Consider the following 72,089-nt stretch of genomic DNA (forward strand, 5'->3'; position numbering starts at 1 on the left):
ACTCTTTAAAATTTCGCGTGGCATTATCCCTCTTCCAGAATGCCTCTTATACCATCCTATTAAGGATTCACCATAGCACCCAAGGCACACTTTTATCTCAGCACTTTGCGCATCTATTTTATTTACTGCTCCGTTTTTCTGTTTTCCCTGGAAATTTGCACTTTGTACCTCAGGCCTCTCCCACAGAACTTGGGGCTTAGGAAGTGTCCAACTGATGTTTGAAAATTAATAAATGAATGAAAGAATAAATCTTATTGTGACTGCTATATAACAAACCATTCCAAAAGGTAGTGGCTTTAGACAGCTAGGATTTATGATCACTCATGCATCTGGAGATCAGTTAGGACATAGTTGATCATAGCTAAGCTTGGCTGGGATGGCTCAGCTGATTCTGTTCTCTATGTTCTTCGTCTTCCCCTTGGGACAAACAGTGCTGCCCAGGTATGTTCTTATGGCTAAGCATAAGCATAAGAAAGAAAGCAATACCATGCAATGCCTCTTAGGGCATGCTGTCATTTCTACCTTATTCTTTTGGCCACAGCAAGTCATATGGGTAACCCTAAGTCAGGGGACAAGCTCATATACTTATCTCCTTAAGTCACATGTGAAAATCACACATCATAGGCCATAGATACAAGGAGAGATAAAAAATTGGTCACAATAATAAAACCAGACCTATCAAAAAGAAAATGCTAACAACCATGTTAAGAACAGAAAATTTGAATACTAACAGAGCCATTTGACCAATCTCAAGTATTAACGACTCTATCTTCATGTCACCAACATATAACCCAGCCACTTTAATGGCACATGTGTCCCATAAATATTTACCAGATTGTGTTAGATCATAGGAAGTAAATAGAGAAATCACAATTGGACGCATCCTGGTAAATTCAATTTTATGCTTTTTTAAAAAGAAAATACGCATGGCAGGCACATGCAAGTGTTATGGACACAAAATGAAAAGCTAAATGATAAATGTTTATCTTGTATGCATGAAGATACTTAGACTTTTGTTTACATATGTCACCGTGGAAGCTGGTTTAAAAAATTTAAGTCCCCCTAGTAGTTCCACATCCAACGACTCCCTTTCTCCTGGACACCTTCTTATTTTCCTTATAACAAGTTTGGAGAAAGGTCAGGTAGGCATTGCTGGCACGTCATCTTTTCAGAGTTTCTGCTCAATCACAGAGCTGATGTTCAATCTCCGAAGTCGAGGCGTTGATTTACCAGGAAGAACATAGTTAACTTAAAAGCAGAAAAAGCCCCGGTGGTAATCAAGCCCTGTGAATTCCTGGCCCTCTTCCCCGGAGGCCCAGTGAGGCCCACTCAACGGGCCAACCCCACACCACGCATACTGGATTGGTGGTCCTCTTATCATAGAAAATTCCGCCAGTGTGGCCAAAACATACAAAAGGAAGCACACAAGAAAAATGTGAATATAATATGCAGGCCCTGGATTGAGTTTTATGAAAAGAAAAAAAAAAGAGGGGAATTTTTCTTAGTTCTTTTTCATAGTTCATAGGATAAGAAATAACAAGACAGATTGCTTATCAAATGTGAGTAGTTTTACTATTTTTTTGTGGCAAATTAGACACTAAAAGGGCAGGTTTAAAGTCTGTCCTAATTTTGCCTTATAATCAGATAATTTAAATTTGACTATAAATAGAATCATACATTTTCCCACGATCTGCCTTTCATTTCACACAGAAAGAGTTGTATTATGTATTGAAAACATACAAATCCAGGCATTCTCAAAACTTCTTTTTTGACTTTAGCTTTTGATAATACAGTATGGTATCGGAATCCTGCCCTATGGCTACAAAACATTAAATTCCTTGAGGCAAAAAGATGCTTGTCATTCTCGTTTAATCTACCAGAATTTCAGAATCTTGTACTTCCGATTTCAGAAGAAGTAAAAGATGAGAATGTGCTGTCCTCTCTTGCCTGGCCTGGCCCAGTCTCCCTGATTTGTTTCAATATACAGAGACTTCCCTATATAAGCCACCCCCAACTCCAGCATTTGCATTTTTCCACCTTTCTCCATGTTTATAGTTCCTCTCCATTTTCTTCCAGGAAAAAGTGTGCAAACGACAAATGCATGTTCTGATCTTATTTGAGCAACAAAATCTTGACAGCGTTCTCACCACCATCAGGAAAAAATTCCTTTCATGAACCTAACCCTAGAAAATGCAAAAATTATTGACAAATGTAATGCAGTGGTCAACTTCTTATCTGTAGCCTACAAAACATTAGACATTAGTTTGTTGATGGGAATTAATACGGCCCAAAGTCCTCATTCATTCTTGACAGTTCTATCATATTACTCCATCAGATGCTAAGATATTAGTTGCTGGAGGTGGGGGCAGGGGAGAGGGAATGGATAGAGATGGGAAACTAAGCTGCTTTGCAAATATTCACAGCTGCAGCTTTCTGTAATCATGCTCCTCTTTCCAGTTTCCAGTGGACTTTGAAAAGACAAATTCATAAGAGTTATTTAGCCATAAAAGGGAATCAACTCCTAAGCCCGGCTTCCTGAAGACCTCAGAAACTGAATTACCGCAGCACTCCCTAAGGTCCAGAACACAGATTTTTGTTCCCCTCCCACATCCCTATCCCAAAGAAAAGAGTTTTCCCACTAGCTAAAATAATTAAAAACATTCTCAGAATAGAACACAAAATGTTTCTGGTTTGAATATGAGCCTATTTTCAGGAAAAAAAAATCAATGTATTGCATATTTACAGTTTGATATTACAACAGCAGTGAAACTATCCCTTTGAGGACTTAATTGCATATAAAAATAAATAAATAAAATGTGCAAGGGTAGTGTGTTCTTTCTTGATGTTGTTCTGCCTACCTTTTTGATTTGTTAACTAACTTCAGGGGAGAATCCTTAAAAGGAGGAATACACCAGCCCATATAAAGTCGCTGGTTATCTCTGAACTGGAACTTAGTTTTTTAAATCCTGTCTAGGTAAATTACCTTTCCAGTGCAGGGTATTTCCTTTTAGGAGATTCCTCGGGAAGAGCCTCCAGGGAACTGACTAACTTTTTAATGGTTCACTCAGATTAAGAGGAAGGAAATGTGAACTCCTTTGGGGGCAGGAGGCACCACTCTAGGCTGTCTGCATCCTGTAATTCTTCCCAAGTCCGTGAATCATACTTTTAAGACTCCTTTTCAAGGGCATTTGTCTTCCTTTAAGAGAAGGCCAAAGCAGAAAAGACGAGTTTTAAAATAGGTCTCAATCAAGCTTTAGCCATAAAAACAATTGCATGATTCTCTCGCTGACTACCCAGGAAAGGTTGCACTGCATCCCTTACCTGTGTGCCTCCCCTCACCTTGCACAATACTCTTCCCTTCTTTAGTTTCAGAATCAAAATGACATTTCCTATCATCTCAGCATCTCTGAGCTACAATTCTGTACAACTCTTCCCTTTATAGCCAGCCACTGACAGTGATTTCACTTATGCCAATGGCATTGGAAGAACTGAGCAGCGATATTTTTCAAAATCATTTTAGATAGAAATCTGGCTTTGAAAACAATGTCTTTACTTAATAAAATATCTACTATGTAGACAATTACAGACTATTTTTATACCTTTTCCACAAAGGTATGAACATTTCTGAGAATAAATTTGTCAGTGAATAAAGTTTATTAGAGTTTGAAGCGTTTAGATCCTTGCAACTTCTGTAGAAGTATGAAGTCACAGGAGCACATTTCGAAAAGGCTGCTATGTTACAATACCAGTTACTCAACCAATAACTTGTATTTATTGAGTATCCATTAAGTGGTGATTTCTATTATTTTCAAGCTCCTACAAAGAGTGGAAAAAGCCAGGCATGGTGGCTCACACCTGTAATCCCCACGCTTTGGGAGGCTGAGGCAGGAGGATGGCTTGAACCCAGGGGTTCCAGACTAGCTTGAGCAACATAGCAAGACCCCTGTCTGTTATTAAAAAAAAAAAAAGAAAAAAGAGTGGAACAACCCCGTCACAATGTGCAAAAAGACAAATGTATAATGAAATGGAATATCCACAAAAAGTACACCAAGAATGAACACTAAAACGTAAACTGTGGACTTTGGGTGGTGATGATGTGTCACTGTAGGTTCGTCAGTTATAACAAAGGCACCTGTCTGGTGGAAGATGGAAGGAAGACACTGCATGTGAGAATGTGAGGGTATATGAGGCCCGGTATGGTGGCTCATGCCTGTCATCCCAGCACTTTGGGAGGCCGAGAAGGATGGATCACCTGAAGTCAGGAGTTTGAGACCAGCCTGGCCAACATGGTGAAACCCTGTCTCTACTAAAAATACAAAAATTAGCTGGGCGTGGTGGTTCACACCTGTAATCCCAGCTACTCAGGCGGCTGAGGCAGGAGAATCACTTGAACCTGGGATGTGGAGGTTAGAGTAAGCTGAGATCATGCCAGTGCACTCCAGACTGGGTGACAGAGCGAGACCCTGTCTCAAAAAAAAAAAAAAAAAAAAGGGTATATGGGGAATCTTTGTTCCCTCCTCTCAATTTTACTGTAAGACTAAAACTGCTCTAAGAGAATAAAGTCTTTAAAAAAGTATTCAACGTGAATGGAATCACAGAAGATGAATTTAGATTATATTTAAAGTAACAGGATTCTTAGAGTTGGTTTGAACAGTTCAGTTGCAATTCCTTAATCTAAAAGTCTCTACACAACATTTATTTTTGACCTAAATTGATTTCATTTGTAGCAAAATGTGACCCACACCTATGTGGACGATGCAGTCTTTATTTATCCCAGTTGGTGTGTATTCATATGTGCTGTTGCTTACATATTAATGGATGCCACCCTAGGTCCCCTGATGATGGCAGATAGTATTTGGCTTTGTGGCCAAGATGTCTTCCAAAATCATAACGGTTCTGAATTACAGGACACATCTCATCCCAAGAGTTTTGGATATGAGATTGCAGACAAAAATACACTGAAAGAGAGAAAATAAGTAAGGAAGAAAATAATAGAAAACAGTTGCTTTCTGTTATCCTTTCTCTGATTTCTTGAGAGCTCCTAGTCTTAGATTTCTATGCAGGTCCCCCTTATTATAATTGTCCATTTTTTAATTGAAATTTGTTTTCAGTACTAAAGTGCAAAAAAAACCTAGAAATGTAATTGTGATTTCTACTTAGGTGGACCTCAAAGGTTTTGTATCGATGCCCATAGCCTGCATTTTGTTTCTATAAGTCTATTTCAACAGAGTACTCAGAAATAGATCTTTCTTTCCTCTCATTCTGTGTAGAAATGTCAGAAATGTGAGGCTAAGGATTTAAAGCATAAATTAGGGATTTGTTGATGAAAAGAAAGAAAGGAGGAAAGGATTGAAAGAAGAAAGAAGGAAAGAAAGGATGGAAGGAAGGGAGAAAGGAAAAAGAGAAGAAAATAAGAGAAAGGAAAAACGAAACTTTAGCCTGTAGAATCTACATTAAAATGTTTCTCAGTGCTTAAGACATCTTGAAAGAAAAGATGTCAAAGGCAAATTCTAATATTCTAAAACTGCAATCCAATTGCATAAAAGCATAAATTTACATCTAAATCATTTGGAAGAAAATATTTACATATCCTATATTTTTGTTTAGAGCTGATCTCCATAAAATCTTTTATATTATACAGATCCATATTATAGAGATTATATATACAAATATTTTATTGCTTCTGTATAAAACCTGATTTGTTGGGGCATATAAACTATGGCCTTCTCAGGTATCACTGCTGCTCGATTGTTCTGAGTATTGGCTTTCTGACAGGGATTGGAATGAAGCCATTTTTATTAATTTAGTTATTTTTGCTGATATCAAAGGCCGTCTATCATGTTAATGATGTACCGGTCTGCGGTCCCACCGAACAATAATTACAGAATGTTCCTAATAGTAAATCATTTGTCACAATCACAGCTCGGTACAACAACCTTTTGTTGATCAGGGGAAGACATTATCTGAATAGCAATACACCTTTATGCGAACCCATGAGAGGTCTTACACGGACCAGTCCGGCAAATACCTGAGAGTTCCACGTCTCAACTGTCCGTCCCCACATTGCAACTTGGGGATGTGCACTGTGATCTGCTGAATTTTCTCCAGTGTTAGGCTATCTAACACAATGAAAACAACATGTTTTGTCCAGGGAAGAACAGATGAGGTTTCACAAGAATCTAAAAGAAACTGCTCTGAAAAAGAGAAGAAACCAAATGATCGAAAAAATGGAAAACATTAAAGGTTTTTACTTCCATTTCCCCCTTCAGCAAGAATTGGGGACAGAAAGGATATAATACTCAAAAAGAAAAATTGAGGTTAACAAAAAGGCATTGCTATCTAAATTAAATGAAATCTCCATCATCAGAATGACGTAACAGTCAAGTTCTTCTTTGTAAAGATTCACAAACTGCTTTCAGTTATTTTCGAGCACTATTTGTAAATCATAAGAGCCAACATTTTTGGAGTATTTCTATGTGCAGGGAAACTTTTCAAAATAGACTTAATTTCTTTTAGAACAGTTTTAGGTTCACAACAAAATTGAGTAGAAGGGACAGAGATTTCTCATACAGCTCCTGCCCTCCCACAGCTGCCCCACCACCCCTGCTCCACCCAGCCCCCTCCCCCTTGTTATAATTGATAAGCCTACACTGACACACCATTGTCACCCCAGGTCCACAGTTTACATCAGGAAATCTCTTAAGGACTTAATGTGCATTAATTCTTTTCATAGTTTCAAAAACATTGATATTAGTTCCATTTTAGAGATAAGGGAACTGAGGCAGAGAAGAGTTAAGTCGCATCAGGGTGATTTCTGAGATTTGGCCAATTTCAAACCCTAACCCCGTTGATTAACTACTTCTCATTATTGAAGTGCCCCAGTGAAATAAATCAACAGCATTTGTTGGGTACCCATACGTTTGTTGAGATTTTGGTGAGATGCTGTCAATCATGTTAGTTCGGCAAGAATATCCCCATTTCATGGACAAAGTAACCCAATTTCAGAGGAGGAAAAGCGAGGATTTCCATACTGGGCCATGACATGGAGCCTGCAACATTATCACATGGCCTCTGTCCCCATATTCCCGTGTTCTGAAGGAAAAGCTGCCCAGTTAATGAGTAATTGTGCCATGCATGGCTTGAATGGCTGTGTTTTTTATAACAATGATACTCAAACTTGAGGTCCATGGATTTTATAAAATCACAGAAACAACTAACTTCACTTTAAGGGTATGTACTTCTATTTTTTATTTTCTACACATGTGAATTCCTGATTAGACATTTTATTGAGACAGAAATGAGTGTATATAAAGGAAGAAATTCTAAAATATTTGTTCGTTAAGCCCAGTGACTTGAAAATAACCTCAAGATCAATTAAAATATAGGAAGTACAGGGAGCCATAAGTTGTGCTATGAGTTTAAAAGACCACATCACAGAAAAGAAAAAGATTTTTTTTAAAGTATCAACAATAGAAATTGTTCTAGAAGTTTATGCGCAGGAAAATTGGGAAGCCCATGCTTCCCAATTTTCTTTGTGTTTTAAAAAGCCACGCATAGAGCTCTTGCTCTTTGATTGCCCCAAAATGAATCTGGAAGCCTCGAATTAGCATTAAATGGAATAACTTGTAAGTGCCCCCTCCCCTCAGACACTTACCCTTTCTTTCATTGTCTAGAATTTTGTTGGAGGTATCCTTGGACTCCAACAGGCAAGTCAAACTTGCTTTTCTAGTGTCAAATCCAAAATACCAATTAAGTTGAATAGGGAAATGAATATACTTATAAATTTTTGACAGCCACTGATAGCGATAAGGCAGTCCTTGGCCATAACTTGAAATCAGTTATCAGGGGATACCAGAGGAACAGAAAGTTGTTTTTTGCCAAGCCCTTGCAGCCTCCTTTCCTCACATTGGCCAGATGGCCTGGAGGTGGCACTTGCAGCTGCTTCTGGAAGGAACCTGCTGCAAACACACAGGCATCCTTGACACTGCCACCACACTTGCATTCCAAAGGGAAGAAGTCCTGTTTGGAAAAAAAAAAAAAAAAAAGTCAAATGGCTTCCTCTTGCCCCAACCTCGCTGTCCCCTACCCCTGTGTTCTGTCCAGAAGAAAAATCCCTCAGCCGCAATGGTTGTTTTTATTAAATTCTCCTCAATAAAAAGCTCAGGCAGGATTTATTAGGTACTCAGGGCGGACGTTTAGTATTTCGCCAGTTATTAAGTGAAAATCAATAGAAAGCAAAGAAAATGGAAGTCACTGCACTGTTAGCGCACCGTTGTCACCCAGATATTATGTCGGCTGTCTTGTAGATTCATGACAGACGAAAGAGGCCGGGAGAGAACTTTCTGCTTACATTGCACGAGCCAAAGTGGGGTTATTCATTAGAGCAGGCAGCCGGCCAGATGGATTTCCAGTTCAGTTTTACCATTTATCTTTAAAACGCCTGTATCGAGTGAGAAAGAACACTGATATTATGTGATATCAATGGCAGGTTTATGTATCTAAATCAGGATTTATTGTTATTTTGTTCCAAAGACCTTTTTTTTCTCAAGAAATACCATTTCACTGGAAGAAAATAATAGCTAAAACCTTGTCAAAGATAACCTTTCATGCTGTCCGTGCAGCACTAGCTGTAAAACAAATAGAACCCAGGATATAAATAGTTTTAACCACATCCTTACAAATCATTTCTTCTGAATCTGTTTTCCCCATTTCAATATATATATATTTTTAATGCCACATACATGATTTTGGGTCATTCAATGTTTTCTTTGCCTGTAGTTTAGCTCTCAATAATGTCAGCAATTGTTTTAATTCCATCTAAAAGCTTTAGCTGTTTTGTGTTCTTCTGTGGAATGCCACATTTCTCAAAAGCGTTCTTTGGAAAAAGCAAAGAGATCTGCTGTTTTTTTTTTTTCTTCCCTGCCTTAGAATGAGCTTTAGAGTCAAAAACACTCATCATCTTTTTTCAACTACTTCAGGGTCTTCAAAAGCTAGGACATGTTTTCTTTTCACTTGAATTCACGTTTTTGGTAGCGTCCGGGTTTTCCGATTCCCTCTCATCTAAAAGACAGATTACAGGAGACCTGGGCAGATCCAATCTCCAGTCAATCCTGCTAAGTAACAAAGGCGGCCAAATACCAGGATGAACCATTGTATCCACTTTATAAACAGCTCTCAAGAAAATACAGTCGATATATCTGTAAAATGTCATTAGTGACACTTTGTGATTAGGAGAAAAATTATACCTGGGTTTTGACTGAAGCGGTTGCTAATAAAGAACTGTGAATGTATTTTTAAGCTACCTTATTTTTACTTTTTCTATCCTTTGGGTTTGGGAAAAGAGAAGATACATTTAGCTTTATATGGATCAATATTAGATAGTAGCCAGACAAGGTTATTTAAAGACCAATATGCATTGATGCATTTCTTTTTTTTTTTTTTTTTTTTTTTTGAGACAGAGTCTCGCTCCTTTGCCCAGGCTGGAGTGCAGTGGTGTGATCTCAGCTCACTGCAACCTCTGCTTCCTGGGTTCAAGCGATTCTCCTGCCTCAGCCTCCCGAGTAGCTGGGACTACAGGCACCCGCCACCATGCCCGGCTAATGTTTTGCATTTTTAGTACAGACGGAGTTTCACTGTGTTAGCCAGGATAGTCTCGATCTCCTGACCTCGTGATCCGCCTGCCTCAGCCTCCCAAAGTACTGGGATTACAGGCGTAAGCCACCCCGTATGGCCAATATGCACTATTAAGTGTCACTGACTTGGAAAAATTATCTAAAAACCAACTGAAGCTTTTTGCTACCATTGGACAAAAGTGCTATTATATTGAAAAGTAAGAAAATAAAAGTAAAAGATAGATTATAAAATAGTTGTTCCTTAATAGTCTTCTTTATCTAACTAACTAAATTCCTCAATCAAATTGAAGAGCTCAATTATACCAGGAATCCCTTCTTGTAGTTTTCTATTTAGCAGTTTTTTGCTTTTTAAAACTGCATTGACAATCCAAAGGGAACTTTCCTTTAGGATGGCGCCCTCCAATAAAACACAGAAAGTTCTTTATAATTCTCACTTTTTAAGAAAAACTATTCTAAAACCCTGTATAAATTTTGCATGTGTGTTTGGACCTGTTGATCGGGAGGCAATAGAGAATAGTGGTTAAGAAAATGGGCTCTGAAATTAGATTACATAAGTTCAAATCACAGTCTGTCACTCCCTGGCAGTATGATTTGGGGAAATTATTATAGCACTATGCCTCAGCTTTCTCATCTGCATAAAAAAGACAATAACCTTATAGATTTCTTGCCAAGAATACAGGGGTCAGTATAGGTAAAGTTCATAGACTATCACTTGCTCGATGTTAAGTCCTCAAAGCATTAGGTAGCTATTTCTTTGAGTATACAAAATCCAGAACACCAACTCATCCATGCTGATGCTTTGATTTTCCAAGAAAATGGAATATAGTCCCACAGAGATTCAATTAACCCTCCATTTTCATATTTACTAATGTATTTGGACCCTGCAGAAAGATACAGTCTTAAGCTTCAGCTGTAATGAGAATCTCACTGAAACCAAAATTTTGTATTAAATAAATTTGCCTTAAAAAAGTCTCTTTTTTGTGGGATCAACATTCAATCTGAAACACTAAAAATAGTCTATAGGCAAAAACCACATTATTGATTTATTAATAGCTGTACTGATACAATAGTCATGAGGCTTAATGTCTGATTGGGGACCTATTTATAGACATCTTAATTTGTTGAAAACAATGTCTAGCTATTTCATTCTAACAAATAACATTAGCAACACACGCAGTTATGAAGAAAGAAATGATATTGCTAATTAATACAACTTGAGCAGTGAGAAAACTAAGACATTAATGCCAAAGAAAATCAAAGTTGATGACTTGGATTCATTGCCCATATGCATCATGTCACTTGAATAGTTGCCAAGCCTGTGTCTTACTTTGACTTTATAGTATCAGCCCACTAGCCTTTTATCTTGCTTACCCTCTCTAGACATCAGGTTTCTTACTTGTAGAGGCAGTATAATACGCCTTCTTTATTCACCCTACAGTTGAGGACTGAAGGAGAAAGCGTAAAACACTTATTAAAAGAAAACGATACTTTATACAGTCAGGCTGGTGGGAAAATCAGTACAATTAATAAAACAGTGATGTTAGGAAAGAGTGACTACTGTCTGCTTTATTGCCTATTCATATGTACGCCTACATTTGTTCAACAAAAGTTCTTTGAATGCCAAAGACATGAAGGTTCAGAGCCTAAGTTGGCCCCAGCTGCCTAGCCCCACCCTTCCCTCTCCCTCTGGGTGTCTGTAAGTGGTTTAACCTCTCTGTGCTTCAGATTCTTTGTTTGCAATATTGCGATAACAATAGCAGCCAGTTATGTACTAAAAGAGATAAATAGTACCTACTTATGTATTAAGTAAGATCATACATATAAAGTGCTTACAATAGCGCCTAATAAACACTCCATTATGGTTTCACTATTATTTGCTTTCCAAGTGCACAATATAATGCTGATCAATTCAGAAGACAAGACCATGACCTCATGAGCTGATCAGAAAATCGGCCTCACCTTAGATCAGAAAATTCAGATAAACATATAGGCAACTTTTATAGGGTGGGATATTAAAAAAGGACATCCCAACTCTCATTGAAGGAATGAGATGGAGGTAGAAAAGACTTCCTTGTGGAAGTGATAGCTAAGCTGAAAAATTAAAGATGAAGTCAGAAGGTAGAAAAGGTGGCTATAAACCTGAGGTGTTTAATGAAACCCCCTGCAATCAATGAATGGCCTATAGCTGCACTTCCCGATATGTTGGCCACAGCCACATACAGCTATGGAGGGCTTGAAACGTACCTAATGCATGAGAGGAACTAAATTATGTTCATTCATTTTAATTTTTTTTTCAAATTTAAATTTAAATAGCCACACGAGCCTAGTGGCTAAAGCACTGGGCAGCTCAGCTCTAGACAGAGGGAAAAACACGTGCAAAGGTCTACAGATAAGAGAATTCTTCTATTCTGAAGACCTGATATTTTGAAAAACAGCAGATTCTCGAAGGATGTGACTTCTGGAAATCAGCAGAGGCGATGCATGGTTTACTGCAAAGTTCACGCTTTCACTGAAGCTATGGAAAACCACTGAATGATAAGAAGGACAGTGATACAATCAGATTTGAAATTTAGTAAGATCTCTCCAGCTACAGTTATAATAGTAGCTAGAATTACTAACATTATAGTTTACACACTTTTTGGATAACCTGACCTCTCTTAATATTCAAATCCCCTGTATGAGATAAGTCTATACTTCCTTTTCTATATCTTATTTATTGTGTCTCCAATCAGCAGCCTATGCTCTTGCCCATATCCCTTAGAAGACAGACCTGATAAAAGGAAAACATTTGTATGACATCAGTGCGCAGACTCATTCATTTGGATGTTCATAAATTAATCTGGAAAACAGCAGCAGTTACTTCCAAAGAAATGTTTAAGAATCATTTTCCTCAGTGTGACCTGACTGTAATAGTACAAATGCATTCAGTCGTGGTCCCATGGGCCGTCCCCCACTCCCAGCACATTAGTTAACTCCTCTTGTTGTTGCCGGCGAAAGCCTGAGCTGCTCTGTGCGCACAGAGTGATGAGGGATGAGCCTGCCTCACCCTGGTTCCTGCGGACTTCCCCTCACTCCCACATCTGTATCCCTCCTTGCCTCGCAGACAAGTTGAAAAGAGAACCCGGACTAGGCAGGGGTATCCACTGCAATATGCTGACGGTCTCTGGCTGCTGACCTGAATCTCCATGTCAGGTCTGAGTAGATAAAAGATGGCATTTTTGTGAGTGGAGATGAGGAAGGAGCACGGCCACTCTGCCCTGGAGTCAGCGCTTCTTACCAACACGTGCACTCACCTGCAACATTAACCCAGCGATTCTCTTAGTAAGAAATTTTCAAAAACAAAAATATGCTAACGTTTGATTTGATTACATCAAGTTATTTTTTCTCTCTTTTTAAAAGGAAGATTATTAATAAAATCACACTTCCTTAAAAGAAAAAAAAAAACAGGGACTGTCAATGCTGCACTAATTTGATTACACACTGGCACTGTAAGACACTAATGTAAATATTCTGGTGAGTAGGCATAAGACACTTGAAGTAATTACTTAAGGACTCCCTTTCAAACAATCGCTCCCTTTTTTTATTAAATGCCTTTTAACATTAGCACTTTCTTCCTGACAAATTAAATGAAATTTCATTACTCTCCCTGATTTAATGGCATTAGGCTCCCGCCTAGGTGTGAGTTAACCCTCCCAGGACAGCTGACAACGGCTCCCACACTCAGTCAAAATGGCACTGTCCTAACTCACAAGAGAAAAGAAGCCTGGAAGAATCCTTTGTGTTTTTACCAGAGCTTCTGGAATCCTTCATTTCTTTGATGTTTTTTCAGCTGTGATCCTTGCAAAAATCTAAGAAACCAGTGGTATTGTTGTTTTCCAGTGTTCTTGAGTTCACCGCCAAAAAAAAAAGAAAGAGTATCTTTCACTGAGACTCTAATAGTGACAACAAGGATAACAATAATGGCAAACAGTTATACAGTACTTCTTAAATATCTTCTAAGCAATTTAGCTCTTTTAACTCATTTAAACCCCAACAAAACACTATAAGGTAAATACTGTTAATTCCTACTCTCAAAATAAGGAAATTAAAGTACAACATGGTTGAGCAATTTACCCAAGGTCACATAGTTAAAAAGCAACAGAGCTAGGATTCAACCCAATCAGCCAGCTATTGTCAGACACTTTTATACATATAATTATTGAATCTTCAGCCCTGGATTGACATAGACTTATTTCCATATTCCTTTTTACATTTGTGCAAATCAAGATTCGGACATGTTAAACGACAAGTTCTAGATCATGCGGTTTGTGCCACCCAGGAACTTGTCACCAGCCATGTCTTCTTGACAAATGAGCTTCGAAATTAAGTTTCCAAAGGGTGGTCTCTGAAAAATGGTGTTTCTATACCCCCTTCATTACACTTATTAAGAAAAAAAGCTAATGACTTACTTTTAAAAGAGAAAAAAGGAAATAGAGGTTACTGTAAGATTGAATTTATTTCTAATACTTTAGGAATTAAATTATAAAGTGACAAGAAAAATTACAGAATAACGCTCAGGAACTGTGGGTCTGAGGTCCTCATCCTACAAATCTCAGTATGAACTAAAAACAAATATGTGTTAATTTTTGTTAAGAGAACAGTTGAGAAAACCTTCACAAAGTGAACACTGCAAGAGTCGTTCTGTTTTTAGATAGAACTTGTGCCTGGGAGTATGCCAGAGAGACACTCCCAAGATACGTGTAACACTGATAAGAATGGCATGAGTGAGTTCCCTAAATTGTGTCCCTGGCATTTTTTATTTAGCTATCTTTTTTGGGATACATGGTCATATTTTCTACCCACCAAGTTTTACCTCTAATATTTTTAAAGTCTACTAAATTTTTTTTCTTGTTTAGACCTAACTTTCCTTCTTACTCTTATTTTGGACTTAATTTTATTCCATCTTCCAGGGTTACAATACATTTAGAGGTCTGAACAACACAGAAGCATAATGAGAGAACATTCTATCTGGTCAACTTTGAATTTCTGCAGGCAGGGCCAACTTTTAATGAGAATACATTTTTATTTTACTTCCCTTCTCTCTATCTGACCCAGTGATACTTCTCTTTGGCTGAAATTGTTTTCTCTACATAATCCTTTTTCCTGTCTGTGTCACCAGTAGCTGGGACTTCCCGATGTCATGTTCCATCTTACCAAAAGGGTGTCCTTTCTAAGACCTCAGGCCATGTGGAAGAAAAATAATCAGCTCAAAGTTCAGAAGACAAATGTTACAAGGGGGAATTTTTTTTTTCTCCCCTTGGTTGTTCTTAAACATATGTAGCTTTAAGGATCAGTATGTCAGTGTTTTGAAAGAAGCAAAGACTGAATTTATTTTGGTGGAGCTATCAGATTCTGAGGAGCTGGACCATTTGTTTTCCTCTTGTGAGGTCCAGGTAAAAGTTCATTCCCTCCATGGCCTGGTGCTTCTGACAAACAAAAATCAAGGACCCAAAATAAGTATTTTATCTAAAAAATGTGAACTATCCCAAAACAAACATGAAAAAGCACAGCTGCCAAATTCCACAAGTAAAAAGAGTTGGAGGTTGAGACAGCCCACGATCTCGCTGGGGAGTAATGGGTAAAGTTTGGCCAGCTGCCCTTAAGGCCTTGAGGGACACTCAATCCAATTGCTGTGTCTTAGCGGATGTGAATTTCAAGGTTACACCTGGGTGTTCAAGGGCAGGGCCAAGTGTAATCGGCACTTAGATCATAGATTAATCTTATTTGCCATCTATTAGGTTTGATTCCTTTTCCCTCTCTCCCTCCCTAAAGCCAGGATTATTGTGATAGTTTAAGATAATGGATTCTAACGGAAGAAAGGTCACGCAGGCATGGAGATTTGGAACCTTAAGATAATATGATTAATCTAAAAGCTTCTTTCTCCAAGGGGAGGGCCGCACTTTTCATATGTCTAATTGAGAGAAGAGAGCTGAAAGACCGAGAAAGAGCAACAGCAGAGGAGTGTAAAGGAACTGAGTCCTTGTCAACAACTGCAATTAATTATCATTGTCAGGATGATCTTTCATTAGTTTTCACACTAATAAGATAGATTTGCCTCATGCCTGAGGCTGATAAAACCTTACTGGCAATGTTGATAAGAATATGTCAGTATGGAGAGCGATTCATGGACATCTTTATTTTATTTTTCTAATTTTCCAAAACTAAATGACTAGCTGGATATTGCCAAAAGTGACTACATCTAGGTTCTTAAGGCTATGAAATGCAGCAAAAGTCCTTAGCAAAGCAGCATGATTGGCATAATCTAAACAACAGGTAAATGTTAACCATTGTTATAAATGCTATCAATACGTAAGTGCATATTATGTAACCTAAACAATAGGCAAATGTTGACCATTGTTATAAATGCTATGAAAATAAGTATATACATATTATATATTTTAAGGTATGTAGTCTAATCTTATCCCTTTCAGATAGTTCAAGATAACCCTAACTAACCAACTTGGAGAGATCCATAGAAGGAAATTAAGAGTAATATTTATTTGTTTATTAATCATGATGCATCAAGATTCGAGGCTTCTGATAAGAAACCATTAGACTTGGTCCACTTGCAAGAAAATTAGAAATTAAATGCAAATATGGGTTCTCTACTATCATTTTCTTTCTTTTTTCTAGGACAGAAACTGTTTTACTCTTTATTTATTGTAACTGCTAAAATACATTCATCATTGTGGCTCACTGTGATTTTGGGGTTACTTAAAATGAATAGAAATATGTATCCTCTTGCTTGAAATATATACATGTATAGTTCTTTTCTTATATACATACATATAGTAAAGCCACTTTCATTACATTTAAATTGCTCTATTGTCCTCATGCTGTTAGATTGTTTAAGGCAAACAACAGAGAAGAGGGATGGACCTCCGGGGTGGCCAGTTTGCTTCCAAATGCTCAAATGTGTGGCCTTGGGGAGAGAAATCTGGTATTTTAATCTGTAATGTACAATTTTTCTAAATAAGATTCTTCCTTTTAACAAATAGAACTTTCTTGGTTTATTCACTCAGTAAAAAAGAGGGCAACATGTTTTTTTTCTTTAACCAAGATGACAGAATAGGAGAGGAGACCATTCCTGAATGTGCAGGACCCAGTGCAAGGGCTAAAGAGTGGCAATACAATTAGAATGTGAGATATGCCTGTTTAATATAATCTGTGAGGTAGTAATATATGCCAATCATCACTCAGTGAGCTTCTCAAGACTCTGAACAGTATAAAAGCTATACGAAATAATTAGTTCTCAATAAGAACCATGTAGCCTAGCATGAAAACCAGCTGCATCATGAGGGGAAATGCCTGTGTTCAAATCAGACTAACACACAGTTGCTTCAAGATGAAGTGCAGATAAGGTAGAGCAAATTGATGCTGAGCACGTGCAAAAATAAAACACATTCCTGTGGGTAAAACTTGATTTTTTGGAAATTTCAAGCTTTTCCCTAAATAATGCTTGAATTCATTGACTTCCCAACTTGAAAATATACTATTCAGTCATAAATTCATTCTGTAACCCAAAGAAGTGAAAAAAATATTTGTAGATTCTGGGACAGACTATTATTTTCCCATGCTCTAAAACCAAATTTTTATTGAGTTTTAAAAGTCTACTTTTTAACGTGTGTAAAAATGGAGCATTTGGGAGTATAAGAAGACAAAATATGGGGATTGACATGCTGACCCTTAGTTTCTGGCCGGTTGTTACAAGTGGTTGAGATTGAAATGTTCTGGACCAGTGTATAATATCAGCTCTTAAATGTTTTGTTTAATTTCAAAGTTTGATAATGGCAAAAAAAAAAACAAATATTATGTTCTGGAATCTCATTCTGCTCTTCAGAACAACCACCATAAAACACACCAAAGCAAAAACAAAACAAATACTGGTTTTGCCCATTCAGTTTATTCTGAGCTGGAAAGTTCCAGGAAGGCTGGCTGGGCCCCTGTCTGTCATATTCCTTCCTATCCTAATCTCATTCCCACATTCTGATTTTTCCTATCCACAGAACGAGGTGTTGGCATTCAGCAACCCCCATACATCAAAGCTTTACCTAATATATGATGTGTTTATTCTTCCCAGCCACAGGGCATATCACTCTCAAATGATGGACAACAACTCTAAAATGAAGTGGGCCCAAAGTGGGTTCTAATAGTTATGGGAAGCCTCTCTAGTCAAACATAAAGCAAATTAATGTGAGCCCCCTCCTGCACCTTCATTCTGGAAATGTCATAAAGTAATAAGCATGGAGACCCTCACAATGTCAAGGACTGAATTTCAATAGATTTACATATTAAAGGCACAGGACACATTTCGTTAGCACTAACATCAAACTTGTAAGTTTCTAAATTATAAGTTCTTTATTTTAAAAATCAGTTCTTATTGTGGGCTGAATGCACAGAAGAGTAATGATATAAATGCAATTGTACATCTATTTCACCCATCATAGTTTAATTTTAAAGGGCAAATTAAGCAAAGACTTAGAAACAACTTGTACGGCTATGAATTACCCGTATTTCTATGGTGTCACATTGTGTTTGTGTGTATGTATGTGTATCTCAAGACTGATGTAGAGAAACAAATGAGTGAAGGAAATAGAGAAAGGAACAGTACGTATTGACAACAAATTTTTAGTGAATTCTGATTTTACCTCACTCTAACAGTGCCGGGGAAAATGCTCAAGAGGAATGTTGTTGATAGACTCCATTGTTGTTTTGCCGTAGGAGACTTACAAAAGTAAACTTGACATTTTTTTCAATCTTTGAACCTGCAATATCCTAAAATATCAGGTCTAAAAATGTATCACAAAGCCATCTACTCTGTGACTAGATGACTGGAGAAGAGATAAGCCTTTGTGTCCCTGATCATCAGCTTGCTTGGGTAAATTCCTTTGTTCTCTGGTTGTGGTCGAGATGACTTTCCTACCATGTCGGTCATCAGACTAACCAAGTAAGTTGCCAGTATGCCAAGTGAACACAAGACATGCATATGCACATTTATACATGTTTTCTGTTTCTCTCTCTCAGGTGTGTGCACGCACGTGCACACACACACACGTTTTGCTTATTTCCTCTGGAAGCAATAAAAAACAACTCAGCACTGTGCATAAAATTGGGAATATACATGAGCACACAAGAAGATTTTGTCTTGTTTTTTAGTTGCTGCCAGGATGTCCTAGAAGAATTATTTCTTTCACATTTCAAGTCAGTTTATGAATAAAGTGCAAGGTAAGCTTTCTTCTGAGTGAATATAAGGCAATTTACCTCTTATCGAAGAAACCGAGTAAGGTTTTCAAACCCTGCTAATTTTAAGGAGGGAAAAGAGCTATGGAACATACATTGTTTAAAAAAATAATTTAACAGCTTATACCCAGATGGTTTCATTAGTTGGATTTTTTTCTTTTTTCTTTTTTTTTTTTCTGTTCACTCAGAGCTATAGCCCTAGTATTAAGCAAATTTTAAAAAATGCAATTTCTAAGAAAACTTTTCAAAACCTAAAGACAAACAATTGCATCAAAATATGAAAGCAAAACAGAACTACACTTGGGATAGAATATAGTTTATTGAAGTATGACTCATATTTTCCTAATTTTTCTTCTTTAATATTGTGAGCTTTACTAGTAAAATTAAAAATTTATAACATTATTGTTTCTGAAATTTAAAGGAAATCATTCTTTCCTTTCTGATGTTTTGAGAAACTAAAAAATATACTATTACTTAAGTGTGTTACTTGTGAGAGAGAGTGTGTGTGTGTGAGTGTGTGTGTATGTTTGGCCGAGCAATCATTTGATTCACTGAACCCAAATACATTCTTTCTTGTGTGGGATGATAATTCAACATCTTGCTAATTACAGGGCAGAGTACAGACCAGAAAAGACACTCTTTAAATAGTGTATTCTATAAAGTCAGTTCTAAATTTTTTATCTAGTCCCCTTCCATGTGCTATAATAAGCAAACTTTTCTATTGTGACCTGAGTTACATTTTTTGTGTTTTCATTAATTTTATTAATTTTGTTTTTATTTCAGAGGGCATTTCTGCTCTTAAATAAGAACTCTTCATGTAAAAAGAGCTTTCATTTAAATTCTTAATAAAAACTTGGCTTCACAAAGGAAACATGTGTTAAATGTTTATGCTTTTGAAACAAAAATCATCTTGTCTTCTTTGTGAATAATCTTAAAAATTTAGAACACCGTGAAGGCAAAAGAAACAAAATCTTTTCAATATGCCAATTTGTTTAATGCTGCACTACTGAAGCTGCACTCCAGTGATATTGTATGATATTCATGGACACTCTAAGGTGTTGAGTTATATACCTATAGTTCCAAAATGTTCCAATTAGGTGAAATTCTGGAATCAATATTAGAAAAGAAGCTGGTAACATCTCACTTATTCATAGAAATAAAAGCCTGGAGCTGCACACTACAGATCCTTACAAGTCAAAAGATCTTTCTCCCTTTAAAGCCAGCAAGAGGAAGAATGATCAAAATCCAAAACGACCTTCTATAAAGGAGAAAACACATGCATATGTTATAAAACATCTTTTTTTAATACATTTTAAACTGAAATATATCCAAAAATGTAATCAGCAAGTGCAGGTGAGTGTGTGCATTATATGGGGGGCAACCACGGGTTTTCTGAGGGGAGGATTATAAATATCATTATTTCTATGAACACACAAATAAAAGATTAGCTCTTAATAAAAAGATACAACATTTTAAGTGTGTATCTCTTTTTAATCAGTCACTCTTTGCAAGTAAGGCTTTATTATTTCTGAGTTCTTGACAGGCACTTGAAAAAAAGGTCACATAATAAACTGCGCTTATTTCTCATTGCAGAAAAACAATAAGTCATCTCTGCATCCATTATTTACCAAATTGTCTTCATTTTTCTTCACCTGCTGTGTTTTCAGCAATAAAGATAAATAATATTATAAAACCAGCCTAGATATTTTCAGAGTGATCCAGAATTTGACAATGAGCTAGTCTTCTGGAGTTGAGGAGAATAAAAGAATTAGGAAGAATTTGCTATCCAAGTTGTTTACCAAAATATATTAAAGGTTATTTTTCACAGAAAGATCCATCAGAACAACAAATATATATATTGGAAAAAATGTTTTAAATAAATCTAAAGTGATGCACTAAAATTTTATTATACCATTTCCTTTCAAAGAAATTATATTTTCGTAGGTAAATAAACACAAAGTACTTTCTTTTCCAACTCTTTTTTTTCTCTCTTCACTGCTCTGTCATTAATAATTTCTGGCCTGAGTGGAAGTCCTTGTTGCATAGCAAAGAAATATTTTTAAATGTCTTAGCAAAGAAAATAAAGTATCTAAATGTGTTTCCTTACAATTAGAATAGCTTAGCAATTAAGAGCCTGTGTTCAAGGGTCAGACTGCAAACCCATGCTCTGACTCATGTATGCACTGAACTGGTTGAGTTTCTCTGTGCCTCGGTGGTCTTATCCAAGCAAAGTGGTGGTGATGTGGTATTTAATGTCTGGTTAAGTAAATGGCCCAAGACCATGTAACAAACAAGTTGAAGCTGGGATTTGAACATAGACAATTTAGATTTAACATCTGTGCCCTTAACCAACAGAATCTAGCACATGCTGGGCCCATTAAGGCCCCTTAAAGAGCTTTCAGAAGACAACCTGGTACGATGGCCCTGCCTTGTGTCACTATTTTATTCGGCAGTTCCAGCCTGGTTCTGTCACATTGTCTCATCACAAAATTGGATTGCACAGAACTCAAATGGAGAGGACATTCAAACTGAGGAATGTGGCGCACTCATCATCTGCTGTGGTCAAGGAGACAATCTGTGAAGAAAGTGAACAAGGCAGATGGAGATAAATTCAAAAACAGAGATCCAAAAGGCTGCTAAGAGAGAAAGGAACAGGAATCTCCCAGTTCCTGAGAGCCTCCCAGGCTTTCTCCCTCGATGTTTGTGAGTTTTCCTGACAGCTTTATGCTCTTGGTCCATAGGAAAAATTTGTGACCTGGATATATGTGTTCATGTGTGTGTGCGTGTGTGTGTTTGAAGAAAGGTCATGAGATTTATGTCAATTTAAGTTAGTTCCTATTCTTTATACAAATGAAATGTCTTAAAACGTATTGGTAATACTTTGCTATTTTAATTTAACTTTGGTGCTTTTTTTTTTTCTTGTTTGATAACTTTCTAACAAACATTGCAAAACCCTGGCATTTTCTCGACTCTTCTTTCAGATCCATTATTCCCCAGCTCAAGAACACACCAACCCCAAGTCCTCTCTCACCCTCCTTTTTGGGCTCCAGCATCTCTGCCTTTGCTCAGCTCTTTCAAACACCTACATTGCCTGCTCCCAGAGCTTCCAGTTAGTCTCCTACTCAAGTTCAAACTCAATAGTCCCTCCTCTGCAACATCTTCCGAATCATTCAGGAGGAATTGATAATTTTCTTATTTGTACTCACACTGCATTTTATATATTGCCTTATACTATATTATGTTTTTGTTAGTGGTTAAACTGTTTCCCTCCCAAGGTCAGAGACTGGGCAGTCTGTGTACTATTTGTCCTTTTAACCCGATTACTTAGGTTGGTGTCTGGGACATAATAAGTGCTCAAAAACATCAAAATATGTTTCTGTATGACAGAACTCAGCAGTATCACTGGGAGTTCATTTATGTGTATGTGAGATTTTGTGAACTCTCTATATAAATGAAGTATGCTATTTTGAAGTAGCATATATATGTTAAGAACTATATATGGCATATGGTGTTCAACATAATCAGCAAATATAGTATTTATTGAAAATGGAGGGATACATTTTTAAAAAGTTTTCCGATAACAATAAGATAGATTAGGGTTTTCTGCTCTTTTTCTAATAAAACTAAAAAATTAAAAATATAGAGTCTGAAAAAAATTAACTTTTTGAATTAGACTTACTTATTCAAATTGGAAGATTGTTTCATTATTCATACTATTAAGAAATATATATATATATTTGTATGTGTGCATGCATACAAAGATTTTAAAATGTGAAGTATACATTATTTTCTTCAGTTCAGCCAAAAATGTTTTTACAAATTTACCTCCAATTCTTATTTTATTATTCTGAACCCTCTACATTTGGCAGTATATTATTGTTATTTTTAATCATTGTATAAACATCCTAGCAAGAAAGTCTTTCTTATTAAAGAGATATTAGTCAAAAGATACAACTTTTTCATTACACAGAAGGAATAAGTTCAAGAGAGTTATTGTGCAACATGTTGACTATAGCTAATAATAATATTATTGTATTTTTGAAAAAATGGAAAAAAGACTTGTGGGTGAATTGAATAATCATATATTTGGGGAAACTTAGACTTTGTAGACTTGTAGATTCTGGCATGAATAAAAAATAAATTATCTGGGAAAAAGCAAAAGAAACTCTTTCTCCATTAGCCCTTTTTCTATCTGCCTAGAGTAACACTGAGTATTCTGATACTAGCAGCCAGGAGGCCTAGCGTTGGCCCATGAACTCACTTGTCAATAGTTATTTAATGTGTTGCTTCTCCAGTTTATAGCACGGGCCTTCTCTGACGTCTTCTGTACTTCAGTCTGAAGGTTGTTGTGGAAATAAAAATAGGATAATGTGCATGCTAGTGCTTTGAAAAGTATAAAGTATGATATAAATGTAAGATGTTATTGTAAAAGGGGGTTTAAAACTACAGCATAAAAAGACTTGTTATAAAAATAAAATAAAAGTGACTCTAGTCACTTATTTTTATGAGGCACTTTTCTCTCTTTGGAAAAATATAATTTACTAATTCAAGAGAGAGCTATTAATTTCTAAGTCCTTCACAGCCATTAAAGCAGGCATGATGACTTCAATTCAGTGTACAAATGGAGTGGGCATACTGCAGGGGAATGGTACTCTCACGTTACATATAAATGGAATTAAATTAAATTAATGAAAAGAGAAGAAAAGCATGTGTAGATAAATAACTAACTCATCTCCTAAGAGGCTCAATGTCTGAAATAAGACATGAGTTAAAATATATTAAATTTCTCACATCTCCTTCCCGGACTCCCTCAAATATCATTTAGAAATTATTTCTAAAATACTAAATAATGATAAAAATAATATCTGTATGAGACCTCTCACCCTATTATGTGTAAAATTGTCGTTGGGTTTTAAGTTGAATGGAGTGTGGTATGCTTCCGATGCACCTACATTGATGTATCAATGAGGAAACCCAATAACTTTGATGGTGTTTCCAAAACCCACTGTGCAAATCACAGAATCTCAGAAAGTCATCTTGGTAAATGGTGAAAAACTGAACACATGGCAATAGGTACTTCTAATTAGATGAGGATATTATTTATACTTTGATTTTAGACTATTCTATTAAACTGCTTTGAATTTTTTATAATTTTCAAAATATGATGCCAGACTGAACATGTGGAGAGTAAGAAATGGAAAGTGATTCTCTTAAGGGCATCCTCATTTGGTTGTTTTATTTATCATGTGATGCTTAGTGATATTTTGGTCCTAGCAACAAATCCCACTGGGTTAGAGAAAAGGGAGATATCTGAGTGATCATGGGAACATCTGTGGACCTCTCTGTGACTCAGTTTCCTTAGGAGACAAATAGGGATGATGATATTCAATTTTCAAGATCTCTGTAATGCTTGAAAGAGTTAATGTTTGTAAACAGAACTATACAATGTCTCAAATGTAGCTTTTGTTCCCATGTCACGATGTTGTGTAAATACATGTTAAATGGCAGATTCTAGCTGGGGGAGTATTTTTGGCATGCCACAGGACTCTCTAGACATAGTTATCTCTGTTAATATTTTTATCGATAACATAGGAAGATAAAGAACACATTGAGTTTGCCGATGCATGAAGTTAAATGATATTAAAAATTCAATAGCTGAATTGATATCCAAAATGAATGAAGTCTAAGAAGAGGAAATTTCAAAGTGTAAGGCCTTGTAGTTGGATTTTTGAAATCCAAATTCTGAAAAATAGGTTGGGAAAAATATGGTTTAGCAATAGTAAGTATATCTATATGTCTATCTATCATTTTTTTCTATAGGTAAAAGAGAAAAATGCCTTATGAGTTAAATTAAAAGTAAAAATTTAAATCTTCAGACAGATGAAATTATACAAATGATACCATTTTTTCAGGACTCAACAAAGGATTATATCTGAAATACTCCCACTGGACTACAAAGTGATTAGGCAAAACTGGAAATATCTTGTACAGCTCTGGGTACCAGTTTTTGGTAGGAAGAGAGATAAACTAGAACATTAGAAAAGAGGAAGGAGAACATTAGTAACAATCACTATTAATTATGTATCAGATCTGTGTTAAGCATCTGTTACAGATTATTTTATTCCTCCTTTACATCTGCCCACCATGGAATATATCATATCTACCCTCAGGCTTGGAGAAGACTCAAGGGAAAGGCAGATGGACACCATCCTAAACATGAAGGCTTGTAAAGGTCAATGGGATACAGCACAGGTGGGTTTCTATTAAATATAAACTAGCCAGTCATAGGTCAGAGAGAGAGAAAAGAGACAATATTCCAGGAGGAAGTGGGGAGAGATTGAGCACTGGATCTACAGCATAATTTAAAGACTCTCAGATTGGGCTATGGCATCAAACAGCTGTCTGTTTATTGTAGTGTATTTAGATGTACTAGGAAGTTTCTCTTATTGCCATGACATGTTGATAACCAGCACCATTAGTGGATACTGATATTACCTCTAACTTCTGCTGTGATATCAGCTGGCATTAAGTTCACCTTGTCTTTTCTGAAGATAAACCTAACTTCCTGAAATGGATAACTTTCAGCTATCTTTCACATAATCTGCCTCTAATATCTACTGAAAACAATCTCTAAGCAAAAGTTGCTGCATACAGTCTTAGAAATCATTTAAGAAACTAAAAATGAGTAAGCCTTTACCTTCCCATCAACTTCATGTACCTTTAGTTGCTCATGTCTGTTTTATCCCTAATATCTTTTATTACAGAAATATAGACATTCCCTTTAATAAAAACGTGGAGGCACATCAACAGGAAAGCCTGTCAGTCTCAAATTGCTTAGACTGAGCCTGAGTAAAATCTATTGATTTCATTTTCAAATCTGAACACCCTTTCAAACTATTATAACTTGTTTTTGTTCTATTTGATTTAATGTTTTGGCTATTCCACCAATAATTCTAAGATTTTCAGCAATCTGGCAATCTGAAAATGCCTATAAAGAACAAAATGGTAGACTAAGGCTTGCCAAACTTTTATTCTTCAAAAAGAATTATTTTTAAAAAATGCGGAAACTAAACCAACATTTTCAGAGCTCTGGAAAACAATAAAAGGTTTATAGCAAATAAGTGAACACCCAGTCAAGAAAAACCCATCTTAAAAGAATAGAAAAATTTTGTGGCATTCGAAATCACCCTCCTCCTGCCTCTCCCGGGCATGACAGTGGTCTTCAGTTTGAGATAGCAGCAGCCTGGTTTCCAGTTCCTTCCCTTCAATTAGAGGAAGCAGAGCAGACCTTATCTGAAAATTACTGTGCCCATCTGTTTTAACCTGCCTGGTAAATGCACGAAGGATTGACACAAAGTTCTCATCTTTGTTTTGTCTAATTCACAACTCAGGTGGAAAAGTGGCAGATACTGCTCATAAAATGTGCAAGGTGACTACAGACCTGCAGCCACATGGGCCAAGAGTTTATAGGTAGAACATACAATAGACCAACTAAACTCTGGAGAAGAAACCAGGCTGAGGCTCTTTGGAAAATTAGGACATTCAGAAGCAGCCACATTTACAGGGACATTTAGAAGGCCAAGGACCTGTTCAGGTAGATGCATGCTCAAAAAAATCCTGTGAAAACCTTACTCTTTCACCTCAGGCTGATCTCTAGGCTCAGAATAGGCCTTTGCTAAAGTGTTGGCTCTTCCAGAACAGAACCAGTTTGCAAAGACTGGGAAAGCTCCTGAAATTGAAGAAAATTTTATCAAAATATAAGCTGAACACAAGCCAAAAGAGCAGAGACTTCCATCATCACATGCCACAAGGAATACCCTTTGCAAAAATAATTTGGAAAATTCTCAAAACAAATAGACCATTATAGCTTTCAACCATTAAAAACAAATAAACAAACAAAGCAGGGAAAATCCTAGGGAAAAGGAGATTTTGTCCTAGAGTTACCATAGTATAATAATCAAATTTCTAATTTTCAACAACAAAATTCATAAGATATACAAAGAAATACAAAAAGTTGGCCCATTCCAAGAAGCGAAATTAACTGACAGAAATCATCTTCTAGGAAGTCCAGACACTGAAATTACTAGACAAAGTGTTTAAAACAATTGTCTACAATATGTTCAAAGAGTTAAAGGAAGGCATGGGCAAGGGTAATAAAATAAATGAAAAAAAGGGAATATGAACAAAATGAGAATGTCAACAAAAAGATAGAACATATTGTTTTAAAGAAACAAAAAATCTGGAGCTGAAAATTTCAATAGTTGAAATTTAAAAATTTACTACAGAAGTACAAAAGCAGATCTGAACAGGAAGAGAAAGAACTTGTGAGTCTGAAAAGAGAAAAACTAAAATTATTGTGTCTTAGAGCAGAAAGACAAAGAAATCAAGGAAAGTAAACAGAACTTAATGGACTTGTAAGATACCCACAAGCTGATCAACATATGCATTTTGGGGTTCTGAGAAGGGGAAGAGAGAAATAAAAGAACAAAAAAAAGATTATTTGAAGAAATAATGGTTGAATATTTCTCAAACTTTATAAAATTAATGAATCTACAAATCTAAGAATTTCAATAAACTCCAAGTAGCTAAATTTCATAAGCCCACATAGAGATACATTATAATCAAACTTGTAAAAGACAAAGAATCTTGAAAGCAGCAAGAGAGATGTGACTCCTTCACATACCAGATCCAGAAAATCTGTCCTTCAAGATTTGGGTAGAAATTAAGATATTCCATAATATGCTAAATCTGTGAGAGTTTACTACTACTAGACCTGCCCTGCAAGAAATGCCACAGGGAGTCTTTAAGGTTGAAATTTAAAAAAGCTACACAGTAACTCAAAGCTTCATGAACATAGAGTGATCTCCAATAAATGTAAATATAACATGTGGAGAAACAGAAAAAGAGCCAGAGTGATCTCCAATAAATGCAAATATAACATGTGGAGAAACAGAAAAAGAGCCACTGTTAAAGTAATTTTCGTTTGTAATTGTACTTTGTATTTACTATAAGATTTAAAAGACAAATATGTTAATTATTATAAATCAATGTGATTGGTCACATAATGCATAAAGATATACTTTGTCACATCAGAAACATAAAAGAGAGCAGAAAGAGTAAAGTTGTAGAGTTACTACTTGCAATATAAGTTAATTTGGCATCAGTTGAAATGAGAGTGTAATAATTTTAAGATGTTATATATAATCCCCAGGGTAACTGCAAATGAAATATCTATAGTCTATATGCAAAAGAAAATGAGAAGAGAAGCAAAACATGTCATTACACACACAAAATTTCAACGGAACACAAAATAAGCCAGTAATGGAGGAAATTATGGCGAATAACAAAAAGGCAAAAGTCTTCCATTATTAGGAATTACCTTAAATATAAATGGGTTAAACTATCCAATCAAAAGGCAGAGATAGATAAAATGGATAACAACACAATTAAACAAACCGTTATCCAACTCTATGCTGCCTACAAAATACTCACTTTAGACCTAAAGGGATAAATAGGATAAAATTGGAAGAATGAGAAAACACACTTCACATAAATAGTAACCAGAGGAGAGCTGAGGGGGCGATACTATCAGATAAAATAGATTTTAAGTCAGAAACTATTCTAAGAGACAAAGAAGAAAATCATATATTGATAAAATGATAAGGTAATATGAAGACACCAATTGTAAATATATATGCACGAAATAACAGAGCCCCAACATCTATCAGGCAAACATTGGTAGAACTGTAAGAAGAAATAGTTCTACAACAATAATTGGAGACTTCTATACTTCACTTTCAATAACTGTCCTCTTCCCTACTGCCAATCATGTAAATCTACCTACGTTTTCATCCTTATCCATCCCTTGTTCTTCCCGTTATCATGGAGAAATGCTCTCTCTCATCACATATGTGTGAATTTTCCAGTTCTCCTTCTGTTATTTTTAGTTTCATTCCATAGTGATTTAAAAAATGTTGTATAATTTCAGTCTTTTAAAATTGATTAAGACTTGTTTTGTAGCCTAAGATATGGTCTACACTGGGGACTATTCCATATGTACTTGAGAAAAATATGTATTCTGCTCTTGTTGGGTAGAGTGTTCTATATTTGTCTGTTAAATCTCATTTGTTTATAGTGTTGTTCAAGTTCTCTTTTCTGTTATGCATCGCTAGTATAAAATACAATAAAATTAAAATTCAATTTAATTCCACATCCCCTGCCAGATCCCCATTCTTTCAAACTCAATTCTTGAAAGAATAGGGATGGAAGATGTATGTGGGTTTGTAGGATTGGCAGTGGGGCAAAGATAACATTTCTTTGTAAAGCTTACTGTTCTGAGAAGGAGGATATGATGTCATCCACTTTAGATGAGAAGGAAGTTAAAGTGTTGTATGTGTTAGAGGAAAGAGGGAAAAGTCTTCAAGAGTTGTTAAGTTTGAAGTTAAGTTTGGCTAGATGTGATGGTAATTGGAGTTTAGAAGCTGTTGCTTTGATTTTAGTAAGCCAGAACTCAATCTAATGTGCTTTAGGTTTCCAAACATTATTTAGAGGCCATTCTCCTAGATGAACTGTGGGACCCTACTCAATTTATGTTTTATTATTTATTTATTACATAAACTCAGATGCTTATAAAACACTTTAGGCAGTTTAAAATGTCAATTTTATTTATTTTAATTGCCTATTTCTATAAAAGCCTAAGGTCAAATGTAAAAAATAAGACAGGTTTAAAACAGCATAAAGAATATACAAATATATGTTTCACATATCTGGAATCATTTAATTAATTAGTATATTTAGCTAGGGGCTTCCTGGCAAACAAAGCAAAAGGGATACACATTGAAATATAGATTTTATATCATATAAAGGAAATCTCCTGGGAAAAAATAATTTTTCTGGTACTAAACTTCAGCACAAACAGTGTCATATAGATCTTCATCTATGGGACATTAGGTAATGTCTTCAACTCTGATCTTCTGAAAATACAGAACATTCTTCGAAAGGTCTTGTAATACCTTCCTATGAAGGCTGAGAATATAATGTTAAATCTCAACTCAAAGAAGACATTGCTTTGAAAAGTTAAGATTTTATTGCCCTGGTAGTTGTGGTTTGATGATTTACTTTAATCTGAAGATAAAACTCTGGGTTCTTAGAGGGGAGGAGAGATGACTAATTTGTGCCTCCATCCACCAAGCTGAATTATTTCCTGTCTTTAGCCGGTCTTTGGCAGGAGTGAATGTAAGATCAATTTCTTGTTGAATATTCAGACAGGAGTCTACAAATGTTAGATAGTCTTCCAGCTCACTAAATGCATTCTTCAGTTGTGCTTCCTGCACTATTCATTCACTGGATTGAAATTTTATTACTATTTTTATCAGTATTATAATCAATACTATTTTTATAATCATAATTTTATTTCTGAACTCTTTAATTGCCTTTGTAGTGGACTGCCTAGCTTCTTACATCTCTTTTAGGGTTTTAACTGTGGTATTTATTTATGTATTTATTTATGAGACAGAGTCTCTCTCAGTCGCCCAGGCTGGAGTGCAGTGGTGTGATCTCGGGTCACTGAAACCTCCGCCTCCTCAGTTCAAGCAATTCTCCTGCCTCAGCCTCCTGAGTAGCTGGGACTACAGGCGTGCGCCACCACGCCCCGGGTTATTTTTGCATTTTAGTAGAGACAGGGTTTCACCATGTTGCCCCGGCTGGTCTCAAATGCCTGACCTCAGGTGATCAACTGGCCTCGGCCTCCCAAAGTGCTGGGATTACAGGCGTGAGCCACTGCACCTGGCCAACTGTGCTTATTTTAATAAATTGATCTGTTTGCTCTGTTTCCCAAAGTTGTGGAGATACGTATCTTTCTTGTCTTTGTCCAATTGTGTGTGTTTCTTGTTCATATGCACTAGTTTATGCATCTAATTACAGAGGCCGTCCTCAGTGATGAAGAGAAAATACCTTTTAAGTATGAAAGCTTTATTTCCAGCCTGGGTGTCACCGTACTGTTTCCTGATCCCTTCAGAAAGTTTAGAGTTGTAAAGGGCTTGGTGGCCTAGACCCTCCAGATATGGCATCCAAAGTGTCATCCCATAGGGTACCCTTTCTGCTATCTCTCTTTGGAGCACCCCAGGACATAATTCTACCTTCCATAAAAGTTCTCTCCTGATAGATTTCTGGCTCTTGTCCCCTTCTTAAGTCCAATTTAACATGCCTTCCATCTTTAAGGTATATCTTTCAAATTTCTGATTCAATATGAATTTCTTTTTTTCAGGTAAAATAAGTTTAACAATAAATTTCTGTAATCACTAGGTATTTGAGGCAGGGGAGGAGGAGGACATTGCCAGATATGTTACATCTGTCATCTTGTTTAAATTCTTGATGGTTTCTGTGGGGTTGAGAATATTAAAGAAATAAACACTTAATTAAATGGCTCCATGAAAAGGTACTTCTGATGAGTAGAAGTCCCAAAATCTGATTTTAAACATGACCAGATTTTACATACAGAATAATATAAAGGATTTACTCTATTGATTCATGAAGTTGAAAATGAACAAACCTAACATTTAAATTATGATTTTCTGTAGCTGAGATGTCTTTTTCATAGCTCATTGAGTATTTTGTAGAGTATAACTGCCTGCACAGTAAATACTCATTCACTGATTTTTATATGGATCTTTTTATTTAGAAAAATAGTCGTCAACTGCTTTTACATTCAAACATTCTGACAATTAAGTTTTATTTTTCAGATAATCTAAATTCTTTTTATCTTCTACGGTACTTCTCATAACAATAATGCTTACAGTAATTTAAGAGAGATTTTACATTTGTAAACTGTAAAATGCTGTTAAGAGATGACACGCTGTTTTTGTTTCACAGCCTGCAATCTCAAAATTTGATAAAGTGGTTGTTTGATCAATACCTGAGCTTAAGAAAAAAATAGACAAATACTTTTCTTTCACAGATAATATGGAAATGCTTATTTAAGGCATCAGTAGTTTTCAAGCATTTCCAATAGCCTGTGGGTCACCACCTCCACAGTATGAAACAAGAAGCAATAGTGTTACTGTTTGTGTCCACGATTCCAGGGATAAGTAACTTAGTTGCGTTCATTTTTTCTTCTTGAATCTTTCTCTACTAAGTCCATGTGAAACACACAAACATTCACATGCACATTAAGAAAAATGATGTCAATCACTTTCATGCTTTTCCGTTTCTTTTATTTCTTGGTACAAAGGATCACAACCTAAATGTGGATTATTCATAAGACAGATATCATGTTAAACAGGAATGTATGCTTTCAATATGAATAATGGTCTCTAAAGAATAAAAAAAGTGCCTGCTTTCAAACACAGGTGACCTAGTCAGCACTTTCTAAATGACTAGGGGAACTCAGTTTTTTCTTCTGGAAAATGGAATTGATAATATTAAATATTTGGTGAAGGGCTATTTGGATGTGGAACCGCATAAATTATATTCATGATATTGGTATCTGATAATTGCATTTCCAATAGGAATTACAATTAAGATTCTTGCAATATGACATACTTTTGATCATTTTAATTTCCTTTGTGATTGCAGAGAATGATAATTCTTTGGGGGACTTGACTCCAATTTTCACATTACAAAAGAAAAGTTTGGATAATGGAATAATGCAGAGATGAAGGAAGTCTTGATCTCCAATCTCTTATTTCCCCCTTTTCCATTTCTGCAGTGGGGATGCCACCTGTGTTCTGCTCATTATAAAACTTTTAGCAAGAGGCTAATGAAATGCAAAGCTTTCTGTAAGACCAGCACCAGCCTTCCTATCAAATCATCTGAAATATTTATTTGCCCTCTTGAATAATTGATAGGGGCATCAGCTCTCCCGGTCAATTGATTTATTAAGGGACTGTTTGGAATTAAACAGCTTAAAGATATTAGATTTAGCAGTGATCTTGCTTGTTAGCATATTCATTTACCTACGGGAGCTCCCATTAGATATTGTTAATACATGACGTCTCTAGTCACGGCCTGTATCTCCTCAAATTGCATTAACACCAGGCTGTTTAGCCACAGAATAACAGGTTTGATTGAGTGCTTGGGTTTGGTGTAATTAGATTTTCCTAGAAGAGGGGGGACTACTTTAATGCCATATGCATTAAACTAGATATGTCATCAGCATTACTGTAATTGGTGAACAGGAACGCTGGAGACCTGGCTGTATGTGAATGTTTGTGTTTATGGCTCACCCGTCCATTCTCATAGATGGCACATAATAGCTATGCTTACTTACATATGCATGATCCTGAGGGGGAAAAAAACCTGACCTCTTTAATAAGCATCTCTTTTGAAAAAGGTGGAAAATTCTATCCTGAGTAATGGGATCAATTTTTCGTCCGTTAAAACTGCCAATTATTTCTCTTACTGAAAACGTCATGTGGCTGGTTAATCAATGATGAAAGTAGTATGGGAATATATGTGGGTATATTCATGTGTTTGGTTTGCATTTCACTCTAAGACAATCTGCTTCAGTTTCCAATTGTTATCCTGATTGGGGGCCACAAACACACCAGCAGAACACTCTTTCCTGTGTTTTCTCTAAGGAATTACACCTTCTTGTTAACAGAGATGCACAGAGAAAATGAAATCATTTCTGGTCACTTTTCCCTTTTGGAGCTAATTCACTGTGTGCAAACAAGCACTAACTTTGCACATTAAGGAACAATGTATCCCCCTATAGCAATCTGTGTAGTGGGAGAATGTGGGAGTATGAATGAAAGTAGTGTTAGACCAATTGAAAGGTAAGCCAATTTTTCTTTCCTATTTCCATGTTCATTTACTGTCTGTCTTCCCCAGGCTGTAAGATCCCTTTGGATTACATCCCAAGTATCCACAACTTAAACAGGGAGGCTCACTTGGAACTTACCTTTCTCTTTCTGTGAATCGCCTTTTCTGCATTAAAGTTATGAAAATATAATATGTTTGCCCGGGCTTGGTGGCTAATGCCTGTAATCCCAGCAATTTGGAGGACAAAGTGGGAGGATCACTTGAAGTCTGGAGTTCGAGACCAGCCTGGCCAACATGGTGAAACTCCATCTCTATTAAAAATACAAAAATTAGCCAGGTGTGGTGGTGGGCACCTGTAATCCCAGTTACTAGGGAGGCTAAGGCAGGAGAATCACTTGAACCCTGGAGGTGCAGGTTGCAATGAGCCGAGATCACACTACTAAATGCCAGCCTGGAGATAGATAGATAGATAGATATATATATATATATATATATATATATATATATATATATATATATATAGAGAGAGAGAGAGAGAGAGAGAGAGAGAGAGAGAGAGAAAACTTATATGTATATAGATATATATAGAGAAAGCTTATATATACACATATATATTATGTGTACGTATGTTTATATATATATATGGGTGTGTGTGTATATATATATATATATATGCCTTCTTCCACAGTTCCTTAAGACCTTGATTGCACACAAAAAAATGAAAAGATTATTTCATTTTATGTTACATATATATCAATAAGTAATAATCAAACTTATAGGTAACCTTGTTATCGACAAGGCAGGGATCCATAGGTTGTCCCATTTATGGTGACATTTGGTTAAAGACTCTGAGGTCTACATTTGGTTAAAGACTCAGGCTCTGGGAGATCAAGCTACTTCTCTGAGTTCACAAAGCTAATAAAAGCAGAATCAAAATTTGAATCACTTTAATGTCCATGCCCTTCCCACTATAACATGCTGCCTACTTGATGACATTGACAGTGATCAGGTATTTTTTTTTTTTGAAGCTGACTTCTTAATGCAAAGGAGGAGCCTAGATTGGTTTAATTTTGGTGATAAGATAGGCTAATTTAAATGGCCATCACCTTGGCAGGTGTGTAAGATTGATTTTTAGGGTAAGGAGGAGTTTAGGGAAGGGAAAACCACAGTTCTCCTGACTGATGTCTGATACTTGAGGGAGATGGTGAAAGGGGAATTAGAAAGCTTAGCAAGTGACTTGGTGTCCTTTAAATTCTGTATAGGTGACTTTGACTCTCTTAACACCGCAAGTATTTTCCTGGGGTTGAAGAGCAGCGGCAGCTCCAATGCTTATATAGAAGCGGATTAAGGTAGCAATCATTGGAAGAAACCTTGTTTAAAACTATGTCTATATAGCCAACACCACGCTTTTACTAGGGTTGGGGACCCGTGCAGATTATATGGCAGAGTTTAAAGAACTGCCCCAACCCCCACTTCTGATCATACCCATCTGATGAGAGAGGAAGAAGGCTGGCAAAAAAGCAAGAGTTGCCTGAAATTTAATTCCACTGACAAGTTGCAGGACTGACACGATCCTTCTTGGCTGTAAACAAAATTAGTGTAAAGATATGTATGAAAGAAGTCTCCTCTAAATTTGAGATGACTTTCTAGATTTCCAAATGAACGTCTCATAGCAAAATGATTCCTCAATTTTTAGAAAAGCTTATGAACAATGAGTTACATCAGTGATTACCCATGAGTAAAGGTGAAGTTAAATGGGAGTAAAGAGGTGTTTGAAACTATTTTATTCCATCAAATTACCACCTTAGGATAGTTTCAATATTATTTGTCATTTCTCAAACAGATTCATAATGGGACACATTTTCCCTAATGATAGCTGTGTATTGGGTTTGTCTGTGAATATAAAGACTAATGAAAATGCCACTTCCTTGAAAGGGAGTTTGTTGGAAATTAGAACTTAGCATTGACATAAATTCACTTCTCTAACTGAAAAAAAATACACATATACATGCTTATTTATATATATCTAATACTATATAACATATAAAATAACAGCTAGCTAGCTAGATACTATAATTGGATGTAAGGGAAAGTGGCGACTCTCAGTGATGAGACTATAAACTGGTTCCCAGATTTGGATAAAAAAGAGAGCCATGAATTAGCTTGGCACAGTAGCACCAGCTACTAGGGAGGCTGAGGCAGGATGATCAACTGAGCACAAGATTTTTGAGGCTGTAAGTTCTATGATTGTGTCTGTAAATAGCCACAGCATTCCAGGTTGGTCAACATAGTGAGATCACATTTCTAAAAAACAATAAATAAACAAATAAAAATTAAAAGGGCAGCCATGAATTATTCTGTGTTGTTGGAAATTGGTCATGGCCTCATAAGGGGGATAATTTTCAAAATAGCATTTGTTTGGGACAATCTTGCAAGGTTTATCTTAATTAAATTTGAAAAGACTTTTTAAAATTCCCTAGAAAGGTTACTGTTATATATGAGGCACAACCAGAGCAAGTTTCTGTTCAGTATAGTCCTTGGCCACCTGCAAGTCCTAGGTGCAGGCTTGGGGACGGTCAGGATAGGTATGTGTGCTGTGCTGTCTTGGGGCAGGGCAAGGTGGATACCAGCCCTGCCTCATTCCTGCAGCATTAGGGTGCACTCAGAATGCAAATTGGCAGGTGCCAATTCAGATACCTAGCACATCCTGAAAGGGAGGTTTCAGTCTGTAGGGAGTGGGCTGCTCTCCCTGTGTTAGAGTTCAGCCCTTGGGTAGGGGATGTCTGGGTCCTTGTCGAAGTCCCACATTTTAATTTTTCACTGGCCCCTGCAAATTAAGTAGCCAGTCCTGCCCAGACACACTCACACAAAGGCTCATCACGATGACCACTGTCAAACATTAACCAGAATCACTACCTCAAGACACTTCAATAACTTTGAATGCTCTTACCACCACTCCCATAACAAATGCAAACACAATTTAGACTGAGAAATAATAAACCTTATAATGGGTTAGTGATTTGCCTACGTTTACAGAATTTCCTTAATACATTTGTTGTTAAGAGGGTAACAATTAAATGCTAGTCAAAATCCCTGGAGATAGTGAGCTGGCAAATAAGTTAAACACCTTTCTAGGGCCCAGTTTCCTAAAAACAGCAGCTAGTGAAAAACAACTCAATTTATCGTTGGAGAAACTGTCAAAATCTGTGCCCCCACAAAATCTCCTGTTGAAATGTAATCCCCTGTGTGGGAGGTGACCAAAGTGGAGATTCTTAATGGCCATCAGAGTTTTTGATACCTCTGTGAATATTATTTATTACTGTCATTTCTACTATTATTATTACATTCTGCATTTGAAAAAAAATCAGGGTCCATGGATTAATTTCTGTCTCTACTGCCCACGTGACCCCTGAGTATGGTTGTAAATCCATAACTACACTTACACTCTTCCTTTTCTCTTTCTTCTTCATCTTGGGCTTTTGCCCAAGTCTTTATTTCCTCTTCCCTTTGCCATGTCTAGTTTTCAGCACCCAGTGTCATCTATGAACACTCTGTAGCATTGCTGCAGGGACCACACTTGGTGAAGATGCCCTGTGCCCCTGTGTTAGGCCATTCTTCATTGCTATAAAGAAATACCTGAAGCTGTGTAATTTATAAAGGAAAGATATTTAATTGGCTCACAGTTCTCCAGGCTACACAGGAAGCGTGGTGCTGGAATCCTCTTGGTTTCTGGTGAAGCCTCAGGAAACTTAACAGCCATGGCAGGAGGGAAACGAGGAACAGACATCCCACATGGCCAGACCAAGAGCATGAGTGAAGGGGGCATATGTCACACACTTTTAAACAACCAGATCTCCCGTGAACTCACTCCTCATCAAGAGGCTGGCTCCTTAAGCCATTCATGAGAGACCTGCCCCCATGATCCAAACACTTCCCTCAGGCCCCACCTCCAACAGAGGGGATTACATTTCAACAGGAGATTTGGCAGGGGCACGGATTTTGAGTTTCTCCAAGGATAAATTGAGTTGTTTTTTACTAGCTGCTGTTTTTAGAGATGTTTGGGAAATAATCCATACAATATTTGGCGAGTTCCTCTGAGGACTACCATCTACATACGTGTGGACATTAAGTCTTTGAGGGTTGGTCTTTTTTCCTTTTGATTAAAATGTCCTGCTTGGACTCCTCTTCATTCACTTTGAATCATTCCATTTTGAACCAGGACCGAGCTGGGTGGGCTAAGGCTACATGCAGTTTTGTCCCGGGGCCTGACAGGGTGCTGCTCAGGAGTCCGCTGGCCCACACAGTCCATACTTCTGACTCACAGTCAGCCTGGGAGTTGCTGCCAGCCCTAGATCCCCATTTGTGGAGTTCATTGGTTTTTTTCCTTCCCTGATGTGTGACCCTGCACTCAGAAGACCTCATTCTCTTATTTCTGACCATTTCTCCAAGTTTGTCTGAGTCTTTTTGAATTATACTCCTGTATTCTAGAGTTCCAGTCAGCCTTCTCTGCTGGGTTCAAAGCACAGCCACAATGAGTCCACAATGACTACTCGCCATGTAAACACATTTTCATGGTGAAAGCTACAACATATTTTAAATTATTATGGTTATAGCATTATAAAAACATTAAAAGCATGAAATTATGTAATTGTATTTACATATGAAATCTGTCTATATCTATACATAGGAAGATCCAAGGGTACATATGTATGTATACTTGTGCATGTAGGATTTATTCTTCTGACTCAGGAAAGCAATTTGATGAAGTGACATGTTTCTACCAAACAGCACACGTTATGCTGCTGCTGTTTATCCCACCTACTGGAAGGATTTAGATTATGTTCTGCACATTACCGAATCAGACAAATAAGGAGTAGATGTTGAATTGAACAACCTACTGCTTACATTCATTGCTTGATGTTTTATTTAGAAAGGCAATTCTCACTGAAAGTCCAAAAAAAAAGTGAGAGAAATGAATATCCAAAAATATTCATTTCATTTTCTCGGGAAAACAGCATCTCCCCTTCAAGGAACATGAATTGTTCTCTCTCCTTAACTCTTCAGCCAGCTCCCTCTGGATCTCAACTTTGGCTCTATTGCTTGGTTTTTCTTTCCTTCTTTTTTTTTTTTCTTTCCTGTGTGTGCGTGTGTGCAGGGAGGAGAAGCCATGTGTCTGAGATGGCAACAACAGTCGCGGAGCCAGCGCCTTAATCACTGTTTACTGATTTAGTCCATTTTACTAGCAGGCAGTGCTTTTCCAGAGAGCTGTTTTCCTGGCGGGGTGCAACGACTGCTTTCAGGGGCAAAAGGATGTGTCTCGAAGCTGTCTGGCTCACTCTCCCTGGCACTCACTGGCTTGCCACCCCTGGCAGGGCCGCTGCACCCAGGCAATGGGCCGGCGTGTCCGCCTCTGCCTCTGACGGTGCTCATCTGGAGGTAGTGTTAATGAGAGCTGGATGAAAGCAGGAGGCAGGGCATAGAGGACCCACCGGGGCGTCCAAACAATACCTATGGCAGGCAGAGCCAGCACGTTTCACACTGCGCCTCTGCTCCCGTGGTGAACAGAATTGAAAATGACAGATCGAGGATTTTGCCTTCCCCTCTGATAGGCTTTTTTGTTTGGTTTGTTTACACCGCTTTGGGGTTGGGTGGCTGCTATTGTTGTTGCTGTCTTTCCTCTCTGCTTTTTCCTTACAATTGTGTACTTGTTACACTTAAAATGGTGGCTTAGAGATGAACAAGAAAAAGGGCCAGTTAGGAATTGCTCATGTTTCTTGAATAGGTTATTTGTCACTTTTAATAATCCCCATCTTTCCTCTCCCATTTGTCATGGTCAACACCTGAACTCCTCCAGTGACTGGCAAATTCAGAGAATCACAGGCTGACCTGTGAAATTAGGTTTGCAGGGCAAAAGAGAAGTGGGTGACGTGAGTGTTGGAAAAACTCTGTGGGTATCAGTGTAAGTGTGTGAACATCAAGGGTGTCGTATGGCTTTTCTAGGTAACTACTCCGAGGACCAATCAAATGGCTCTAATGCACCCCCATTGGCATATCTCATCTTAGAGTCCGTTCAGGGCAAGAGGATCATTCATCAGACAGGAGGGTTTTCACTGGTCCCAGGCCTGAGAAAATTCAAGGGCGTGGCTGTAAGCTCGTGGTGGGAGCCAGGGCTTTGTCTAAAGGGAAACTTGCCAGCAACATGAGTTGCTGATATCACGATAATCCCCAAAATAACAAACTCCTTTCCCTCTCACGCTTCTTACTCTTCTGCTGTCAGTCCAGATGTGTTGGAGGGTGATTTCCCGTCTCGTGCTTTCTGTACTGTTTTTAATTGAAGGAGTTATGTGTGCATCCCAAATAAAATGTTCAACATTAGATTGAAAAACCATCATTATAACCACTGCAGTCAGCCGTAGTGACTGCCATGAGATGCCAGGTGCTTTGAAACATCCTATACTGGCATCCTCATTCTCCTACAGTCCAGGCTACCCTCCTGCCCGACCATCCACTGAAACTCTCAGTGGTATCCAGTGCGCCATCATCGTCCTCTTCCTGTCACCTGCAGGATCTACCAGAGACTCAGTGCAGTTGATCCATTTCTCCTTTCCAACACTCTCCTTTTCCATTTAATAATTATTCCAGTAATCTCCCAGCCTCCCATAAACTCACAGGACTCAGTGAGATTGGGGAATAATGTCAATGTCCATGGAGTGTCTTGAAAACATTCGTGGCAAACTGTGCTTGCTATCTTAAAACACTCTCTACACACTTCAAGCATCAGTTTAAGAAAGTGTGCTGCTTTGAATTCAGTAGTATTTATCAGGGCCTATGCTAGGGAAAGATTCCTTTCCAACCTCAATAAAAAAACCCTCTGATTTCTATATGATCATCATTATTAATATTAATAATAATGCAAATAAAGTGTCCCTAATGCCTTTATAAGTAGCCATCAAATGATGACATTTCTAAGGACTAAGATTTGGAAAATCAGAGAAATGTCTGGTAAAGTGAAGTCTCCAGTTTTGCTTTTAACCCTACTTGTCACTGTCCTTACCTATGTGAAAAGGAATTGATTTCACGTGTGTTGATACTATGCACAGTTGACAATGCCCCACGTGTACATAGTCAGAACCTTTAGTGGCACAGAGACAGATGCAGAACCGCATTTTCTGCTGTCTGCAATTGTGCAGGTAAGGGACACCAAAAAAAGGACTCTGCCCTGCCTGGGACATTGTTACAGAGATTAGCATCTTTGCTGGAAAATTCAGAGCAATGTGGATCTAAAACAAACTATAAACATATCTCAAAAGTAGACACTTTCTCTAAGTGAAGCATAGCAGTAACGTGTGACACTGGTCTGGATTTTTGCAGAAGGACTGTTATCCTAAGAATGCTCTAGTCTTCACACATCTCAACAACATCGTCTCAAGTTCAAAGTTGTTATTTTCTCTCTTTCAACTCAAAGTAGATAATATTTGAAATGAGGGAGAGTGAGCGAGAGAAATGAAGTGAGAAAAAGAAAGAAGGAGAGATCACCTTTAAGGCTTTTCTTTTCTCTTTCTTTCAAATGACACAATAGAATTTTTTTTTCCTAAAGTTGTATTAGGGATTCACTTAAGCAGAAATGAACTGTAATATGCAAATAGTTCTAATTGGACTGCTAATAGAGCGTGTCTCTGTTGTTTTTTTGTAGGGAGTTTTATGCCTATGTAATCAGTGCAGACAGCCGTTAAGTAAATGAAGAGGCAACTAACAATGTCAGAAAAGAGACCGGGCGGTTCCGGCTGACACTACCCTAATCTTCCAGGACCCATTAAATGGCAGTTTCAACGCATTACCTACCATAACATCCTTGAATATCACTGATTTTATTTGCAGTATCAAACATTCCATTTCATGCCCCATTAACAGTGGGAGCCTGGGCTTTTTGACGCAGCTAAACATTTTACTAACTACCTGGACTAAGTAACCAATTAACTTTTGGAGACAATACGGCCAATTAAGCGCGAAAAGGTAAGGCTGTCATCCCCCACGAAAATTGAATTTCCTTTTCCTGATGGCACTTATTGTCGCCGTTCAATTGTTAATGGAGATTCGGTCCCTATTGAAGTATGAAGGCAAAGTGGAATGGAAAAGTTCAGAGGACTTGGTTCCTAAAGAGTAGGTCACAAAGTGTCCCAACTGGCCACTAATTCAGTTAACTTTTCTTCATGCCAGATTACTTATTGGATGCGACTGGAACAGGGCTCTAATACGACATTCTGTGATAGTACATTGCACAATCTGGTAGCTTGCGAGGAACCCATAGGCCCAGGGCGGTAGTTTGGGACCTTGTATGGGAGGTTTAGGGACAAAAAAAAAAAAAAAAGAGGTTATCCATTTTTAGTTTTGTTCTTGTTTTTTTGACAGCAGAAATATCAGTGTCCGACAAGATATTGCCCTGGTTTTCACTGGCTTGGACTCTTCAGAGAGAAAAACAAATCCGTGTATAGAGAGGTGGGCTCCAAATTAACCCTCTGTGGTTTGGGAAGTTATTTTCTAAACGGCAGACAAGGTCTCGGGTGGTGATTCTGCTATGTGGATTTGACTCCAGTTGACTGGAATGGAGCACAAGTAATGAACTTGGATATCACATTTTTGAAAGCTTGAGGCAAATTTTATCCCTTTGGTAGAAGTCTTTCATCTTTGAAGGTACAGAAGAAAATTTGTCCTGGAGGGCATCTTCCACAGCCTTGTATAAGTGAGAAACATGAAGCTTATATAGAGTCAGAAACTAAACACTGAACTCAGATTTATCTATCTGTTAAAAAAAAAACAAAAACCCACATCAAACAGCTTTGTGAAAATGCAACTGTTCTAAATGGGAAGAGAAATCAAGAATTTTGAAAAATAGGTAAAGAATAGACTTCCAATGATGATCATTTGAATCTGACTTTAATACAAAAATGTTAATGCTTACCTATTCAATGTTGTCAAATTATTCCTAGAGCAATATAATTGTTTAACATTTATTTAAAACCTGCTCACATACACTTAAAATCTGATTTGGGCCTGAAAACTCATAAGTAAAGCAGTGATCTAAGTTGTGCTTGAAATTATTAATTTCCTGTATTGTTTAATGGTAGAGGTATTTGATCCCCACAGAACAGCTGTGGAATTGCCATGGGAAAAAAAATCATGTATTCCATTGCTATGTTAGTATTCTTGGTTCATAACTTTTTTATGTTGTTTCTGCCAGATTCTGTGATGATGGAAAGCAGGAACAAAAAGAATTAATATTATATACTTTCAGGTTTAGATATTCTTTGAAGAATTTGATAAGGATTGTTACTTCCAAAGAAGATTCGAATAAGAAATAGTTCTATATTAATATGGACCAATTAATAACATTGAAATTTCCTTTTGAAATTTTCCTTGGATTTTAATATCTTTTCTCAAGAGACACAATTTTCTTTATAGAAGTGATTGCTGTGGGCTATTTATTTTAGCCATTTTCCCATGGCAGTGGATGATTTAAAAATGATTACAATAGTTTGAACTTCCTGTTATTTAAGATAGAGGAGTAAAGCCAGATCTCAAATGCTTCCCACTCCCACCCCCTGACATCCCTACAAGAGAATAATGAAAACAAACAAGCAATAACAAAACTACATCAGCAGTACTCAAACTGTGGAAAGGGCTGGTGGCCAGAAGCTTCCAATCATCCACATCACCAAGCAAAGATGGCAGGAGATATTGTAGGAAGCGCCGAGCCGGAAGGTGCTGCAAAGCCTTAGGGTAAGCTGAGGTGGGCAGAGGGGCATGTAGTGTAGAGAGACCCACATGCAGTTCCTCCCAGCCTTTTGCACAATCAGGGGAGAAGCCAAAAGTCTTTTGCCACTTGAGTTAATAGAAGTGAAAATGAAGAGGAAAGTAAACAATCAATGCTATCGCTGGTACAAAGTTTCCAGGGGCCCACACTGTACCTCCTACTAGAGTCAAGTAGGTTCCTGAGAAGCCAATCTTGACATTAGACATTTAACAAGAGGAAAGGGCAGATACTAGTTTCAGCCACTGAGGTTGCATCAAATCCTCAGGCTACAGAAAATTCATTTCTCAAGTGTGGCTCCTAGAAGGGGACATAGGAGGGGAGAAAGGAAAGTGACTAATTACATGGAAAAACAAAACAAAACAAAAATCCAGATCAATCAGTCAATCTATAAACCGTTTAGAAAACAAATCATGGATTGTTTTAATCATCAGGGGATGAGTAGATCTTCCTAATAAACACAAAATTCACATACTAGAAAATATTAGATATATGTGACTAAAAATATTCTGGATAACATGTACACACTGTAATGTTTAGAAGTCTAAGGAGAGTCAATCCAGGGAAAAAATAATTCATCTTTTCACAAAGGTCTATTATTTTAACTAATAAAAGCTCAAACAAATCAATAAAAAAGGTAGAAAACTAGCAATTTACAAAGAAGTAGATACGAATGGCCAATAAATCTATTTAGATTCTCAGTTTTACTCAGAATTTTTTAAATTGCAAATTAAAATAACAGCAGGTTACCATTTTTTATCTCTCTGATGAAACGAATGCTAAGGTTGCTTTCTCCCCAGTGCTGAAGTGGGTGGAGCCAGGCTGCCACTTCCTATAAACTTTCTGGGTAGCAATTTACTAATGCATTCCCATATTTAAAAAGAGTACTTTACTAGGAGTGCTGTAAGTTACACAAACAGAAACACACAGCTATGCATATATATACATATACATATATTTAACTTTCATATATAGTTTATATATGTGTTATATATATTATATTCATATCAACTTTATTTATATATATAAGACACACACATACATTATATATATATATATTTTACAAAAGCATTAAACATAATTTTGGCAATAACCAAAGTATCTGTCAATAAAGGGGTGTTATATTATAATAAAGTCCACTGAATAGAAAGATTGCTAGATACATTAAATAAAATAATAAAGTGCACAATGATGTACTTTTCTGAAAAGAAAGGTTGCTAGATATGTTAAATTTAAAAAAATCAAGTGCAACAGGATTGTTTTCTGATGTGTATGTAATATTTTTCATTAAGTATGTATATATTTAGATATATACACACATTTTTTCATATATACACACATTTTTCATATATATTTATTTCTACTATTATAAATAATATAAACAGATATATCTATATCTCCATGTGTTTTGCATAATCTAAAACACTCATGAATGTTTAGGGCCTCTGGAATAAATCATAAGAAATTATGTATGCTAGTTGCATTTAGAGTCTGGTGGGGGTTGTTATAAAAAAAGGATGTTACTTTTTACTTTGGATATTCTGAGTTTTTAAGTTATGCCTATGTATTCTTTTATACTATAAATTAATATCCACATTGTTAATAAGAGGACTCAGCTTCTGGGCACGTTTTGCTTATTTGACTGTTTTCCTCTTGATATTTTTCACTAGAAACAATCAAAATTACTTTTAAAATGCTTTTTTTCTTGCTACCTATGTGATTGTAGAAAATTTGGAAAACAGCCTTTTCCTATCCGGATGAACAGAGATAATTTGTGTCAATGGATGTTCTGTGAAGGCCTATTGTGTCGAGCAGCGTATTAAAACATAAATATGGCTCTTCCCCCAAGAAACTTACATTTCAGTAAGGGGTATATACATTCCAGTGAAGTGTACAAACAATAATAAAAGGTGTGTTTAATGATCCTTTAAGGGCACTTAAGAGATTTCTATGACAAGATATAAATGAAATGCCTCATTGTGTTTGGACTTGAATTCATATTTAGCTTCTTGGAATAATATTTTCTGACTAATAAACTAATATAGTGCTCATTTACTAAACATAGAAAAAATGCAGACAAGTCAAAAAATTCCCAGTTTCAACAGTTTTATATCTTGCTTTTGCAGTGAACATTTAAAAAAGGAAATTAGGTAAATAGCATTCAATGAAGGCTCAGAACTAATATGACTACTACAATTATATCATTTTTGAGACATTGTGTCATAAGCATTTCTTTATGGCAACACATTATCTTTGAAAGCATAACACATATGATTCAGTGATGCAATATAACTTATTTGAACAGTTCATGCTTGTTGGGCAATCATTTTGAACTTTATTTTTTCTCATACATATTTTTAGCTGTGACTTACATAGGCTCTTTAATGACACCTTATGTATATATTGCCATCCTAATGAAGCTGTACCTTTTCTGAGAAGGGAAATTATGAGATGGCGGTGGCCATATGGCGGAACTGGAAGAGGCAATTCAATCACAGGTCCCCAGTTACAGTCCATACACTACCTTTGGCTTCCCAAAGAAACCTCCTCCACTTGGGACATTCTGAATCTCTTGAGTATACATTCAGGTAGGAAAACCTGCATTATAAAAATAATGGAAGAACATGCTTTGAAACCTGAATGCTTTAAATCATTAGTTGGATTTTTGTTTGTTTGTTTGTTTGTCTTAAGGCAGTTTGGACTGGCAACCATGCGCAAAGAGGAGAAAAGATACGAGTTTGCAGGGCCATTCCAGAAATGAGTAGTTATATAGGCATACAGTGGCATGGGCTTGAAGTGAAGTGAACACCATAGGCATAAAAAGACAGTGAGAGCTGTGAGTAGATCTTTCTAATAAACACAAAATTCACATACTAGAAAATGTTAGATATATGTGACTAAAAATATTCTGGATAACATGTACACACTGTAATGTTTAGAAGTCTAAGGAGAGTCAATCCAGGGAAAAAATAATTCATCTTTTCACAAAGTTCTATTATTTTAACTAATAAAAGCTCAAACAAATCAATAAAAAAGATAGAAAACTAGCAATTTACAAAGAAGTAGATACAAATGGCCAATAAATATATTTAGATTCTCAGTTTTACTCAGAATTTTTTAAATTGCAAATTAAAATAACAGCAGGTGGGACCTGTGATTGGCTGGGTTGGTCCTAAAGCACAGGGCATGAAGGAAAAGATCTAATGGGACTCCTAAGCGTTAGTGCTGCAAGATGATCTTAACAAATAGGGATAAATGAGAAGGGTAAGAGAAGTTAAGAAAGCATTTAATGACAAATGTGAAGTCACCAATTATTCAGATAAGTTGAGTTACAATTTGAGGTAAGAGGCAGGTGAGTCTCTTAAACATTTTCAGCATCCAAGGAAAATAAATATGACCATTGTAATTGAAGAAACTAGAGGGAGCCCAGGTCTGGCACCCCAGATGCCTGGCAGCAGACTTCTAATCTCCATCCAGAGAAAGATGACTGGGCTTACCACAAGTCAATACCTGTGGACAAAGATAGAAAAGAGTCTATATGAATGAAGAGAGCTGTGAATGTACTGAAAATTGAGTGAGTCAAGGTCTTTACGGTGAAGTATAGATTACAAGATCCCTCAAAGTTCTCAATATGGGGGTAGGGTTATAGAACCATAGAAAAATGGGGGACTTGGAAGGGGAGGTTTAGACATGTTTCTGTTATGAGATTGAATTCGTTCAAAGTCACTTAGATTGTAATAATGAGGTTCATTTAAGACCTAGGACTTGCTGAAATAATATGGTTAAAGCCATGAGACACTAAGATTGTACTTGCCATAACAGAACCCGTTTGGGTTATTATTAATCTAATCTCATAAGTGCACATAATACCTAAGCAAGCAAACCAAAGCTTTGAATTCAGTTTACACTAATAGTAAGAATATCTTATGGGCTTTTCACCGGGATTCTCTGTACCATTAAGCAATTACTAGTGGCTAGAACACTACTAGCCCACATGTCGCTATTTCTGGTTAGGGGATTTTCTTGCCTGCCTGACTAAATCTTCCAATTAAATGCACTGGTGGTATATTCATTTCAGTTCTTCACTTACAATGCACAGTGGAAAGTATTGTTACTTCAAGTAAACAGCTTTAGGAGCTGTTGAACCACAGACATCATTGCTGGTTTTTAGTATTCCCGCCAGTGGTAGGATATCATTGTGTAACAAGCAAAGGTGAGGCCTGGAGACAAAGACAGTCTTTTTTATTGATATAGCAACATCGTTATCAACAAAGTTACTATATCCAATGACATTTTCTTTTTTTTTCTGTGTCTGTTAGTTTCAACTACAGAGTTATATTTAAATTTGCTCTATTTAAAGTTTGGAATTTAAAGCCCAAGGAAGGTCAAAGTAGCATAAAGTCTCTCCTACAGTGTTCATCAGAAATCAATTAAAATTTATTTTATTTTTTAAATAAAATATTATAATTAACAGTTATGACAGTTCTAAATAAAATCATATGGTAATAATAATTTATTATATTATGTATATGGATTTTTTAAAAAACAAGATAGATTCATGCCTAAAAATTAATACATTTAGGGTGGAACCAAGTCTGGAATCAGTTTTAATTATTTACAGTAAAGATTTTTTTCATGATGATATATAAGATCGATGTACAACCTTTTTGTAAATCTCATAAACCAGGAGAGAATGACTCTCTCTGAAACACAGTGTAGTGATTAAGCATTCAGGCTATTAAAATAATAATTTCTGAATTCATACCATAATTCTAGCTTCAACTAGCTTTGATTAAATTTACTTATCTTGTCAATGCCTCAGATTTATCTGTTAAAAAAAAAGCAATAGTAGTACTTACCACACACAGTTATTGTGAGAATTAAATGAAATCCTAAATTATAGAACATACCATATTAGTTTAATCATTTATAAACAAGTGCATGGTTTTGAACCCTAGGGACTATAGTAATGGTACAAGATAATGAACACATAAATATTCCAGAGGATTTAGATAAAATCACAGATAATGGTAGCTCCTCCTCTTTTTTTTTTAACTAGAGTCAAGGATATATGGGCTATATTTATAGATTTTCATGATATAATCACAGAACTTACTAGAGTCCCTGAGAAAGTTCCTCATGGTGGTACAACCTGAAGTGGACAATGAATTTGAAGCCTGATTGATAAGACAAAAGTACCTCAGTTACTGTAGAAAGATTTACTAATCAAAATGTGAATTGGGTGGGTACATAATCCATTTATAAGTGAAAACATCCTCCTGGTCCCCACCTCTGTACAACTCGTAGAATGTTAGATGTCTTCAAAACTCTCTTATAAATGGATGGTAATATTTTTCTCTGTCTGATGTTTAACTTGATAATTTGAGAATAGTGGGAGTGTCAGAGTCAAATGTGTGGTATTTTCAGCTTCTTGATAATGTAAGTGCTATCCTACTTGTAAAATATCAAATACAGGCCAGGTGCAGTGGCTCACACCTGTAATCCCAACACTTTGGGAGGCCAAGGTGGGCAGATCACAAGGTCAGGAGTTTGAGACCATCCTAACCAACATGGTGAAACACCCTCTCTACTAAAATATACAAAAATTTGCTAGGCGTGGTGGCATGTGTCTGCAATCCCAGCTACTCAGGAGGCTGAGGCAGGAGAATTGCTTGAACTCAGGAGGCAGAGGTTGCAGTGAGCCGAGGTCGTGCCACTGCACTCCAGCCTGGGCAACAGAGCAAGATTCCATCTCAAAAAATATATATATATAAAAATATAATACTAATTTTTCATTTTTGCACACACAAATCCTCCAGAATTCCATATTAGACTCCCCCTTTCTCTATTACTTTAGGCATGCATAAGGTCCCAGGGTCTCACTGGGATGGGACAGGCACAGGTAGAAAAACTAAGGAACAAAAATTCTTGAGCAGCCTGACAACTTTTTAGAGTTAGCTAACTATTCCGACACACCAAACTAATGCAATTAACTCAAACTTTTGCTCTTTCTTTTCCTAGGGAGACATTAGTATTACACAGTGCAATTGGAGGCTTTCCTTCTGTTCTGCAACTTTTTTTTCTTCGTTTAATCTTTAACTTTAAAAAAGAAACACCAAATAATTTTTTTAGTCTTGCTCTTCGAAGCCAAGAGTGATGTTCAGTGGTAAAAGTTGTGGGGGCTTAATAAGAGAAACACTATCTCCCATTATGAAATTTTATAACTGTTTCTTTGTACTTATTTCCCAAACTAAAAGCCTTACTCTTTCCCTTAGAGCCTGGCCAAAATGGAAAATTGCAAGGTTCAAATCCTGGAGTGCAGAAGAAGCATTAGGCATTGACCCTGTGGCTTCCTAATAGATCCGCAAAGTGCTTTGTTCCTGGAAATCATCCGATGAGTAGTTCACTGCTATTGTATATCTTGTTAGAGCAGCCGAAGTGCCACAAAATGAACTAAAATCTCCCTGCAGAGTTGCTGTATCATATGCTGAGAACATTCGGAACTTTCAACAAATTCATGTTACGATCCTGGGTAGCCATGGTTAAATCTGTACAGGGGTTAAATGAGAAATATGAGTCTGTTGTTAAGTGTCTTCTGAGAGTGACAAAGCTCTGGCCATAAGGGATGGGAGAGGAGGGATTTCTTCTCAGCCTTCCAGCCCTTTCCAGCTGTATCACAGACAGGAGACATAAGGCAAAGGGGCTCAGACATTGACTTCCTGGATCTTTACAGCTCCAGGCATTGACCCCCTCTACCTGGCTTTTCCTACACTGTAAAATGAGGATCCTCCTATATTATGGAGTTTATTGTGATAACTAAATAGCTGAGAAGAAGGACATCTCATTTGTTTTAACTATGCAGTTTCCTATCTATCTATCCCATCAATCTATCAATCAATCTATCAATCTATCTGTCTATCCCTATCTATCTATCCATCTATCTATCTATATCTGTCTACATCTATCTAACATTTATCTATCATCTCTTCGTCTATCAGCTATCATCTGTCTATCAATATTTCAATCAATCTCTCTATCCCTATCAATTAATGTATCTACCTACCTATCCAACTATCCATCTATCTCTATCATCTATCATCTATTCATCTATCATTATCATCTGTCAATCTATCATTTATCATCTGTCAATCCATCTTCCTACTATCCATCAAAAGCAACACATTTTCTTCCTGACTTTAAAAATATTTAAGTGGGCCAGGGGGATGGCTCACGCCTGTAATCCCAGCACTCTGGGAGGCCTAGGCGGGCGGATCACGAGGTCAGGAGATGGAGACCATCCTGGCTAACATGGTGAAACCCCGTCTCTACTAAAAATAAAAAAATAAAAATAAAATAAAATAAAAAATTAGCCAGGCGTGGTGGAGGGCGCCTGTAGTCCCAGCTACTCGGGAGACTGAGGCAGGAGAATGGCGAGAACCTGGGAGGCGGAGCTTGCAGTGAGCCGAGATCACGCCACTGCACTCCAGCCTGGGCGACAGAGCAAGACTCCATCTCAAAAGAAACAAAAACAAAAACGTAAGTGATACTGTGTCCATTCTTTTGATTGAGGAGGTCTGATTTTCAGGCTTTGGATTTTATTATGTCTTCAATATAATAATTGTTCCATGTATCTCTCCTAAATTGCCATTTGAAAAACTGCTTTTCTGAAGTTTAAAGTGCACATTTTGATACATCTTGACACAAATATACACCCATGAAATCATCACCACAATCAGGATAGTAAATCTATCCATTACCGCCAAGGTTTACTTGCACTCCTTTGAACTTTCTCCCCACTCCCCGCCCCCTGCCTATCTCCAATCCTTAAGCAATCACTGATTTGCTTTCTGTCACTATCAGTTAATTTGAATTTTTCAGAAATATATAAATAAAATCATTCGACGTGTATGCTCTTTCTCTGTTCACCCAGTACAATTTGAGATTTAGCCATGTTTTTGCATGTGTCAATTGTTTATTTTTTTGTTGCTCAGTACTAATCCATTTTATGGATACATAGAAATGTATTAATGCAATCCCATATTAATAGGCATTTGGGTTGTTTCCACGTTTGGGCTATTACAAATAAAGCTGCTATGAACATTTTTGTGCAAGTCTTTTTATGAGTATATACCTTTATTTCTTTTGGGTAAATACCTAGAAGTGGGATGGGTGTATCACATGGTACGTAAATATTTAAATTTTTAAGAGAATGCCAAACTGTTTTTCAAAGTAATTGCACCATTTTATATTCCCACCAGGAATATCCAGTTCTTCTACATACTCACAGACATATTGTATGGTCAGTTTCCCCACCTTCTCCCTGTCTCACCTCATTTCAGACATTTGAATAGGTATTAAATGGTATTTTATTGTGATTTAAATGTCATTTCCCTAATGACTAATCAAATATACTTATCCGTTTATTTGCTACCTGTATACTTTTTTGAAGTATTTGTTAAACTCTTTTGCACATTTTTAATGAGTTACATTCTTAAGAAGATTGAAAACCCTTCATACAGTCTAGATGCAAGTCCTTTGTTTTGCAAGTATTCTTTTTCCAATCTGAGAAAGGGAGAGAGAAAGAGAGAGAAATCTTTGTGGCCTTGAAGATTTCTAAGGAATAATAAAAAAAATCATGATCTTTAAAGGAAAAAAAAATTTTAACTTAAAACATGTGTTCTTCAAAATACACTGGCTACAGATCTCTCCTCTCCTCTCCTTCTTCTCCTCTCCTCTGCCTCTTCCCCCTTCTCCTCCCCTCTCCTCTCTTTTCTAATGCCTCCTGGCATCTCTGGCCTACTTAGGAACATTACTTGCCCCAGAGTTTCTGATACAAAAAATTTCCCCCCTTGACTTCATGCAGTATTCCATTAAAACAACAGTTGCTGCCTACCTATTGGGCTTTCCTGGAAACAGAGGCTCTCACAGTCTCCAAGCCTGTGACTGTATTCCAAGTTTCCCACCATGATTTTAGTCATGAAAACTGCACTCCACAAGCTCAGCACAGCTACAGTCTTCCCTAAGACAGGATGGAGCCAAACTCAGGACCCCTGGCATATTCTCCCTGCAGGAATGGGTAGCTTTGTCTATCCTCAGACTTGTGGTACATGCCAGAGTGCCCAAGTCACTGCTCTTACAGAGCCCTTGGCTACCTGGAAGCCCTTGGGATTCCCCAAGTGAACAGTAATGGGAGTTCGTAGACTGTGTGGATGGCACTGCTGACCATCCTACATGGTAGAGCTCAGTGACACGTTGCTGTTTTTCATCCCTTAGCCAGGATATCCCCGGTGAAGGACAGGACCCAAGGGACAGACTTGGCCAAGCTTCAGGCAGTCATCTTAGCCCTGGATGCCCTGGCCAACAACTGGTCTCATCTTCACATTGATTAGAAACTGTTGGGCCATTATGTAGAAATTGTCCCATTCAGGTAAAAAATCTGGAAATTTCTTGCCTCACAGATACCCAAAATATAACTCAAAACCATGTCTGCATATATACTACGGTCACAATAAAAGTTCTTATCAGCACACTTTACCCTTTTTGGAGTTAAAAACATTACTCATAATAAACAAGACACATTTTATTTTTCAAAATACTTAAGCTGGGTTCTTGGAGGAAGCATTCAATAGAACTTTCATGTCCCTAATATTTCCCACACAGCCCATTTATCTGAGAGATATCATGGTCTCCTCATAAAGTCCTTTTCAAATTACTGTCTGATAGATCAACTACCAAATGAGCCTCTAAATTGCCCCAAGCCTTAACTTGGCTTTGTAATTGTTCACGCTTACCACCATCCCATAAGGGCTAGAGGCCACATTGAGGTACATGCTGTCTTGGGATCCATTAATTATAGATTGTCCCATAGGCCAGATAGCCACTCATCTGATATGAGACCAATTTCAATTTAAACTTCCACCAATAAACAAAAACCAAAGCCATATGAAGTGCAGCTGCACCCCATTCTGTTGACTGTTTGTCTTATTACAACTGTTCTGAGTGCCTTAATTTGTTTACAATTGGGAGGCCCAAATCCTCCAAATAAGCCATTGTTTCAACCAAGCACAGAAAATGCTGAGACTCACCTCAACCTGAGTGGGTATCCACTTGAGAAAGGGTATCTCAAGCTCTACATTCCAGATGGCGTCACCCTGATCCAGAAGCTCACTGCTAGAGATGCCGTAATGTCAGATGACACGGCCCCAACCAACAACCCTACCAATGGAGATGGCTTCACTTCCTGCACCAGAGATGACTTCACCTCAACGGTAAAATCTCCACCTCTGTGATACCAGTCAACTGCCTCTTGAAAGGCACCAACTGGACATAGGAGAGTTCTGCTTTTCTTCCTTTAACTTAGACATTCTATTATGTTTCTGAACTTGCTGTCTGCTCAGTCTATGATCCTGGCATACTGCTTGCTCTCTGCCAAGCATACACACTACACTTCCATGCCTAAAGAGAAATCTGGTAGAGGTTACTACTATCTGTGCCATTCTAAAAAATAACAGATTGTTGCTTTCCCCAGAAGTTACTTGCCTTATATCAGTCAATTTCTTGACCCTTAAGGAGAGGAGTAGTGCTTTCTCCGACTACACTCCTCCATTGTGAACTCCTGCCTTGCATCGCCAGCCATTACCATTCATTCCCTTGGATTACACACAAATGTCGCTAAACTTTATTAAATTAGGAGTTCATACCCTCCAACAACATAACTGATGGGCCTGTCACCTTGATCTTAGCATATTTCTAACACATTTTACAGCTCCATCAAAATATTTTTAGAGACTCCCCAAAATTTCAGCTCTATTTTCCTGGATAATGCTGTAAAAATGGGAAACTTGGCTATGGGCTGAAAGACAAGGACTCTTTGTACTTCTACTTGTATTCCTTTAATCTGTTGTCAGAATTTCAGAGGACGAACTGTATTATTCATGTTTTTTATTTTCTATATTTTATGCTGTTTTGACATCCTTAGGGGTCCTTGCTGGCTGGGGAGAGAATGTCCCCCCTAGGGCTAGCAGATTCCTAGAGAAGGGAAACAACCTGTCAGTGAGCCTGACTTTTATATACAAACTACAGAATCCAGAATCAATACCACAGTCACCTCCTTCCTCTAACTCTCGCACATCAGGCCAATAGTTCTCTTACCCTATATCAACCCAGGGTCAGGTACCAGACAACCTGGGGCAACCCGTAGTTCCCAAAGCCTACTAGAATTATTCAAGCTGGCCAATCTTAAACTGTTTACTCTGTCATGCCCTGCCTTTCCTGCAGAATATACCATAAGACTGTGGCCTATGGCTTTTCTGCCTCCTGACAAACACTAGTGCTTACCCCTGTGAGTTAATTCTGGAATGTTTCTATTGCTATATCTTAAAATCCATTAATTGTTTTCTCTACGATATCTATTCTGCTGTCAATCCCACTGCTATGGGCTGAATATTTTTCTTTCCCCTCAAAACTGTATGTTGAAACCATAACCTTTAATGTGTTCTTTCTAATCCAATAAGATGGTATTTAAAGGTAGGGCCTTTGGGAGGTAATTAGGTTTCAAGTCACAAAGGTAGAGTCCTCATGATGGGATTAGTGGCCTTATAAGAAAAGACCAGAGGGTTAGCTCCTTCTCTCCTCCATGTGAGGATACAGCAAGATGATAGATGTCTGCAAACCAGAGAGATCCTTCACCAGCTACCAAATCTTTCGGCTTCTCAGTCTCTAGATTCTCAGTCTCTAGAACTGTGAGAAACAAATGTTTGTTTTTTAAGTCTCCCAGTCTATGGTAATTTGTTATAGTAGACTGCACTGACTAATATACCCACCCAGTGTATATTTTATCTTAGACATTGTAAAATTGTTGCTTAGAATTTAGATTTGATTCATTTTTATATCTCCATGTTTCTACTTACCATCTGAACATATGGAATACAGTATAATTGTTTTAATGTCTATGTCTGCCAATTCTAAAATCTGTGTTAGTTCTCGGCTGGTTTTAATTGATTGCTTTTTCTCATGATGATAGTTTATGTTTTTCTGCTTCTTTGCATTCCTGGTAATTTTTGATTAGATGCCAGACATTGTGAATTTTACCTTGTTGGGTGTTGAGTCATTTTGTGTCACTATAAATATTCTTGAGCTCCATTTTGGGATGCAGTTAAGTTACTCAGAAATAGGTTTTTTTGTTTTGTTTGTGTGTGTGTGTGTGTGTGTGTGTGTGTGTGTCTTGTTTTTAATATTAGTCAGGCAAGGCTAGAGCTGTGTCTAGAGCCAATTGTCCCCCACTAATGCCCCCTTTAAATACTCTATTCAACAATTTCTTTTTTTGTTTGTTTTTTGAGACGGAGTCTCGCTCTGTCGCCCAGGCTGGAGTGCAGTGGCTCGATCTCAGCTCACTGCAACCTCTGCCTCCCAGGTTCACGCCATTCTCCTGCCTCAGCCTCCTGAGTAGCTGGGACTACAGGCGCCCACCACCATGTCCGGCTAATTTTTTGTATTTTTGGTAGAGATGGGGTTTCACCGTGTTAGCCAGGATGGTCTCGATCTCCTGACCTCATGATCCTTCCTCCTGGGCCTCCCAAAGTGCTGGGATTACAGGTGTGAGCTACCGCACCCGGCCAACAATCTCTAAATTATGAAATTTTCCAACCTGGCAATAAGGGACAGACACTCTTCTCAATCCTATTCAAACACCGGGTACTGTTTCTTCTGGTCCTTTTTGGTAGTTCCTGTCCTGGATTTGAGTGGCTTCCTCACACACATGCACTGAAGAAGAGTCCTCTGTAGATCTCTGGCATTCCCTCTTGCTTCAGCTCTCTACGGCTCTTGCCAAATTACTCTCTCTGGACGTTCATCTCTGTCTCAGCTCAGGAAGTTGGCCATGGTCGGCCTGGCTTATGCCCACTGTGCCACAGCCAAGAAATTCTCTCAAGAAAGTAAACTGAGGCAGTCACAGGACTTATCCTCTTTGTTGCTTGTCTCTTACTAATTACGGTGGTTCATTGTCTCACATCCGATAGTGTAAAAAACATTGTTTTTGCTTATTTTATCTAATTTTTCTGGATTTCTTTTCCAAGCAAGAAGGTAAATCTGTTTCCTGTTACTCTCTCTTACCTTCCTTCTAACATAACTCATAACAATATTTCTATTTAAATATTATTACCCAATTTGTTTTCTTTCCTTGGCTTTAATTATGTCATAACCTTCTTTTATAAAATCCCATCAAATACAATAGTCTGTCTTTAATTTCCATGTGTTTGAACCGATTTACTTTTTTCTCCTCCATTTGTCTCTTTAACTTATAGAATAAAATTATTTTTTAATAATTTTATTTAAATTTATTTTTAATACATTTATTTAAATTTAAATTTTATTTAATTTAAAATTATTTTTTACTTGTCTAACTCTAATTCTCCACTTTTCTTATTACTTACCCAACTGGCAAGTTAATACATCAGTTAAGGCAATCCCCTTCTCCTTTATTCCCTGTGTGTATACACAAACTAAGATAAATATGTTTGTACTCAATTCGAAGTTAGGTGATCAGCCATCAATACTACTGATTCTACTCTGTACCTTACACTAGTCCAGAGGATGGCTGGCATGTAGATACCATTTTCTAGGAACTTAGAATCAAACAAGGAACTTAGAATCAAACATAATAGCTATGATAAAATATAATTTTTTTTGTCACTACTATAGTAACTACTTAGATGCATGAAGTGGGAAAGTTACTTTTAAAGTGGAAAATTGCTGGAATTAAAGGAGATAAGAAGAGTACCTAGTAGATTAATTAAATAAATAATGGCACATCCATAAAGGGGGATATTTCTGAGATTAAAAATGATATTACAGAAAAAAATTTGATGACATAGAAAAGTATTCATGAAGTGTGAAGCAAAAATTCAATCGAATTGTTTATATGATGTAATTAATATGTAGTGATATGCCACTAGCACAAGAAATTCTGAAAGAAATGCCACATGTTCAATGTTAATGTTGGCTGATGTTTAACTCTCGATAGCGAATTCACAGATTGCATTTCCTTTATTCTCATGTGTTTTCTCAATTTTAAGAAATGTGAGAAAATTATTTTTTATTTTGTAATTAAAAATATTTTTAAGTTAAAATTGCCTAGCACAGAATCTGCCACTAAGTAAGCATCATTTAATTTTGGTCATTTTCATCTCTTTTATATCTCTTTCCTTCTACTCTATATATTGTTGCTTTATTACATGATGCCTTTATTTTTGTTTCTTATGTATACATCTTAAGTAACTAGCAAGATTATAAACCACTGGAGGACAGGGTCATAGTATTCTTACTATTCTTGATTTTAATTAGTGTAGTACTGAACTTCACAAAGAGATTAAATATATCTACACATACACACACTATATCTATCTATCTATCTATCTATCTATCTATCTATATATCTATATGTACATGTATATCTATATCTATATCTATATCTATGTAGAGAGAGAGAGAGAGAGAAAGAGAGAGAGAGAGAAATTATTTGGAGAATTTTTTCTTATTTTGTCCTTAAATTATTTTACATTAGGTATTAAGAAGAATCCAGCAAGAAACAGGATTTTCTTCCATATTCTGTAAGCTTTGTAGAGATGGAAAAATTTCTACTGATTCCTTTTCTAAACTTTTCAGAAACTTGCCATATTTCAGAAACTTGCAAGAACCTCCCAAATGGGAGTGAATTACTTTTGCTTCTTTGTGAATATTTTTTTACTTATAATATTAGTTATAAATACTTATTTTTCCTTACTTTTCTATACGAGTCATTAGACTTAGGTGTGAAATCATCCTAGGGACAAGGCTTTTAAAAATCTATTGACAAGATTCCACTTCTGCCTGCCCTAATCCAGATGAAGGAAGTGAGAACACAGGAAGAACTTGCCACTTCATGAGACAATTTCATTCTGCAGCCTAAACTCGTTACTAACGTCTGTAACCCTTAATTAATTAAAATGACTCCAGCCGTGGGATTCTGTGGTGAAGAGGTTCCTCATAGTTACATGTATTCAACCTGAAATTCAGTTAAATCTGAAAGATGCTTAAACACACATCAATGAATAAAAAATGAAAACCTTGTTGAATTCACTCAGTCATTGGCATCTTTGTCTCCTGTATCTCGTTTCTTCCTTTGGGATTTGACAATTTTCTTTCCTAAATAAAACTTTAAAAATACATTTGTTAAGTAGATTTAAAGAAGGTGTCAAATGTTGATGAATTTTTGTCCTAAGATAATTCTTTTTTTTTTTTTGAGACGGAGTCTTGCTCTGTCACCAGGCTGGAGGGCAGTGGCGTGATCTCGGCTCACTGTAACCTCCGCCTCCCAGGTTCAAGCAATCCCCCTGCCTCAGCCTCCTGAGTAGCTGGTACTACAGGCACCCGCCACCACACCCAGCTAATTTTTGTACTTTTGGTAGAGACAGGGTTTCACCATGTTGGCCAGGATCGTCTCAATCTCTTGACCTTGTGATCCGCCCACCTCGGTCACCCAAAGTGCTGGTATTACAGGCATGAGCCACCACTCCCGGCTGAGATAATTTTTTTAGTTAAAAAATTCTAAAGTGCCCTTCCAGTTTATTTCATCAAAATGACATCATTTAGAACAATATCACGCTAGTCTGATAAATGTGGCTATTGAGAGGAGCAACCATATCACTGATACGAGATTCTTGCTTAAGTAGTGCAGTTCACTAAAGAATAAACCCATTTGTATCTAGCTCCTGATGATCTAGATCATCAGCACCTCTAGAACTTAGACAAGATCTAGTGCAACAAAAGTTAACGAGGTAGCTTTAGCCTTTGAAATCTACCACAGCATCTGAAAAGAAGTGACTGGTATTTAAAGATGGAGGCAATACCACAGTAGTATTTTGATATATCTTTGGTAAGTTCTCATCCATCGCCTCTTGAATTTTTATTCCCTCATCCATAGCTGTGGTTGAGGCACCTGTTAACTTATGCTAGTCTCCTGGCTTCCTTCTCCTTCAGGACTTCCACTGCTTTCCCCCTGATTAATCTTCCTAAAACTTCGCTCACTTCATCCTCAATAAACATTTAGTGCTTTGGGATAAAGTCTGGTGAATTTAACCATCATTTAAGGTTTTCTCTCATCTTTTTCAATCTTTAATTTATACCCAACACTTCTCATTCCAATCAATTTGATTAACTGTCTCCTCAAAAGACTTCACACAAATATTCCACAAGTGCCTAAAATCATCTAGAAACCATGCTGAGTCCTGGAATTGTATACTCTAGGTGGGAAAAAAGTCCTCAACTTCAAGGAACTTAAAAAGTAAAGTAACGGAGAGGTAAATCAGCATATTGTTTCAGCACAAGGTGATAGGTTAGTTCTGTGACTGAGGTATATATGAAGCCTGCAGTTATAGATAGGACGAATAAGTAAGATTTGGCAGTGGCAGCACAAATAAAATCTCTGGTGAGATTTTGTCATTTTGCTCAGTCAATGAAAGCATTTATAACAAGTTCATGAAGATGGATGTAAACCCTTAATAATGTAATGGGGAAAATGACAGTAATGGGGAAAAGAGCAGTGTAGACAAAACAAAGTTCTATATTCTTGAATTCAATAAGAAAAGTGACTTCTTACATTTTCCACTATGATCTCCAGTGAACATGCAAAATAGGTGAGGCTTAATGATCTTTTTCTTAACATGAAGAAATAGAGTAGTTGAGGTTTGACCAAGGCTACCCGGTTTTGTACACGTATAGCTAAATAGGCTTCACACTCAAATCTTCCTGCTACGAACGCATTATTTTTCCATCATACCAGTAGATGCAATTGGAGACACTTGACTGCACAGTGGCAGCTGTAGATTTCCAAGATTTAGTGGTTATACTTTTATTAACGTTCAGTTCAATCCACATTTGAGATGCAAAATAAAAGATATGCTGGATTTAAGTATTAAGATTTATATCGTTTATTGAATATAGATAATTAGTATGATCTTGATTTGAGACATAGATTTGGTTGCCTAGAGTGATAATCTGGATATAAACATTGATTGTATCACTGAGTTTTGGATCTTATCTATGTGTATACATCTACCTGTATATACTTCATAATGCTCAGTGGACAGTGCAGCTGTGTCCCATTTTATTCAGTCTCTACTATGCAGTTTTATTAGACAACGGAACAGAAGCTAAAGCCATTAGTAGTGGCAGCTTTCCCCAAAGTCCTCCTGCACAAATGGAGTCAAAGCAAGGTACACGTTGCAGGCAGTGTTAGTACCATTCAGTGTCTGAGCTGCTCAGAAGGAGCGACACTGTGGAAGGGAACTGGCAACAAGATACCTGGAAAACCTGGAAGAGCAGCCAGATGCCTCTAAAAGTTCTGAATGGGTTTTTTTTTAATTTCTCTTTTAATCCAAATAATCTTCACAGATTATACATAATAAAGTGAATAAATATAACGAAAAGAAGATGATCAATATATTTCACCCATCCATTCTGATACTAGCAACAATTGGAATGGTTTAAATAATTTTATTAAAATTATAAGTTAATATAACAATATTACAGAAACTTTAAGAGAAATCAAGAAAAAGTGTTCATTATACAATTAACCTACCAACACACTTATTATTCATTTGTGTTTATTACCTCATATTTTCTTATCATAGGCATATGTATTTTATAATTGTAATCATACTGTATCGACAATTTCATATTATGCTTTTTTCACATTTAATTATATGAAAGTACTTTTACAAGATACTAAAGTGTTTTCATAATTACATATTTAAACGGCTGTATGGTGCTCAGTTAATTCTTTTCATTTTGCTAAGTTTAGGATTGTAGGCTATAGTTTTTGTTTTTATCACTTTTTTGGTTTTGAAAATCATAATGTCTTGTTTTACAGTTTCTATCCAAATTCATGGGTATTTCTTCAGGATAGACCCTCAGAAATGTATCTGCTTTGCCAAAGGGTGTAAATATTCTACAAACATTTTAAATATGTGCTGCCAAAATGATACCTAAAAAGAGTTGTTGGTTTATAATGTATACATATATATGTGTTTATTTACTTATAGTACAGATGTTTTACAGCATAATCTCCTTCAAATTAAAATTCAAACCATTATTAAAAGCTAAATCACAATAAGTAGCAAAGATAGAGAAGAAGAGGAAAGAGTTATAGGTGCAAGAAAACACAATAAAACAAACAAAAAAAGATTCAGTGAAAAGTAAGGAAATTATCAAAGATAATAGAATCACAGTCGTGATTCTATCAAAAGAACTCAAGGATTTGTCCTGAAGAGGCCAAAGACAATTTGCAAATTAATAAAAGAAGTACAAAGTGGTTGTTCTGTCCTTCCCTGGACCAAGATCTAATCCAGGACCACTCACGTATCCTTGTAACCTCTGATAATTTTGAAGAGTCCTAATCGATGGTTGCATGACTTATTTTTAAAATTTAAAAAATGTTGATTAAGAATTCTCTAGGGAATTTAGAATTTAGTGTACAAAAGTCACTTTAGAAATTTGAAAATTCAGGTCCAGGCAATAGCTCTTTGGTAAAACAAGAGTTTTTTATTGCTCTGAGATAAACATCATTGGTTGTCTATTTAGACTGCTCTGCCATTTAACCTAATCTGCATATGCTTTATGATGTTGCATCTTATAATGAATAATTATGCCTAAATGCAGGACATCAAAATGTCATCTCCTAAGGAACCCAAATTGCTCTGACCTTGTCCTAGTGGCATTGGAGACAGGGACAGCAGTCCTGGTGTTAAGATCGTTCCAGGTGTCCCACTCTGTGCTGTGCTGCTAGCCGAAACACCGGGATTCCAGAGTGATTCTGAGGACTATAGGACATGCAGCGCTGGCCTCTGATAATGTGTGTAAATTAGTATGTACCAGAATAAGCCAAGGGTCTTATGAAAGCACAAATTGTTGGACCCCATGCCCAAGGATTCTGATTTAGTAGATCTGTGATGACCTAGAAAGCTTGCTGGGGAGAGTATAGATCCCTGAAGTGATGGGTCCAGCGGTTTGTACTAACTTGTGCAAAGCCTTCCATGCAAGAATTGGCATTTCTAACAAGATCCCAGGAAATGCCAGTGCTGTGGTCTGGAGATCACAGTCTAAGAAACAAAAATGGAGAGGAACAAACAGAGCCTCTAAATCAAATGAGCCTGAGCTCAAATCCTTATTCTGCCTTTTACAACTCACATAATTTGGCTTTCCAATTTCTGTGTGTGAAGAAGAAATCCTAGTACATACTTTGTTGAGAGTATTATGAAGCGTCAATGGACTGAAGTTTCTAAATCTCATGGCTCTCTGAAAGCAACTGGTGCGTCTACCTGGCAGCCAACCTGGGGCTGTGGTGGGCATGGCCTGCTGAATTTGGTATGAAATCTGAATATTTGGCATGATCTCAGGTCATCATCTAAGTTCGATTCCTGTTTCCAAAACATAGCCCAGAAATAGTCCAGAAAAATTAGCTCACTTATACCAAGCTACAGGGCCACCTCAGCTCATTCAAGGGCCTTATCTCCGGAAACTCAGCTAATATTTCTGTTTCTAGGTGCCTCTCGAGGGTCCTAGAATACTCCAGTGATGCAGAGGCCTGAGCTGAAGCTCAAGGATCCCACATGGACACTGGCAGGGCCACTAATTGAGCAGAGGCGAACTGACATTTGACCCATGCATTACAATCAAAGATAAGCACTGGCCAAGTCTTTCCTTACCCTTTGGTATTGAAACCAACTGCAATGAAACCGGTGTCTCTCCTACGTGCTTTCTGTGTCTTCCAGTTCGTCTTAGAGTTTTAAGTCCAATCGTGCCTTTCTATTTTTTTAAATGTTGTTGAATTATCCACTAAGCTCAAACAATAACATGTTTGCGATAACATAACATCCTTCTTCACTTTCAAAAACCTCCTCATACCCACCTGTTCTTCAAAGCACTTCCTCTTGCAGTAATCACCTAACCCTCTGTGTATGGCTGCCCTGCATCCGTCCCCATTGTTTTGGCCTGTGCAGTCCTATGTCTTTCATCTGGAAGTTCCCCATTGAGAGCTTTTGTTGTTTGGACACATTATAATACCTCTTACATAGCTTGGGGCACATTGCTTCTGTGGACAATAACAGTGATCTTAATAAGGACCAACAGTAAATAACAAACATGACAATAGATACAATATCATGTGACAACTCAGATCACAAAATTGGTCTTGCAACCAGAGTCCTTCGGGACTGGCCCAAACCACTTTGTGAGAAATGGCAGCGGTGGGCTGTCTGCAGGCTTTTAATCCGGCCTGCACCGGAGGTCTCCGACCTATCTGTGATGTGGCAGAAATGCTTGGCTCTGCCGAAGACAAATGCAAGGCCGCACTCTGTGTTAGGAAACGCTCTGGGCTCGGTGCTATAAATAATAATAAAGATAAATAATAAAAAAGTGAAATGTTTTAAATGAAAGGTGATGCACTGTGAACTTAACACACTGACCCTCTAGCCTTTCTGTTAACAAGGTAATCTGATTGCCATTGATTTTTTTCACCTCTGTTACTAAGAAGGTGATGAAATGGTGTCTATACAGATGTATTGAATCAGATACTAAACAAAGAGCAACATAAAGAACAATTATCAGCAACCTTGCTTTCAGCCTGCTGATTATGACATTACTGAAAAGACAAGGTCTGGGTGACTTAAAAAATAAAGCAGCAGGGAGGGGTGTGCAGATAAAAGGAAAGAATGCAGGTAAGTTTCTTCCCAGTACTTACATGATCATTTCAGAAGAATTTCACAAGGAGCCTTTTATTTGCTCCATAGCTTTAAAAGGGGCCATTTGTACTTCTGCAGTTTACTGATAGGCATTCTAGTGTGATCTAATTAACTACTTTTATTATGCCATGGAGAAAATAGCATGGTGGAGATGAGTCACTAATGCACATGTTTTTGTGGTATAGACAGTGGCAGGGCATTGTGCAGAAAGACGTGTTTATTGGTCTACTGGGGCTTTCCAAGTAGCCCCCATGAGTGAGGTAAGACCTTAAATTATTCTGAAAGGAAGGCCACACTTCTGACCTGTCAAAGAACTTTCTAGATGGTTTGTGATGAATGATTAGGAAAGCTGTTTTGAAATGTATGATAAAGGTGGAATTAACCTATGAATACTGACTTTGTGGACTATGCCAGATTAATTTTCTAATCTCAAATATTTCCAGGTTTTATTGTTTATTTCCTTTTCATTAGCCCAGTTGCTAAAAGGCCATGGTAAAGATATGTATGCCTAAGCAATTTTCATATCTTTGAGCCTGTGCTTTTGCCTAAATACGGATGCCTCAGTTATCTTATGACCTTTGATGACACATGCTTCTATGGCAATATCTCATCATGGCATTTTCTCAAGGGCAGTGCTCCAACTCTTCTGCCTTGCCCCACATTGGCAGCCATTACTAATTGACTGTGAAAGGGGAAAACAAAATAGTGTGAAGAGATCTCTTTTTGGAAACTTCAATGTAGTTTGGGGAAGGTAGTCAACTAGAGTGAAACAAGCTCCACAGTGTTATTCATATGATGTATCTGAAACAATGTAAGAAAACTTGTAAAGGAAACAACTAGTCACCACAATCGATGACTATAATGTCAATGTAAGCATTGAATGAATCAAAAATGATATCAGAATTAGGATTAATTCTGAGGTTTGCTAAGTATAAATTATTTATTCAAATTCAGAAGCGAGAAAATGGCAACACTGACATTTTTGACGAAACCTGTACTGTTTGAACAAATGTGATGAATGGTTAGGAAAGCTGTTTTGAAATGTATGATAAAGATGGAATTAGCCTTTCCATAGAACTTTGTTTCTTCCCCAAGACCTAGACACCTGCAGTTCCATCAAGGAGGTGATCATAAAGGAAGCTTAGTGTATTATGCACACCATAATACACCATTCTCTTCAGCCTCTGTCAGGTAAGAGTCTTGTACAAATCAAGCCTAACAATATGAAGAAATATAGAAAGAGGTATAAGACGTCAGAAGTCAATGAACAAGGGAGTGGGTGCCAATAATTATAGGGTTTCTTCGCAGGTGACAGAAATGTACTAAAACTGATTATTTTACAATTGTGTGAATATCTTAACAACCATGGTGGTGTACACCTTAAGTGGGTAAATTATATGTCATGTAAGTTACATCTCAAATAAAAACATTATTTTAAAAAAGAAGAAATAAGGGGAAAATTGGAGAAATTCTTAAAAATAGATATTCTCTAAAGTCAGATTAGAAGCAAGAAAACCTTACATTTGACACACACATGAAAAAAATGACAAAAACACTGCCGTTACTCAAAATGAACACAAGTGCGCACATTACTGACTGAGGTCGAGGGAGGCGAAGTGGAGGAAGTTTTTTGGGAGACCAGTGGTTCTCAGTCTTAAGCATACCTCAGAATCACTGAAGGATTTGTAAAGGGAATTGCTATACCCTACTCTCAGAGTCTTGCATCTGTATTTGTAGCAACTTCTCAGGTGTGATCAAAGCTGATGGTAGTAGAACAATCTTTGCAGGATCTGCAAATTTTAAGGCTCTTGTCAGAGGAAATATCTTTGAGGTCCATTAATGTGATGCAAGTTGAAACTGCACAGGTTTGGTAAAAAATGTCAGTGTTGTCATTTTCTCACTTCTGAACTTGAATAAATAATTTATACTTAGCAAATCTCAGTGTACTCACCTGCAAAATGCAAGTAATGCTTTCCATGTAGATTAAATGAGATAACTTACGTAAAGCCTGGCACTCTAATCCTAGTAAGTGCATAATACACTAAGCATCCATTATGATCACCTCCTTGATGGAACGGCCGGTGTCTAGGTCTTGGGGAAGAAACAAAGCTCTATGGAAAGAACCAATACTAGTGGATTGGTACACAACTCAGAAGATGATGACTCAATTCACAAGTATTAATACAAATTATTTCCTTGGCCAGAGCTTTCCCTGGAAAACTGAGAGTGGCCACGGGAATCCAAAGGTCATGGAACCCCAGTAATTATTAGTAGGCTAAATATAGCTGGGGTTAATTGTTGTATTGTACTTAAAACTTATTACACTAATGACATTAGTGGTAACACATGTGCTTTTATTTCTCAAGGGACATTTTTAACCATCTTGATCACTTGAGCCCAGGAGTTTGAAACCAGCCTGGACAACATATGGAGACTCCATCTCTACAAATAATAATAATAATAATAATAATAATAATTAGCCTGGTGTGGTGTTGCACACCCGTGGTCACAGCTACTCAGGAGGCTGAGATGGGAGGATCACTTGAGCCTGGAGGTCAAGACTGCAGTGAGCTGTGATTGTGCCACTTCACTCCAGCCTGAGTGACAGATCAAGACCCTGTCTCAAAAAAAAAAAAAAAAGAGGAAGAAGAAGAATGTTTAAGCCAATTATACCACGAGTGAAATGGAGAAGACAAGATGTAAAATGTATTTGGAATAAGATCACAACTATCAAGAAAGATGGAATAGGCTTGGATTCCTGCCCCTATCACTAACCAGGAGTGTGACTTAGAACCAATGGTTCACAACTGGGTCTTGATTTTGCTGCACAGGGGACAGTTGACAATGTCTAAAGACATTCTTGATGGTCACAGCTAAGGTGGGAGTGCCACTGGCATTTAATGGGCTAGAGATCTTGCTAAATTTCTTACAATGCACAGGACACTCCCCACAACACGGAATTACTTAGCCAAAATAGCAGCAGTGCTGAGCCTTAAACAAATTCTGTAACTCCTCTAAATAAGGGATTTTTTTTCTAATCTAAAAATCGAAAATAGCAAAACCTACAGAATACAATTGATGGGGAACTCAGTGACATCATTCATATAGAAAACCTAGTTTGGCTTTTAGTCAATTCCCTAAGTTATTTAATTTTTTTTTTTTTTTTGAGATGAAGTCTCACTCTGTCACTCAGGTTCAAGTGCAATGGCGTGATCTCGGCTCACTGCAACCTCTGCCTCCCAGGTTCAAGCGATTCTCCTGCCTCAGCCTCCTGAGTAGCTGGGATTACAAGCACCCACCACCACACCCGGCTAATTTTTTATATTTTTAGTAGAGACGGGGTTTCACCATGTTGCCCAGGCTGGTCTCAAACTCCTGATCTCAGGTGATCCACCCGTTTCAGCCTCCGAAAGTGCTGGGATTACAGGCGTGAGCCACTGTGCCCGATCGTTGGTTAATATCATTTATCTATTAGTACTTATTACCATTTTTAGAAATAGGAAAAGGAATGGCAGCAGCTAAGTTACTTTTAGCCTTCTTTCAATTTTTTAATGCTTTCCCAAATTTCTCCAATGAACATGATGAATTGTATAAAGGAAAAATATTTAAAATGTTATTTTTTTTAAAAGACTGCTTTGAAGTTAATAAATACAAGTTAATTTTTCTTTTTACTAACAGGGTGGTATATTTGAGGTCTCATAAAATAAGGCAAACTTAGTGGTTTTTATTTTCATTTCGAAATTATTCAGATGTCACAACATACCCAGTGAAGACTGCTAGCACCCCAAACCCAACTAAAATTATTGATTTTTGAGTTAAACTTTGAGAGAATGAAGGGTCTGGGCGTGACAAACAGCTACTTTGAGGCACCGTTTTATGAAAGATTATCCTTATTCTGAGAATAGCAATTGGTTAATAGTTCCAAAAAAAGTAATGGTCATTTTATCGAGGGCTTACAATGGTCTAGGGGCCTGTCCTGAAAAGAAAGTAAAATAGGGCTGCGGCTGCTGCTTCTTTATGTTTTCCTCCTCTTCCTCCTCCTCCTTCTCCTCCTCCTCCTTTTTGCCTTCTTCTTCTTCTTCTTCTTGTTCTTCTGCTTCTGCTTCTTGGTTTGTTCTTCTTCTCAACAGAAAGAAAAAAAAATCTTTGAAGGATTAACTTTGATGCCACAGAGTCTAATTGTTATTAAGAATGCAATATAGGTTGGGCATGGTGGCTCATGCCTTTAATCCCAACATTTTGGGAAGCTGAGGTGGGTGGATCACCTGAGGTCAGGAGTTCGAGGCCATCCTAACCAACATGGAGAAACCCTGTCTCTACTAAAAACAAAAAATTAGCTGGGGGTGGTGGAACATCCTGTAATCCTTGCTACTCGGGAGGCTGAGGCAGGAGAATCGCTTGAACCTGGGAGGCAGAGGTTGCAGTGAGCAGAGATCGTGCCATTGCACTCCAGCCTGACCAACAAGAGTGAAACTCCATCTAAAAAAAAAAATGAAATATAAACATAAGCCTCTGTATTAGTCCGTTTTCACACTGCTGATAAAGGCATACCCAAGACTGCGCAATTTACAAAAGAAAGATGTTTAATGGACTTACAGTTCTACATGGCTGGGGAGGCCTCACAATCATGGTGGAAGGCAAGGAGGAGTAAGTCATATGTTTCATGGATGGCAGCAGGCAAAGAGAGAGAGAGCTTGTGCAGGAAAACTCCCATTTTAAAAACCATCAGATCTTGTGAGACTTATTCACTATCATGAACAGCATAGGAAAGGCCCGCCCCAAGATTCAATTACCTTCCACTGGGTCCCTCCCACAACATATGGAAATTCAAGATGAGATTTGGGTGGGGACAGAGCCAAACCATGTCATTATGCCTCTGGCCCCTTTCAAATCTCGTGTCCTCACATTTCAAAACCAATCATGCATTCTCAACAGTCCCCCAAAGTCTTAACTCATTTCAGCATTAACTCAGAAGTCCACAGTCCAAAGTCTCATTGGAGACAAGGCAAGTTGCTTCCACCTATGAGCCTAAAAATCAAAAGCAATCAGTTACTTCCTAGATGCAATGGGGGTACAGGCATTGGATAAATACAGGCATTCCAAATGGGAGAAACTGGCCAAAAAAAGGACTTCCGGCCCCACACAAGACTGAAATCCAGCAGGGTAGTCAAATCTTAAAGCTCCAGAATAATTTCCTTTGACACCATGTCTCATATCCAGGTCATGCTGATGCAAGAAGGGGGTTCTCATGGTCTTGAGCAGCTCTACCCTGTGGCTTTGCAGGGTACAGCCTCCCTCCCAGCTGCTTTTGTGGGCTGACATTGAGTGCCTGTGGCTTTTCCAGGCACATGGTGCAAGCTGTCAGTGGATCTACCATTCTGGAGAACGGTGGCCCTCTTCTCACAGCTCCACTAGGTTGTGCTCCAGTAGGGACACTGTGTGGGGACTCTGACCCCACATTTCCCTTCTCCACTGCCCTAGAAGAGGTTCTTTACGAGAGCCCTCCCCCTGCAACAAACTTCTGCCTGGACATCAGGTGTTTTTGTACATCTTCTGAAATCTAGGCGGAGGTTCCCAAACCTCCAATTTTTGACTTCTATGCACTCATAGGCTTAACACATGGAAGCTGCCAAGGCTTAGGGCTTCCATCCACTGAAGCCACAGTCTGAGCTGTACCTTCCCCCTTTTAGTCATGGCTGGAGTGGCTTGGATGCAAGGTACCAAGTCTCTAGGCTGCACATAGCACAGGGACCTTGGACGCAACCCACTTAACCAGTTTTTCCTCTTGGACCTCCAGGCCTGTGATGGGAGGGACTGCCATGAAGACCTCTGACATGCCCTGGAGACATTTTCCCCATTTTCATTGGGATTAACATTGGGGTCTTTTTGACTTATGCAAATTCCTACAGCCAGCTTGAATTTCTCCTCAGAAAATGGAATTTTCTTTTTTCTATTGCATTGTCAGGCTGTACATTTCCTGAACTTTTATGCTCTGTCTCTCTTTTAAAACTGAGTGCTTTTAACAGCACCCAAGTCACCTCTTGAATGCTTTGCTGCTTAGAAATTTCTTCTGCCAGATACCCTAAATCATCTCTCTCAAGCTCAAAGTTCCACAAATCTCTAGGGCAGGGGCAAAATGCTGCCAGTCTTTGCTAAAACATAACAAGAGTCATCTTTGCTCCAGTTTCCAATAAGCTCCTCATCTCATCTGAGACCACCTCAGCCTGGACCTTATTGTTCATATCACTATCAGTATTTTTATGAAAGCCACTTAATAAGTCTTCAGGAAGTTCCAAATGTTCCTACATTTTCCTGTCTTCTTCTGAGCCCTCCAAACAGTTCCAACCTCTGCCTTTTACCCTGTTCCAAAGTTGCTTCCACACTTTCAGGTATTTTTTCAGCAACACCCCACTCAACTGGTACCAATTTACTGTGTTAGTCCATGTTCACGCTGCTTATAAAGACATACCAAAGACTGCACAATTTACAAAAGAAAGAGGTTTAGTGGACTTACAGTTCTACATGGCTGGGGAGGCCTCACAATCATGGTAGAAGGCAAGGAGGAATAAGTCACATGTTTCATGGATGGCAAGAAGCAAAGAGAGAGAGGGCTTGTGCAGGAACACTCCCATTTTTAAAACCATCAGATCTTGTGAGACTTATTCACTATTAGGAGAATAGCATGGGAAAGACCTGCTCCATTATTCAATTACCTCCCACCAGGTCCCTTCCACAACACGTGGGAATTCAAGATGAGATTTGGGCGGGGACACAGCCAAACCATAGCAGCCGCTGTCATAGTCCATTTCTGCTCCTATAATACATTACCACACACTGGGCAATTTGTAAGTAATAGAAACTGAATTCTCACAGTTCTGAAGGCTGGGACGTCCAAAATCTATGTGCTAGGAGGTTCCATGTCTGGTGAGGGGTCACTCTCTACTTCCAAGCTAGAACCTTAAATGCTGACAGGTGAAAGAGTGAAAATGGCCTAGGGAGCTCCCTTTAACCTGTTTTATAAGGTCACTAATCCCAGAGCCCCATGACTTAATCACCTCTCAAAGGCCTCATCTCTTAATATGATCACAATGCCAATTAAGTTTCAACACATGAATTCAGGGGGCCCATTCGGCCCTCAGCACCCTCCACTTGTCCAGTTGCTGTGCTGTTGCTGAAGCTCCATGAGGTCATTGGGAAGCAGCTGTGCCTAGGATTTGGGCTATGAAATAACACCTCTGATAAGTCAGTGCAAGCCCTGGAAAACAGGTAGGCAGAGTGACAGAAAGGTCTGAGAATCATCTCAAGGAAAGAATGACTCAAATATAAACCCATGGGCTTGTTTGGCAGGTATAAGAAATAAGCAAGTGTGCACTAGACCAGACTCTCCTCTCTCTCTCTTCTCTTTCTCCTCAATTCCTACAAAATTGTGCATACCTTCTATGTATCTTTTTTCATTATTTTATCCCCTATGTTTGCAAATATTTCTAAGTAACAACTATATTGAGGAAAAAAAAATCAAGCCTTCTAATCATTCACTCAGTCTGCTTTTGAAGCTGCCATCTTAATTTTATCCTCAGATTCGCCACATGTACCAAAGGCTTCCTCTTCCTTAGCATAGATTTAAACTCTTACCAGATAAAAATCAAAAGGAAGATTGCCAAAGCCTGTGGCCTTTCCTCAGTCCTCACCCCCTCTGATTTCTCAGTAATATACCACACTATTGCCTATACCCTGCCTCATTATATTTTTCATCAGAATTTCATAGTAGACCACCGTTCTGTTGTTCAATTACCTGGTAGAATTACCTCTCTGTGTCCTTTGGTGGAAATTCTTGAT

At 37.5% G+C, this 72,089-nt stretch overlaps 1 long non-coding RNA gene across 3 annotated transcripts; it reads right to left on the reverse strand.

The window, feature by feature from the left end:
* Window positions 1-7,218: 7,218 nt before the first annotated feature.
* LOC134808571 (uncharacterized) lies at window positions 7,219-37,498 on the reverse strand. 3 transcript variants are annotated; one of them, XR_010151829.1, is made up of 4 exons: window positions 37,353-37,498; window positions 35,203-35,253; window positions 8,351-8,440; window positions 7,219-8,019 (listed from the first exon to the last, which is right to left on the reverse strand). It is a non-coding gene; the product is annotated as an uncharacterized LOC134808571 (long non-coding RNA). The 3 variants fall into 3 exon arrangements; XR_010151830.1 differs by lacking the exons at window positions 35,203-35,253; window positions 37,353-37,498 and adding exons at window positions 13,421-13,515; window positions 14,081-14,314; XR_010151828.1 differs by lacking the exons at window positions 35,203-35,253; window positions 37,353-37,498 and adding exons at window positions 13,382-13,515; window positions 14,081-14,314.
* Window positions 37,499-72,089: the final 34,591 nt, after the last annotated feature.

This window comes from Pan troglodytes, chromosome 16 (assembly GCF_028858775.2).
Source record: "Pan troglodytes isolate AG18354 chromosome 16, NHGRI_mPanTro3-v2.0_pri, whole genome shotgun sequence".
NCBI lineage: Eukaryota > Metazoa > Chordata > Mammalia > Primates > Hominidae > Pan > Pan troglodytes.